The sequence below is a fragment of the Gymnogyps californianus genome, chromosome 9, assembly GCF_018139145.2.
Source record: "Gymnogyps californianus isolate 813 chromosome 9, ASM1813914v2, whole genome shotgun sequence".
NCBI classification, from domain to species: Eukaryota; Metazoa; Chordata; class Aves; order Accipitriformes; family Cathartidae; genus Gymnogyps; species Gymnogyps californianus.
This window is the reverse complement of record NC_059479.1, coordinates 1,507,003-1,575,302: the sequence shown is the minus strand read 5'-3', so window position 1 is coordinate 1,575,302 and position 68,300 is coordinate 1,507,003. Positions and strand designations below refer to the sequence as shown.

Here is a 68,300-nt window from a genome sequence, read left to right as displayed (position 1 = left end):
GGGAACGGCTGCCGGAGGCTGGCGGGGAAGGGGCTCCTCGGAACTGGGCCGGTACCTGCCGTAGATGCAGCTCGTTAAACGGCTGGCTGGAGGCGAGACAGACAGATCGCTTGATAAAGATGTAAAGCGAAATAGAGGGTAAATACAGTAATCTCCAGAACTTCCCACCAGGGTGTTAGCATTGAGGTTGTAAGTACATTGAAATCAAAGACTCATAAAACATGCAAATTGCTCTGTGTGTGTTTGTCTGTCTCCTTCCCATGTCTTTGCCCCTCACCCCCTTCCTCTGAATTTCTATCTTTCTATCTCTCTTCTTTCCATGATCTCTTCTCTGCTCCTGATGAGCCTGTTAGGGCGAGGGAGGGAGTCTTTAAAAGACATTTTTGTGGTTCTGGGCAGCAAGTCAAAAAAAATCTGCTTTTTTTTCCTGCCACCCTGCCCCCCTCCCCGCTCCAGACTCAGGGACACGTCACCCCAAACCTACACAGCCATCAAAATAAACATTAATTAAGATATTCTCAGCGATGTTCGCTGTCACAAATTACCAGCCCCACAAAAGAAACGCTGCTGTGCAGCTACTCATGATGTCAGTTTATCCCTTTTGCGATTGCTGAGATAAAGCATCATTTCTCTGCTTTCCTCTTCTGCCTTTCGCCCCGTCCTGCTCCGCGCCGGGAGCCGACGTCTCAGCGTGGCTGGAAAAGCAACGCTGCCGCCGCGGGCTCCCCGGGCTGCATCGGCAAAACCTGCGGCAGGGCATGGAGTGATGGTCCGAGCAGGCAGCACGACACCGCGTTCTGCCTAAATGGGAGGGTTTTATAGCCTTGGTGCCCTGCGGGAAACTGGGGTCCCCTCCCGATGCCCGGGGTGGGTGGGGATGGGCTGTGGGGTGCAGGAGTGCTGGGGTGCAGGGATGCAGGGGTACAGGGATGTAGGAATGCAGGGGTGCAGGGATGCAGGAATGCAGGGGTGCAGGGATGCAGGGGTACAGGGGTGCAGGGGTGCAGGGATGCAGGAATGCAGGGGTGCAGGGATGCAGGGGTATAGGGATGCAGGGGTGCAGGGATGCAGGGATGCAGGGTGCAGGGATGCAGGGATGGAGGAATGCAGGGGTGCAGGGATGCAGGGATGCAGGGGTATAGGGATGCAGGGGTGCAGGGATGCAGGGATGTAGGAATGCAGGGGTGCAGGGATGCAGGGATGCAGGGGTATAGGGATGCAGAGATGCAGGGGTGCAGGAGTGCAGAGATGCAGGGGTGCGGAGATGCAGGGGTGCAGAGTGCAGGGATGCAGGGGTGCTGGAGCTCGCTGGCCCAGGGCAGCAGAGATGGTGCTGGCAGGGCCGCGCAGCCGCACGGGGAGGCAGCGTGGGCCGCCCGGCGCAGGACGGCTGCCAGCGAGCCGGAGCTGGCAGGGCAGGGTGGGGAAGCAGGCAAGGGAGCCCCGCTCCTCCTCCCCTCGGGGAGAGCTGTGGCTCTCGGCGGGAGGGTTGTGAGTACACACAGACTCTCTGGAGCCTCCCATGTAAATCCTGGCAGGACCCAGCCAGCTCTTAGCTCATTCACGTGAGATCACCGTCTTGTTCGGGGCACTTGCACGGGTAGGTACGTGCTGGGATTTCTGCGGGGACCCTGCCCTTGGGGGCTGCCCACAAGTTGGGAGCTGGGAGAAGAGTTCAGCCCGTCCAGCCCCTCTCCCTCCAGGTCCCTCCTGCAGCAGCATCGTGACTATGTGGCCGTGCAGAGCAGTCCCCCAACCTCTTCCAGCCAGCTCGCAGAAACCCACTCTCATGCCGAGACACAGGCTCTGACCCTGGGGACAGCAGATCTGACCCTGGGGACAGCAGATCTGCCCTTGGGGACAGCAGTGCTTTTATTTGCTGCCCCGGCCAAGGGGCAGAGGCTGCGGCAAGCGGGAGAGCAGCCCTGGGCGCAGCCGAGGTGCGATGCCCCGGGCACCTCCACCGGCAGCCGCGTGCCCCGGCATGACGCCGGCGTGGTGCGAAGCGTGGCCTCCGGGGTCCCGGCAGTTTCCCCTCGGGTAGGATACGGCCTGAGGTCGCCTTCTGTTCTTCTGCCACCCTCAATCATTTTTCCTTTGGTGTTAAAACCTTGCGGGATATTTGCCTGCAGTTGTGACTTCCCCTAGCCGCTACCGGTCCAAAGAAAACAGATCCATGTGTTTTAAAACCTCGGCTTACATACCATTCCTCCAGCTTCTGCTCCTTTTTGGGGCTTTTCCTTCTTTCGGTGGATCAGTGACCTGAAAATGCACTTTATGTTTTCCCTGGGAGAGGTAGATGAGAAGAGCTCCGGCATAGCTGCATATTAAACCTGACCTGCCGCCACTGCCACCCCCAGCAGCCTTCGCTGAGCTGCTGGCTGCCGTTCTCCCCCCTCCGACAAGTTTTTAATCACTCAGCCCAGATAGATCCGATTAGAATTTTTTTTTCCCCTAACAAAATCATTAAGTTTCCTGTGCGTATTTCTAGCCATTTAGGCCCCTTTCATGTTTCCCTGACTGGGGAAGTATGCACGGCCCCGCACATCGGGGTATCCGCGGGAATTTCATCGACAAGCTGCTTATCTTCTCTGCCAGGTCATTAACATGCTGTTTACGTGTTCTGCCAGGTCATTAAGGAAGATGTTAACGAATGACCGCCGCAGTACCCCGTTAGATACTCCCGACTCCACCTCCTGCCTCCTCCAGCAAGCTCTGCACAAGTGGGTAGGTTGCTACCTTATGTATATCTATATGTGTATATATATATATTCCCACCATGTTGCTGTTGGGATATATTACCACGCAGTTTAGGGCTGCTCACGCTCCAGCCAATTTGAGTAATTTTCATTATGTTTTCTACAATATCGTTCAAAGAGCTAAAAATAGCTCCCGACCGCTTCTCACCCATTGCCATGACTCTTTAGAAGAGCAAGGCGGTCTACTTCTGGCGGGGACTGTTAGCGTGCGTAGCTTGGCTTTCAGTAACTTCTGGATGCTCGGGACCTTTCTCCCCCCGGTTGCTCTCCCTTCGTGTTTTAGGGTGATGCCAGCCGCCTGCCAGGGACGCAGTTTTCAGCATCGCTGCCCTCTCCCCCTTGTCCAGGGCACAGCCAAAGAAATGAAATCGCTCCCGACACGGTGAGATGGGGAAATGATTTGTCCTGCCCTCGGGAGGAGCGTGAGGGATGCGCGGGACCGGCAGCTGCCGCCGCCTCTGCCTCCGCTCGTTCCTCACAGAAGGCAGAGCAAAGCGGTGAGTTCAGTCTCTCTCACCCATTTCTGAGGCCTCATTAGTTTAAGCCAATATTCTTTCCTCCCCAGAGGTCCTGATGAAAGAGAGCAACTCCATTGAAGATGCTTAAGCATTAAGCCTGTACTCGAGTTCCATTAAAGCGCCTGATTAAAGCGGTGAATGGCTGGACTCGGGACAATGCTAAGTGCTTCCCTGAATCAGGTGCCCTGACTTCCCAGCGCCGGCGGCTGCACACCGAGCTCCCACTTTCTGTCACTCTTCTTCCCCGCAGCCCCTGGCCGGACCCTTCTTCAGTCGCCTTTTACATTTTCTTTTTCTTGCAGGGATTTTTTTCTTCTCTCTCTCTTTTTTTTTTTTAAAACCCTCAAATCCATGAGTGGCCACTTCTGAAGTGATAAAAATCTTATTCCTTGCCTTCGGTTTTTTTCCAGGCAATTGTAGCTTACAACACCTTAATTATCGCGTCTCTGAAAACTGGTTAAAGTTTTTAATACTTCCTTCCCCAGACCATTATGCAGTAGACTTCTCAGCCCCATAAAATGTGCCTTCTGGAACCCGATGGCCTCGCGCTGCTGCATTTCCCTGCTCGGTCCTTGCCCCGACGGCTCAAGTGCCTCCAGCTCCCCCCTTGCCTCTCCCCCCGCTCCTCCCCGGCACCCCGGGCAGGTGGGAAGCGCCAGAGGCGATGGCAGGGCTGCAGGCAGCCGTAGCAGATTTTCAGTTAGAATATGGGCTTTTTAATTTAAATCATATTACACAGCTAGCGAATACGTTGCATCATTTTAATCAGCCAGCACATCTGCAGAAGGTGCAAGTTTCCAGGAGCCTGAGCGCAAGAATGATGGTATATAAATCACGACGAAGGCAAATCCTTGACATCACCTTCATTTCTGAATTTGATCCTCTGATTTAGCAGCGCAACGCTGGCTTTCTGGCACCCGTTTTGCCTGGCTGTTTGCTATTTAATAGGTACAAGGCTTGTCAGACATCTCCACGCAGCCGATGTCCTGGTGTTTCAAAAAACCCTGTGGGTTTTTTTTAAAGACGGTTGGATTAATCATGGATTTTGGCCCCAATCTACGTGGGGCTGCCTCCCTGGCAAGGCTTTGCTGAGGGAGAGGGGCTGCGCCTCTCTGCAAAGCCGTTCGGGATACACGTGCTGCGTGAGTTCAGCCCGGTGAGATCTCATCCGTTTCATCCCAGAAAATAGTTAGGTGGAAAATCTACCAGGTCCCACGGTGCCTATGCCTTTGGGACGAGTGAAGTTTATTCCCCGCCGATTTTTATTTAGGTGAGTTTTAAATAACTCAAACGCTTCCCTGGGGGAACCATCCCACAGTCGAACAGATTTCAGCACTAAGCAGTTTTTCCTGGTGTTCAGCCTAAATTTTCTTTTGCTCTGTTTTATCCCATTACTCTTTCGCTATAAAATTTCTCAGGTAATTTCAATATGAAGTGGCTGTGGAATACATTTTGGGATGCAGATCATCATTGGATGAGGGTGTGACTGTGCAGGGTAAGAAACTGCAAGCCATGGCTGCTCGGGAGGAGCGGGGAGTGATGGTGAGCTGCTGGAGAACCGAGTAGATTGGGGATGATGCTGGGTCTTACCAAAGGGCGTACAAGAACTTCTTTCTCACCTTCTCCCTTTAGAATGAAGCAGGTGGGGGTGAATCCCCCACATCACCCCCCAAAATTGCATTGTCATTTTAAATTAGGTTTCAAGGGAGGTGGAAGAGGGAGGAGATGGAAGCCAAGAGACCAGAGCGCGCACGTACGGACAGTGTGGGACGGGGACAGTGTGATGCACGGGCAGGGGAAGCACTAATGTGAGTGTGCACGCGGCACAAGGCTACTCCTGGGCCTCGAAAATATGAAGAATGCGGGAATTAAGTGACGCCCTTTCTCGTCCTGCAGGCCCTGTCCCGGTTGTAGGCAAGGACTCTGGGGGAGCGCCAGGTCTGCGGGCTGCTGGAGACCCCTGCACCCCTCCCAGAAAGGGAGCCCGGCGCAGTGTTACCCTCCTGGGCGCCGGGGAGGGAGCCTGCGTGGGAGCTGAGTCCCCTGAAACTCGTGACACTTGCAGTCATTTAATACGTCGGGCAGCTGTCCCTGCTCAGGACATCAAGGGCAGGCAGAGCCGGCCTTTGCTGCCGGAGCGGGGAGCGCGGGCCAAGTCCCGCGTCGCCTCTTCTGCATCCAGAGCTGCATCACGCTGCGCCTGCGCCTCGGTCTGCTCCCCCGGGGCTCTGGGCGGCCGTGCCGCAGGAGAATGCCTCGCGCAGCTGGGCCGGGGCTGCGCTGCATGCGGTGTAGTTATATTCGCCCCCCACGCCTGTGCGCGCATACGTGCCCTTGGCATGAGGTCGTATAAGCGCTGCTTCCCTCGATGTATGGCATGCGAATCCTCCGGACAGGTGGGAGGGCTGGGGCCGGCGCAGCGGGAGCTCTCTGATCTCTCCCCGCCATGGCAGCGTCTGAACTTCAGCCAGCGCTGCTGGCAGGGGCGCCCCAGCCGTGCACGCTCGCTCCGGGCACGCTCTCTGTGCGTGCTCTCTCCGTGCACGCTCGCTCCGTGCACGATCTCTCCGTGCACACCCTCTGTGTGCGCTCTCTCCATGCATGCTTTCTCCGTGCACGCTCGCTCCGTGCACGATCTCTCCGTGCACACCCTCTGTGTGCGCTCTCTCCGTGCATGCTTTCTCCGTGCATGCTTTCTCCATGCACACTCTCCATGCGTACTCTCCGTGCACGCTCGCTCTCTGTGCACGCTCGCTCCGTGCACGCTCTCTATTTGTTGCACTCTCCGTGCACGCTCGCTCCGTGCACGATCTCTCCGTGCACGCCCTCTGTGTGCGCTCTCTCCGTGCATGCTTTCTCCATGCACACTCTCCATGCGTACTCTCCGTGCACACTCACTCTCTGTGCACTCTCTACGCGCGCTCTCCATGCACCTCGCTCTCTGTGCACGCTCCTCTCTGTGCACTCTCCACGCGCTCCCGCCGCTCTCTGTGCATGCTCGCTCTCTGTGCACTCTCACGCGCCTCTCTGTGCATGCTTTCTCCATGCACACTCTCCATGCGACTCTCTGTGCACGCTCCTCTCTGTGCACTCTCCACGCCCTCCGTGCGCTCTCCGTGCATGCTCGCTCTCGTGCACTCTCCACGCGCCTCTCCCCCCCCCCCCCCCCCCCCCCCCCCCCCCCCCCCCCGCCGCTCTCCGTGCACTCTCCACGCGCTCTCTCCGCGCACGCTCCCCTGCCCCTCCGGGAAGGGGCTGGGTGAGGCTGTGCCCGTGGCCGGATGCAGCGTGCGGGGATGTCCGTGCCAACCCTGGGAGCGCGCGGGGGAAGGAGAAGGGCAGAAAAAGGGAAGGGAGGTGTGAATCCCTGTCGCTCGCTGGGCTGACAGGCGGGCATGGGCAGGGCGACTTTCTGGTGACTTCTCTCCCGCGCCCAGCTCCTTGTGAAAGCACGAGGGTCGCCCACAAAGCCCGGGATTTTTAGGAGAAGGATGGGGTGTCGTTGCCCCCCCTGCACCTGCCCCACAACTCCTTAGAGATCCTTGCCTCGGCCCTCCAGGGTAGCAATCCCTTCCTGCTGCTGCCGGCGCTGCTCCGTCCGGAGCTCAGCCCAGTTCCCCGGTGGCACCAGTGCAGCTGAGGCTGGGAACCAGTTTCCAATCAGTTTATTGGTTTTTTTTTACCCAGAACCACCTGAGGAATCGCCCTGGTTCGGCACCACCGACTTCCTTACTGGGGCTGGGTGGGAAAAGCAGGATTTTGTCCCCGAGTGACTTTACTGGGCGGGTGTTCCCTGCCGTAGGAGTGACACTGGGAAGAGTTGGGAAGGGGTTTTCCCGTTCTCCTAGGCTGATGCCCAACTCTCCGAGGTGCCCCACTGCCACGAACGAGACCTCTCCCCACGCCGCGGTGCCTTTCCCACTTTACGAGTGTTTGGTTTGGTGTCTGCCGAGACATTCCTATGTGGGCAGAGGCAATACACCCGGGTGTTTATCCGGCACACAGCCATCCCGGTGTGCCAGCTGCGGCCGTGCCATTTGAACCCACAACGGAGTGACACCGGGTGACCTTTGGATGCTCGCTGGTGACTCTGCCTATCTACGGTGCTCGCCTGGCTCGCACGCCGGTTCCCCTCATCCCTAGGATGCACCAGCACCCATCAGCACCAAACTGGTCTCCACTGGTTCGAGGCGAGGGGGTCCGATCCCAAAGTGATCCCGAAGCGATCCTGCCTCCTTCTCCTCTGCCTGTTGGGGCGGTTTGGGTACAGGGGACAGAGGGGAAGAGCATCCTCCTTCTGAAGGATTCCTGGGCTCCTGGATCCCCACCTGAGCCTGTACCAGGAGAGCCGGCATCGCCATGGCAACCGATCGTGATGTCATCGCAGAGATGATGGGGCAAGGACAGCGTGAAATGGGCAGGCGGCAGGCAGGGCAGGCAGGGCGGGTACCGCTTCCCCATTTCTCAGCCATGGGACGCAGCCGGGCCGGGGCAGGTCGCCCTCTCAATCCTCCCTCCAAAAACGGAAAATAATCTTTTTTTTTTTCTTTTCTTTTCTTTCTCCTTCCTCAAGTGTTTTCATCTCTTTTGAATGGGGGTGTCATCAGAACAGCTCGAGCCCCTGCCGCACGCCTGCGCCCCGGGGAGCCTCCGCGCCGCGCCGGGTCAGCGACACGCTGCACCCCACGGCGTGCTTTTGTTTTAAACCACGGAAACCTGACAGATCTCCACCCAAATTTGACGGCGGGGTTTTGCCGTGCAAGGTGCCGGAGGAGAAATGCGGAACTAGATAAATAAAAAAAGTAACGGAGAGAAACGTGTCTCGGGGTGCTGCAAAACGAGGGCGCTTAGCATTTTCTTAGTTGAAAGTGAACTGACTCCAGAGGGTTGGGGTTTTTTTTCTCAATTTTTGTAATAGAAAGCGAACTGACTTGAGTTTTCTTAAAATTTTTGTAATAAAAAGCAAACTGACTCCAGAGTGATTTTTTTTTTTTTTAAATTTTCGTAATAGAAAGCTAACTGACTCTGGAGGGTTTTTTTTAATTTTCTTAATAGGAATTGAACTGACTCCGAGCGGTTTTTTTAAATTTTTGTAATAGAAAGCGAACTGACTCGAGCTTTAATTTAAATTTTCTTAATAGAGAGAGAACTGACTCTGGAGTTTTTTTGTTTATTTTTGTAATAGAAAGTGAAGTGACTCTGGAGTTGTTTATTTTTAAATTTCCATAATACAAATTAAACTGACTCCAAAGGTTTGGGTTTTTATTTTTGTAATATAAAGCGAACTGAGTCGAGTTTTTTATTTTTAATTTTCTTAATAAAAAGCGAACTGACTCTAGAGGGGTTTTTTTATTTTTATTTTATTAATAGAAATTGATCTAACTCCAGAGGGGGTTTTTTATTATTTTTCTAACAGAAAGCAAACTGACTCCAGAGATTTAAAAAAAATTTTCTTAATAGAAAGTGAACTGATTCTGGATTTTGTTTTTTTTTTCCCCAAGCCCCCCCAAACTCCAAAAAACCTCCAAAAAATTCCCCAAAATCAATAAAACTCAAAAAACCCTCCTTAAAAATCTTCAAAAAACTTCAAAAAAACTCCAAAAAACTTCAAAAAACCTCCAAAAAAACACCCAAAAAACCTCCAAAAGACTTCAAAAAACTTCAAAAAACCTCCAAAAAACCTCAAAAAAACTCCAAAAAACTTAAAGAAAACCTCCAAAATTTAAAAAAACTTCAAAAAAACTCCAAAACACTGCAAAAAACCTCCAAAAAAGTAAAAAAAAACTCCAAAAAAACTTTTAAAAAACCTCCAACCCCCCCAAAAAACCTTAAAGAAACTTTTAAAAAGCCAAAATTTCAAAAAAATTCAAAAAAATTTAAAGAAAATTTCAAAAAAACTGCAAAAAAATTTCAAAAAAACTCCCCAAACCTCCAAAAAACTTCAAAAAACCTGCAAAAAACCTGCAAAAAACTTCAAAAAAGTCAACAAACTCCCCCAAAATTAAAAAAAAACTCCCTAAAAGGTGAATTTATTTAGGATTTAAGGGTAAATCAGCCTAAACCGGAGCCGTCCCGCCCCCGAAGCCGGGCCAACCGACACCGCCGATCGCTCCCGCTTTCCCCGGAGAGCAGGCAGCGCTGCCTGCGGTTTTCAGGCAGGGGCGGGGGCCGTCGGCGCCCGCTGGGGGGCGCTGTTGGATCGCGGCTAAATGACCGGGCGAGGCGACGGGGCGTGGGGGGGGGAGCGACGTGGGACGGGGATGGGGACGGGCCGTCGGGGCGCCGGGGCCCCGGCGCCCCGACGGCCCGTCCCCATCCCCGTCCCCCGCCTTACCCGGTCACCGCTTGGGGGGGGGGGATAACGGGGGTGTGTGTATAAAAAAAAAAAAAAAGATACGCGCGCCCTTTAAGAAGAGAAAGTGGGCGTGTCCCCGCGCCTCAAGGCCCCCCCCGCGCCTCTCAGCGATTGGCCGCCCCGCTGAGGGCTGCCCGTGCTGTTGCCTGCGCGGAGGAGTAGAGCGGTCGTCGCGGCGGGCGGCGCCGCTGTGCGGGAGGGGACGGCGGCGGAGGAGGAGGAGGCGGCGGCGGCGGCGGGACGGGAGACGGAGGAAGGCGGCGGGGAAGCGGTCATGGGCGCCTGACGCCCGTCCCGTCCCGCCGCCGAGGGACGATGGCGCGGCCCCGCGGCGGGCGGTGGTTGCTGGGCGTCCTCCTCGCCCTGTGCCGCTTGGCCGCGCCGCTCGCCAAGAGCCTGGAACCGGTCTCCTGGAGCGCCGGTAACCCCAAGTACGTGCGGTGGAGGGACGCGGGGGAACGGGGAGGGGAGGGGGGGGGGGGAGGGAATCCGCCTCGCACCCTCCCTATGGCAAAGAAAAATACCTAAACCCGGGAAAATTAAAAAAAAAAAAAAATTAACCAAACCCGCAAGATTTTTAAGGAAAGAAAACAAAAAAATAAAATCCCTCCCCGGGAAGCGGAGAGGGCACCGCGAAGAGCGGCTGGAGGCTGCGGTCGACGGACGGAGAGGAGCGACCCCCGGCTGGAGTACGGACCCCTCGGCGAGCCCCGGCCGCTGCTCCCGGGGCACGCTGGGCTGCTGCGGGTTTTCACCTTTTTTTTTTTTTAAATGTACTTTTAAATTTTTTTCCACCATTCTTTTGGTTTTTAAAGATTTTCTTATCTTTAATTTTTTTTAGTTTTTTTTAAAAATGTGGGTTTTTTTTTTTTTTAAATTTTTAAAACATTTTTCCACCTTTAAATTTTTTTTTTTTTTTCTCTGGGATTTGGGGAGGCTCCACGGCCGCCGCCGCCCTTCGCCTGGCCCCGCTCCGGAGGGGGCCGGGGGGCCGCCGCCGGCCCGCATCGCCGCTCCCCTGTACCGCGCCGACGCTAGAGTTGGATTTATATATATATATTTTTATTATTTTTTTGATTTTCTTTTTTCTGGGTTTTGTCTTTTAAAAGCGGGGGGGTCGGCCGGCGGTGGGACCCCCCCCGTCCCCGGTCCGGCGGTGAGAGCCGCGGCGCTCCGGGTCCGAACAAAGCCGGCGGCGGGGCTGCGGCGCTCCTCCACAGCCCTGCTCCGGCTATACGTACAGCTAAATTATATATATATATATGTTGTATGCGTGTGTACGTGTCTCTGCCCCGGCTGAGATGCAGGAACAATGAGCAGGGGCTTTTCCAGCGCGCCGGGATGAAGGGCGAGGAGGAGGAGTGGAAGGTGCTCGGCCGCCGTCACTGCTGACCTGGGGATGGTGGTGTCAGGATGGTTTTGGTAGCCCTCTTGCTGGGCTTTATCTTGTCGATCACAGAGTGTTTGTTTATCTTAGCCCCTTCTGGGTTTAAAAAAAAAAAAATAATCCTGCTTTTAGCCTGATTTTTTTTTTTTCTTTCTTTGCCACCACATTTTTCAAAAAAAAAAAAAAAAAAAGAGTTTTTTGAAGGTTGCAGAGAACCGAAACAATTTGGGCAACCTTCTCTCTTGGACGCTTATATTCCAACCAAACATTTATTTCTTGTTTTGTGGAGGGGGGAAGAGCAACTTTGCGGGCACGCGCGTGTGCACACACGCTCTTGAGCTCCAGTCCAGTGCGTTGGAAACGCTGGGACGAGGGCTCCCGTAAGTTAATTCTTAATTCTCCTGCTTGGTGTGTTTTTTCTTCCCTTCCTTTTGGAGATGCGTCCGTTGGCTGGGAGCAGAAAGAGCGTTTACCCTTAGGAATTGATCCATTGTGTTTGTGAATCTCTGATGATGTCGGCGAGACAAATCGGTTCCAGAAAATACCTTTTTTTTTTTTTTTATTTGAAAAAGGACCGCTGGAGGTAGAAATCGCTTTGGCTGGTGGCGTTGGGGGACGCCATGTTGCCCCCGTCGCCCCAGTCTGCTTCATTAGCGTTGGCTTTTTATTAAATTGCCAAGGCCTGGGAAGTTGGGAGGAGACGGTGGCGATGCGGCGGTGGGTGGCACGCCGGTGGGTTTTCCACCGTCCTCCCCATCTGCCGGGGGGGCTGCCTGCGCCGGTACCGAGCCCCGGGTGCCGTGGGCTCGGAGGCATCCCTCCCCAGTGAGGTATCCGGGGGTAGCTCGAGGTGTTTCTCGATTCTCCCCCAATTTGGAGCTCGGTGGTTGTCCGCCCTCGGTGCAGCTTTCTGGTTGCGTGCCGTCCCACGTGGGGACTGCTCCCGTGGATGCCTGGCATGGGCCAGCAGCCCCGGGGGGGGCTCGAGGGCAGCGCCGGTGCTTCCCCAGTTCTGGGTCCCCACAGGGATGGGAGAAGGTGGGAAGTGCCCGAAATGTCGGCGTTCCCACCCAGAAATGGCTCTGCTGGGGCGGGACGGGTGCTGGGGGGGGGGGATCCCAGCGACGAGGCAGGAGCCATGGTTGGTTTTTGCCGTGGTGGGGGCTGTGGGTGCCCGGCCGTGCTCCCGCTCGTGCGGCCTGACCCTGGACCCTCGTCTTTGGGGTCTGTCTTTGGGGTCCCTCGCTTTATTTTACGTCTTAGTGCTCCTGCCTCCCCATTTTGGAGGTTGCACGGCGTCGGGCAGAGCCTCTTCACGGCCGCTCCTGCCTGCGAACGCAGTTGAGCGAGCCAGCCTGGGGAACAGCCTGCTGTACAAAGTCTGATTCCAGTTTGAGGAAAAGCCGTGCTCTTTGTTAGACTGGGCTTAGTCTCCTGGATAGATGCATTAAAACGCCCCCCCCCCCCCCCGCCCGCTCGTTGCTGTACTTTGGGCTTTCGAGCCCCTTCCTCTGGTGCTGCGCAGGCGATGCCGTGTCTGTGCCAGCCCTCCGCCCTGCTCCGCCGAGCTTTAACTCTTGTTTTTAGAGTAAAGAGGGCTAAAGCCTTTAAAAATAACATGGCTAAGTGGAATTTTCCAACAGATAGAAGGAGAAAGCGTCGCTCGTTGGGGCGTCTGGCCTTGGTGGTGTCACTGTAAATAATGAAAATATTTTTCTGCCCTTTCCTCCCCTGGGCAGCTCGCGGCTGTGCTTACAAAGTGTGGGCTTATAACTTCACCGGGGCATCGCTGGCAGGTTCCTCATCTCGTGGTGGGTATCAGAGGGACGCTGATAACACGTCCGATAGAAGGAACGATTTCCTAATCGAGTTAAGACTAGCTTAAGCTGTAGCACTGTATGCTGCGTTGGGGAAACGTTTCCCTTCGGCTCCTAGGTATGTGTCCAAAAGCCAGCAGTGAAACCGTCACCATTTTCCTATTGTGAATAATTCTGTGTCTTTAAAGGGGAAAAAAAAATAGGCCTAGAAATGCTTTCGCTGGATGAATGGTGATAATCGTCACAAAGCCGCGCTTGGGACAAGCTCGGGCTAAATTAGGTCCCCTCTGAACGAGCTTTCCCCGGGATGTCTGCGGAGCCCCTTGGAAGGGGTCTCAGGGAGCCAATATGGTTTTAATTTTATTCCATCGTGTCCAAAGGGGGTTTCACGGAGGGGCCCAGAGAGTGCTTTTGGGATTTAATCGGCCCTTCTGCCGCTCGGCCGGGGGGTTGGTGGGAGCGTGCTCTTGTCGGACAGCCCGGAATTGCAGGAGAAATTCTGGCTAAATCCTTTCTGAACTCCCTTGGCTGTAGTTTTGGAGAAATACTGACCCTGGTGGGCTCCTGTGCCGACCGTTAAAAGGAAGCATTCCTAATAAAATATGGTTTGGAAAATTCATTTCAGGCTGGAATTCGCCTCTCCAGAAAGTATTTTAATAAGGAGGTGGGGGAAATGGGACACATCATCCGCGCGGCTCTGCTTTTGTGTCTTTCCCTTATATAAAGTTTTACTCTGCTCTATTTGCTTGCTAGCTCTGTGGAGCAACGCAGCAACTTTCTGAAAACAAAATAAATGCATTTATTTAAAAAAAAAAATGGGTGGTGGGGGGGAAAACCCAGACAAAAGTCTGATCCTTTGTGGTATTTTTATTCTGTCTTTAATGACATTATGGTGTCCTATTGAATTCTGTAAGCGCCGAGTTTGAAGCCTGGCGTATCTTTGCCTTTTTTAATGCCTTTTACGAGGGACAAAGTGCTTGCGGGAAGGCTGTTTCCGAGGGGAATGGCTGGCCTGGAGCTCTGCATCGGTGGGCTCACACTTGTCGGAGCAGATGTAATTTAATTACCGTACCAGTGGGCGCATGAGGCGCTTCGCAGTATAAGGAGTTGGGAAATAGCGAAAACACGCTGCTTATTTTTAATTAAAAGGCGCGTTTGGCTCACGGAGCCTTCGGAGACTCCCTCCTCCCAGGGAGCGCTTGGGGGCTCCCCGGGGGTGGGGGGCACGGATCGTCCCGTAAGGGATCCGATGGCCCCCGTGCACACCTCTACTCTCTGGGGCTTTGCTTAATGTCCGAAGGCTGGTTTTGGGGGTTAAGCAAGCCGGGACAGTCTGCATCCCAGTTGGAGTTTCCCTCTGGAACAGAGGAGCCCTTTCCAAGCGTGCCAGGAGGTCATGGCTGGGAGGGTGCTGCGTGCTCCGGTACTGGGGGGACCCTTTGGTGGGTGCCAGGCTGTTGAGTGCCCTCCCAGCATGGAGGGCTCTTGCTCTCGCTCCCCCCAAGGCAGAAACCCCCGTGCCCGGCCCACGTTGCAGCGGCGAGGTTACCCTTCTTGCTGTGCCTGGGCGAAAGCAGCACCCAGGGCTCCTTGCGTGTCGTTTGGGAATGACTTCATTAACTTAAATTAAAAAAAAAAAAAAAAAAGTGAAGGCAGGGCTGCGGCTATTGCAGTAGCTGGGTAAATACCACTGGATTCTATAAAATGGATTTAACTGCTTCCTTTAAAAGAAAAAAAGAGCCGTGATGGGGTGGCTGATTGATTGTAAAAGGAGCCGTAGCTTTCTCCAGAGCAAAACAGCTGCTGCAGCTCCTCGGGGCCGCGTGGCAGCGGGGACGGGACGGGGCTTTTGTGCCATTTCTGACCGTGGAGGGCTGGGCGGGAGCTGGCAGGGGGCTGCTTCCCGCCGCCGCCCGCACCTGAGCAACTTCATCGCTTTTGGTTTTTTTTAAGCTGCTCCTTGGATGCTGGTCCCAAACAGGCTGCGTGTCCCGGCCTGGCCCCGGCCGGGTGGGCAAGGGTCCCCTCTGAGCAGCTTTACTGGGTGGGCAGGGGTCCCCCCTGAGCCTTGCACGTGTTTGTACGGGTCATGGGGATTGCAAAAAGCCGCGACGCGCACGCAGCCCCTTGCACGACACGCCTCGGGAGGTGTTTGGGTTGTCCCCTTGAAACTGGGGGGCTTAGCGGTAGGGATGACCCCTTCTTTCCATGTAGGATTTGTGGGTCCCCGCCTGCCTCACAGCTTCCCCGTGGCTCTCCGGTCCCTGCCCCGCTGGCAGGGCACCCCGTCATCAGCAGAGCGGTGGCAGTGCTGCTGGGAAGCCGGTCTGCCCGAGGAGCACTGGGGTCCGGTGGGAAAACATCTTGTACCGATCAGTAGCACATGCTACTTGGAGTCTGGCAGCTGAAACAGGGTGGGGAGAAACAAAGCTGAAATCCATTCTGTGTCTAATTAATGATTGCTCCTATCGGGAGAGCAGGAGGAGGACTCTGGGCTCGGCGCTATCTCGGCGTCACATCTGGGCAGGAATGCGGCGGCGGTGCTGTGGGGCTTTTGTTGTGCTCGCCTCGAAAGAGCTGGGGTCCTTTCTGCTGCTCTCCGTCGCTTTTCTCCTTCCCGTCCCTCACTCTGGGGCAGGTGGCGTGGCAGAGAGACCTCCTGCGGCGAGCAGGAGGGGTGGTGGTGGTGTTTCGCCTGCTCGCGGAGAGGTTCAGTGCCCCTCGGTGCACACCCGGCATCCTTCGGGGAGGTTTTTCTTGCCCGTTGTGTGTCATCTCTGGTTTGGGCAGGGGTGCTCTGCTCATGGCTGTGCTGGAGCCTCGGGATCCCGATGCTCCTGGCTCCACCAGCCCATCCGGGCTCGGTCCCAGATGAGTTGGACAAGGCAGGGCTAAACATCCTGCTTGGTTAGGCTGGATTTGTGCACAGGGTGGGGTTTGCATGGTCCCTGTGCTTTCGGGGAGCAGGGTTCCTCCTCTGGGGCTGGAGCCAAACCCCGCAGAGGCTGTGGGTGATGCCTGGAGGGGGGGCTCGGGGGCCTGCAGCACCCTCCTTCCTGGGGAGGGTCAGAGGATGGGGGGGGACAAGTTTTGGGGGGGGGGGGGTTACTAGTGGTGTTTCAGCGAGCGGTGGCTTCTCCTCTGTGAGCTCTCCCCGCCGGCGCCCCCGGGCGGGATCCGACCCGGCTCAGGTGCCGGCGTGGCAGTGCCGCCCCGGCCGAGCCGAGCAGCTGCACTTCAAAAATGCCAGCTATTTATAACCCTGGCTCGGCTGCTCCGGAATAACCTTTTCGTACCCGCAGCCGGCCCTTCCCAGGTGGGCTGCTCCCCCTTTCCGAGGCCGTGGGACTGGGCTTTGCCGGTGGGGCTGCACAGAGAGCCAGCACAGGGGGGCTTGTTAGCATCCAACCATGAACTTCCCTCGGTGTTTTCCAAGGGCTCCGTCCCGCCGTGACGCTGCGCCTGCGTGTACGTCCACGTGTGCCGTGTCTGCTGGCCCGGCCATCGGTGGGGTTGGGCCTGGCGAGAGGCTTCGTGTTAACCCGGTTTGACGTGGGTTGGCTCTCGCTGGTGCCGATGCGGAGGTGCTGGGGGCGGGATGCCCAGGGGACGGTGCACGAGTCCTCTGTCCCTGTACATTCAGGCCGGAGTTTCGGAAGTGCCTTCCTCGTGGTGGCCGGGTCCCCCTCCTGTGCAAAGGCCTGGGGTGGGTGCCCTCCCTGGGAGGGGGGTCCTGGCTGGTTTTGGTGACTCATGTCCCTTAACGCTCCATGCGCAGTGATGGGACACGAGTGTCCCATTTCCCGGCAATCCCTTTCCTTGGACCCGCGGCTGGGCTGTCTGCCTTGCAGCTTGAGCCCAGCCTTGGGGACCGTCTGCCCCGCTGGCTTTCGGCATCCAACGGCTTCCGAGTAGGTACTTCAGAAAAAAAAACAGTGCATTTTCACGGCTTATCAGCTATAAATACCCTTACACCATTAATATTGATCACTGAGCATTTGCATGTTTTCCTTCTCATTAAGGCTGGGAAACATCTGCGGTTGCACATGCATTAGTGGCAAGGCTGAGACTCGCCACTGTCTTCTGTTTGCTACGGATTTTAACGTTTTAATGGGTTTCTGAAACGTGTGAGCGTGGTCTGGTGTGTGGGTTCGCACACAGGGACGGCAGCCTCGGGTCTGGCGGCAGCGCGGAGCGATGCTCGGGGATGCGGTGATGCTCGGGGATGTGATGGTGCTGGGCTCCGGCGTTCTTTGTCTGGGCTCGCTGTAGTATCGCAGCCGAACGCGAGGGGGAGGTCCGCAGCCCCCCAGCTCCCACCGGGGTTTCGGGGGGCAAATTGTCGATGTGCGTTGGAAAGGGGGGATGGCTGCAAAGGTGCTTCCCCGCTTAAAGCGGGGGGCGGCCGGTTTTTGCCCGGGTGGGGGATTGGGGTGGGCTCCCCCTGTGCCGGCAGGGATGACGGCGTACCCTGCCTGCAGCCGGGCGGGCAGCATATGGAAAGGATCTGGGTGTAATATCCCGGGCTGCAGCGCGGCTTTGCTGAAGAGGCCACTTCAGCAGGGGACGCGGCGTGGTTAGTCCTCGCGGCTGACACATCCCAGGCCTTCCTCGGACTTGAAAGAGCTCGAGTTCGCCTTTGAATCTGAGGATTTACAGCCCTTTTAGGCCTCTCCAATAAAAGCACGGCTCCCTCCTCAGACAGAGCCCACCGTCTCCCTCCTCCGGGCTCATTATCCTGGGGATTTGTGTTGCTTGCTCTCGCGCGCTCTTGCTCTGTTGTTCGCTACCGCCGCTTTCTTCAGATGTGTGGCCGAGAACTTCAGAGCATAAAAGCAGAGCTGGAGGAGCTGCGGGTCCTGGCCGCGCTGCCAGGATGCGGCCGCTGCCATGATCTTGAGCGAACGCAGCTCCAGACCCAGCAGCGTGCAGGGAGAGGACCCCTCATTTGATGATGCTGGGGCTACGCCAGCATCTCCACTTGCAGTTGGGGAGCATCGGTTCCCCTTGCCCCCTGTGTTCCCGGCGATTCCCCCCCAGCCATCCCTCGAGGGCTGCGAGCAAACTGGGATGAGCTCCCATCCCTCTGGGCAAGTGTGCAGAGAGCGCTGGGTGCGTGGCGTGTGTCCATCCCTCTCTGCCTCGTCTCGGCACATGTGGGCACTTAAGCATCCTCAGCCCTACAGATCATGTCTGCTTTATACAGGCACGACAAGCCTCTAACTGTTTAAAGAGAGGCTTAGGAAAGAGTCCAGAGAAACGACATAATAATTATTGTATTACAAATTGTTTCCTTTAATGGGCCCTGTCGGATCGCTCAGTCTGCTAAACACATTGTGCCCTCCCCCAGCCCCGTGCTGCCGCGGCCCCTTTCCCCTGCTCCAGCCTCCCCTCGCAAACCCAGCCCCGCTGGAAAATTCCTCCTGCCGAGGAGCCCGGGTGGGAGGGGGCGAAGGATGGGGGCTGCGTGGGGACCCACCCGGCCCCCCGGGGGCTCCGCAAGGTGATGGGAGAGGATGGGGTGGCCCCGTCTCCGAGGAGAGGTCCTCTCCCTACGGATGGGTGGTGGTCCCTGCCCCTTCCCTTGCTCCGGAGCATTGCGTTGCCCTGGACTTTGTGCATCCCAAGGGCTTTCGGGCCGATGGCACCCCCAGCCGATGCTCGGGGCTCAAGGGCACCTACTCACCAGTCAAAAACTTTTTGCCCTGCCCGTACCGGTGCTGCAGGCAGGGCAGGATGGGCAGAGCGAGGTTCCTGCCCTTCCCCGGCGTTTCGGTGCTTGCGTGGTGGTGGACGGCTCCCAGGCAGCTTTTTGGCAGCTCCCACCCCTGAGGGCTGCGGGGTGTAAGGAGAGGAGCCACCAGCGGCAGTGCGAATTTTTTCGTTGCCCCCAAAGAATAAACGTGTTGGAATTAAGCAGCAGGTTACGTTTCTTCAAGGCCGAGCAGCAAATATGTTTTAAATTTGGCAGCCGGCAGCGGAGAGCGGGTGGGAGAAATTTTCCAGGTATTGCGTTACACTTTCCCCTAAAAGGGCTCTGCTTTGGGGCTGGGGATTAAAAGGAGGAGAGGAGGGGGCAGCCCTGGGCGCGGGGACAGGGGCTGTGTCCCCTGGGGGGAGCGAACCCCCTCTCTTGCACGTGCTCGCAGCCCTGTGCCCATCCCGCTCCCTCCGGCGCGCTCCCCGGGGCGGGGGGGCCGTGGTGCTCACCCCGGCTGACTCAGGCCCGGCTCCGGGCAGAGGTACGCTGCGGGGGACGGCCGGGATTAAATTTTGGGCTTCCTCCCTCTGGGCGCGATGGGAAATTTCCACCTGGCTGTGGGCACCGCCCCGCTCCCCCGGCCTGCCGGGCTCTGCCTTGCCCTCCTCTCCTCCTCTGATGTATTTAATAAATGCTTCATGCAAGAGCAAACCTGGGATCCACTCCCAGCATGGAACTGGGGCTCGGCCAATTAGTCAATTATTTTAGAAGAAGAAATTAAAAAAAAAAAAAAAAAAAAAAATTTTCTTCTCTCTCTCTGTCTCTCTCTCTTTTTTTTTTTTTTTTTTTTTTCCTTTTTTTCTTTAGGGGAAGGTCTGGCCAATGCATCAGCCAGCAGCCCCTCTCCTGTGGGAAGCGCTGGGGTGGGGGCGAGCTGGGGGGGCTCTGCATGGCCCCCCACCGTAGTGACCTCTGCCTGCAGTCGCTGAACTCCGGCGTATCCCTCCCTGTGTTGGTGGGATGGAGAGCTGCCCCTTGCACCAAGCAAGAGATGGGGTCTTGGCAGCTGCCTGTGCTCTGGCTCGCTGCCTGTGCCCCCTGCACCCACCTGCCCCCTCCGCCCACGTGTCCCTTGTCCCTGGGCAGCCAGGCGGGTGGTCCACGAGCATCCTCTCCTGAGTTGGCACTGGTGCATCCCATTGTTCCCAGCTTCCTTCGCAGCAGGAGGAGGAGGAGATGCCTCCCCAGGAGGTGGGGAAGGGCTGTCCCAGTGCTGTCAAGCAGTGCTGGGCAGAGCCACGGTGCCCCAAGGTCCCCACCGCCTGAGGGGCTGGGGAGTGGGGGACCTGGCAGGGTTGGGGTTTCAGGAAGGCACTCGGAGGTGCAAAGGGCTGGAGGTGGCTGGAATTTCCCCTTCAGCTGTTTTTGGTTTTAAATTTGTATTATTCTTCTTTCGTGTAAATTCTGCAAGGACGCGGCCTGGTTGCGCGCGCCCCTGCCTGTGCATCCGTGCTGGTGTGTGCTCTCTGGTGGTGTGCCTCCCTCCCCTGCACCCCCGTTAGTGGTGCCTCGGCTGTAGCTAATTGCTGAAATAATTAGGGCAGCAACAGCCTGGCAGGGCAGCGGTGCTGGGCTGGGGTCGGTGGAGCGAGAGGAGAGGAGGGTCCCTCGTGCGGCCGTGCCTCCTGGCCCCCCAGCCCTCTCCCACCCTTCCATCCTGCGCCAGCACGACTTCGTGCCCGTTGTGTTGCTGCACTAGGATAACTTTTTCCTATTTTTTTTTCCTTTTTCCTTGCGTGAGCTACAGAAAAACTTGTTGTTGGGGATAGGGGATGGAGGAGAGCCCGCTCGTGGGATGCTGGGGAGTGTCGGCTTGGTGTTCCCTCCCTGTGAGCGATGGGTGCTGGGGCTTGGGGGGAGGCTCTGCAGGGCCACCCTGTCCCTGTAGCTGCGGCGAAGGCAAGGAGAGGGGCACAGCTCCTGCCGCATTTAGGGGCTGAGAGCACTTGGGACGGCCCATAATGGTGCGCAGGCTAGTCCGCCAGCTTCGTGTCTTGGGCTTTTCCCCCCGTGTTCCTTTGCAGAATGAAACTTTCTTCCCAAAAAGGTGGGGAGAGGATGGCACCCTGGGGTAATGGTGGGGAGCAGCCAGTGCCCTCCCAGGGACCGGCTCCAGTGACCATCCCACGTGGCCGGGGTGAGGAGGGTCCCATGTGAGTCCCTTCCCAGGAGCAGTTCCCGATCCCGGGGAGGTTTAACAATTGGTGATGCTTTTGATCTCTGCCTTGACTTGGTTAGCGATGGGTGCTGCTTCCCTAATTACCCCCTTCGTGTGGGGCTGCGCTGGTTGTTTGTGCTTACCCAGTGTCTCTCTCAAGAAAAAAAAAAAAAATACCCTGCAAGGGCGTGTGCGGGGTGGGGAGCGCAGCGTGCTTTCCCATACCACGCAGGAATCCTACAGCACTCTTCATATAGCCCTGGGTGCTCCCACCCACGGCAGGCAGTTTCATGCTCCTTGGCTGGTTTCATAACATCCAGGAGAGGCACGAAAGTCTTCCAGAACCACCTCCCTTTGCTGCGCGTGGAGCCCGTGGGCTTGGGAAGGCGGGTGGGGGTGCCCCCCTTTTCAGGGTGCGAACCAGTCAGCGGGGCTGGGGGTTTGCTGGTCATGCTGGCCAGCCGGGAGGGCACCAGTGCTTGCCTAACATCCCTTCTCGGCTGGGTTTTACTCCTTTTGGGGTGCAGGCTGCCTGTTGCGCCTGGGTGCGTTGTGGGACGGGGGCAGTGGCAGGGAGAGTGCAGGGACTCCTGCTGCTGTCCCCAGCCTGGGGTGGGGGCATCCAGGGGTGGGTGAGGGTCCTCTGGGCTCCTGCTCTCCCAGGCAAGGCCCTTTCCTCCTCCTTTTACCTCTTTGAGGGTGGAGATGCGCGGGTTGAGGGTGGAGATGCGCGGGTTGAGGGTGGAGATGCGCGGGTTGAGGACGGAGGCACGTGGAGCATCTTGCAGTGCTCCCAGGAGTTCCTCCATGCCTGCAAAGGAGTTGGAGGTTTGTGGGACATGAAACTTCCAAGTAAAGCATTAACCTGCTTCGTACCAGTGCACAGATGGGGCAGAGCAATTCGTGTGTTTCTTACCCGAGAGCTCTTTCTCCTTAAGGTAGCTACAGGTGCCTGTCCCTGGTGCGCCCAGTTCACCCAGTGTGCCTGGCAGGAGGGACCTTGCCTGCCCTGTGCCCTTCGTTGGGAAAGCCTCCGCTGCCTGCGTCTTGTCGGGGAGCGAGGCGAGATTCCCTTTCCTAGTTTATTAAAGCGAAAGAGATTTGTTGATAGTACGAATGGTTTCCTTACACAAGGACGGGGAGCGGGTGACAGATACAAGAGCGGTGGGATAATTGCTTCCAGATGCTGCCTCCCCTCCTCGCCGGGGCCGTGTGTGTTCCAGCACCCTGCCAGCTCCAGCGAGCAAAACCAGGGAGTCAGCCCAAAAAAACGGGACTGGCCCAAGCTGTTTCAAACAGCTCAGACTGCAATGACTCTCAATTTCTCCGCATCTTCTGGCGGCTGGAGCGGTCCTGTGTGGACGTGGGAGCAGGCCGGCTCGCGAACTGCGGCTGGGGCTCTCCCAGTTCTGCCAGCCCCGGAACTGGGGCTTTATGGGAAATGCCAAGTGCTACGGGACTGGGGATGCAATCCGGAATTGGCAGCGCTGGCTGCACGGTGCGTGGCAGGCGGCTCTCCCGATCCGTGCCGGAGGAGGCTGCCTCTGCTGTGCCCGGCTTCCCCATGGCTCGCGCCGCCTTGGGATGCTTTTGCTGTAAACACCGCGTTTTTTGGCATCCGGGCTTTCTTGCAGAGAGCATCGTTGCTAGCAATAGTATTAATGATTATTTATTGGTTCTTAAGGCCAAATAATGTAAACGTCTGGCTAACGCAGCGCACATGTTGCTCATGCAGTGAGACATCTCCGAGTGTTTGGCGTTGAGTTTACGCGCTTTATGAATTAGAAGAAGGCAAATGGTGGGTTGTTTTGATAAACTCCCCTGAAGGTAGAGATTCTTGAAGGGCTTCGCTGCTGACCTTCTTGTTAATTACTGCTCTGCAGTGCCGGGAGGACCAGCTGAAAGGGAGTAATGAAGCGTTGTCATCCGGCGCGCTCAGCCCGGCCAGGGCCCCGCGAGGAAAACGCCTCCTCCCTTTTGCACTGGGGATGTATGCGCCTCTCGCTGCATATTTATCAAGCTGGTTCCCCATGCCTGGTAGATCGGAGCCTCGACTCAGAAGACCTATTTTAAGGTTACGGTTCTGACCTTGATTTACACCGGCAATGGGTGTCGATGCAGGATTTTTCCCGAGGTAAATCTAGCTCATGACAAAGGTGCTGGTGAAGAAGAGGGAGCAAAATGGCTTGCCGATGTGTTGCTTGCTGATGGACACGGGTTTTACTTCCCCGCAGTTTCCCCTGCTTTTAGCCCCAGGCAAAACTTGGTGGGAAGGAGAAAGGAAAGTGTGAACGGAGGAAAATTTACTACTCCGGTGATTTCTGTAGTGCTTCTGAAGGTGAGAGTTGAGTCACTTTGCCTGGTACCAGCTCAGCAATTCCACCTCGTCCCTGGAGAATGTCTGAAGTCACGCAGGGAGAAATAATGCTTGGGGTTAAAAATAGACGCTGACAATAGGAAGGACGGACTGGAAAAGCTCCGTGTCAGGGGAGGCGGACAGAGCCCGGCAAAAGGCATCAGGATTGCATTGCACTGCTAGAGCTGGACTTTAATGGGTTAGACCGAAATTAAACCTCATTTGTGCTTGTCATAACCTAGAGCGGATTTCACTGTTGGGCTTAGATGTCAGTCAGTCAACCCGGGGAAGGTGCCTCTGTTTTTAAGGGTCTTGCAGAAGTTTGTTAGCGAGGATGCGGTGCTGTCGGGGCCAGGGCTGGGAGAAGCAAGCAGCTCGTTAAATCCTAACTGCTTGAGGAGGGCAGGTGAGACACGGCTTTGGCAGAGGAGAGCCTGGCACGGGATGGAAATGTTCCAGCTCCCCTGGCATTTTTTAGGACTGATCTGGAGAGGGAGGGACTTAAACTCGATCCGCCAGCTGGGATGCGCAGTCGTGCTGTGCCCAAAGCGCTTTGTTGGGCTGTCCCAGTGCCACCAGTAGCTGCCTTGCTGGGAGCGGAGTGCGCAGGGTGCCGCTTGGCTGGGGACGGCGGCGGTGTCGAGGGGAGGGTGCTGAGCGGTGCAGGACTGCGAATTCTGCAACCCTTGCCCGAGGCTTTTGTTGAAACTCATTAAAACCATCTGTGGTTACCGGAGCCTGACCAGAAAGCCCAGGCGGCAGCGGAGGCTGGGGCAGCCCGAGTCCCCGTCCCCTGTCCCCACGGTGGGGACACGGCCAGCGCTGTCCCCCCCCCCCGGGGCAGCCGCCAAGCAGTGGACGGGAGGAGAGGGGGTCACAGCTCCCGCTGGAGTGGGACCAGGAGCGATTCCGGCTTCTCCCTTAGTTTAAAGCTTTTTTTTTCCCTTTCTCTCCTGTTTCTTTCACTCTGGCAGCCCGTTCGGCCCTCTCCACCGCGCGAGATGGTGCGAGTACAATAGGGCCGCGAGGTAGGGCGGGAGGGTGGAAGGAGATGAAAGGGGAAAAGTAAAATTGAAGCATGTCTGGAAGGGCATTTTGATGTAAATGGGACTTTTTGATAGACTTTGAGAGACACCGGGAGAAAGGGCACCGGCCCCCTTCAGCATGCTGAGCTCCGGCTCTTTCATTTGCTCAGGGAAAGGGCATTTTTTCATCTCCTGTTGGGTGCACCCACAGTTCCTACTGGGCCTGCCCATCCTCCTAACCACCCGTGTCTCGGCGTGGGGCAGCCCCGTGGGCACGTCTTAACGAAATCAAACAACTGCAGAGTCCTGTTCAAAATGTGAAAGTAGTGGCTGAATCTCAGGAAACGGAGGTGGCTTCTTGCAACCGGAGCAGGCAAACCATGGGTGGCCGGGAGGGCACAGCTCCATCCCACCTTCCTCCCCCCGGCAGCTCCCGCAAACCTTTTCCCTCCCCGGGGAGGGCGCGCGTTTGATCCGCTCTCGTCCTTTTGATCCCAGCCCTCGTCCTTGGCACCGTCTCGGCATCTCTCCCGTGTTCGTGGAGATGTGGCCTCACCGTGAGTCATCCTCCTTCCTTTCTGCTGCCTTTTTATTTTTCCCTTTTCCTTCTCCTAAGAGAGCACTTATTAAAAGGAAGCAGCATATTCATCCAGGAAACAAGAGCACAATAAACGCACGGTGTTTATAGTTGAAAAGGCATCTCCATCGTGGTTGTCGCTGCTGCTTTGACAAGCTGGGGCCGAGAGGCGGCTGCTGGCAGCGGGGGGACGGGGATGCTCCCCATGTGCATCAGCCCCGGGTTCCCTCGTCCTGCCCGGCAGTGGGGAGCCCTCAGGGGGGTCACCGGGTCTCCTGTCGCCTTCCCAAGTGTTCGTGTGCTTCTGTTTGGCAGCTACTGACCCTGCCAAGGCGAGAGGAGGGGAAATGAGGACAGAGCTGCTTCCCAGAGAGAAGTCTGACAGGTCGGGGGGCTGGGGGGGGAAGAACCGGGAAGGTCAGTCGGAGCTGGCATCCGCGTCCCCGTGCCGTCGCAGGCGATGGGTAGCCCAAGAGGAGACTTGTCACTTCTCATCTCCGTGTTGTCGGCTGAGCCCCTGGCTGGGCTCGCGTCCTCCCTGTTCCTCCCCGCTGCCGCGTTCGCCTTCCTTGAGTTGTTGTCTTGCACACCGAGCTGTCGGCAGTCTGAAGATTTACTGCTGGCATAAAACCATCAAAATGCTGAACTGTTAGTCGGTAAAAATGGCAAGGCAATTGCAGGGAAACTTGTTTCTTCCTCTGACAAACTTCTGAGTCAGTCCTTTAATCTCTAATCTAGGTTTATAGTCATCTTTATTGAAATGCTGGGCTCTGTGAAGAGTTGACATGTATGACCATCATAAACCAGGAGTTATGGGAGCCCAGAATTGCCTTGATGGTCCAAGTGTCTGCAGGAAGCGTTTTTAAAATCCGTAATCGGGATTTATTGGCCGTTGTGGCTGAAACTGTCAGTAGAAAATAAAATAATCAGCCCGAGACTTTTTTTTTTTCCTCTTTGGCATTTGACTCGTCCACGTATTCTTAAATCATTTTGTGTCTTGCCTACATGCTTAATGCCTTTCTAACTGGGGGGCTGCGGGTGAGAGGAGCGGGGTTCCAGCCCTGGTTGTTGCCAGGCACCCCAGTTTCCATCCCTGGCGGGGAGTAGGCTCCCCATGCCCTCCCGTCCCCGCACGCTCTCCTGCCTCCCCGTCCTCCCCATCCTGGGCAGGCTGAACATCTTCTAGTTGGTGTACCACAGCGTGTGGTGTTCATGGGCATGTCCGTGGCAGCACCGCTGCCGTGGAGGATAGGGACACGGAGCAACATGCATGCCTGGAGGAGACATCTCGGCTGGTTTCTTGCCTGGGGTGGCCGGGTCCTATAAATGTTATGTGCTTTTTGGGTTTATTTTGTTGTTGTTGTTAAAGATGTATGTAACGGGAAACGTAAGTTGTGGAAAGGCATCCTCCTTGAGTCTGTCGGGAAAGGGAGCAAAGCGGCTCCTTGTGTCCGCCCTGGTCTCCATCGCTGGCCCGGCGCTGGGCGTGGAGGCTGTCTTATGTGGAGGCTGTCCCGCTCCTCCTTACTCCTTCTGGGAAATGGAAGCTGCCAGGACCTTTATCACTCAAACTATCAATTTCCATTGAGTTACAACAGTACTGAGACCAGTGCACGAGGCCAACAACGCATTTTTCTGCAAGACAGCTAATCTATGCCAGAGCCACAGAGGAGCCTGCACTGCTCCCTGGCCAACATGGGCGATGCTGAGCTGTCCTCCCTCTGCTACGGCTGCGTTAGCAGCCCCAGCGCGCCCGCAGCCCTGCTCGGTGTTAAAGCAAACCTCAGTGCCCCGTAGCTTCTCTTTGCGAAGGACCTTGGTGTTAAATCTCTTCGTGTTTTTTTTTTTCTTTTTGGATAAGCTAAATGGACCCAATTTTTCCACTTTTTTTTTTCCAGTCTTTGAATCACTTCTGTGCTTTGCAGTTGTTCCCTGTCTGTGTCCGACGGGGGCTGTGCAGGCTATGGATGAGCGGTAATGCTGTCGCCGGTGCCTGGCGTTTCCCTGCTCGTGGGCGCAGGATGCGTCCCGTGCTCCCAGTATCCAGAGGCAAAACTCTGCTCCGGCCCTGAGCATCTTAGTGGCCCATCCCTCTTATCTCCAATGGCCCTTTTGCTCTCTGCTAACCTGCGACCACAGGCAGCACCCGGCAGTGCCAGGTCCCAAGCTAGCCTGAAATAGTCTGCTCGGGTCGATAAATATCTCTGTTTCCGTTTTGTTTAACAAATATCTTCTTTAATGGCAAAGCTTTTTGTTAAGCTTTCTCATATTATCATCGCGCTTAATCATGCAGGGTGACTTCTAAAAGTACATTTTTTTAAATGCCAGTTTTTATCCAGGTTTTAAAATTGAAATTCATTTTTTATCCAGAGGCAGGATATAAATGACTCTACTAAAATTAGATTAATCCTAATAAGAATGTCAGTTATCATTTCTGAATACATTAAAATTTTTTTTGAAATTTTACATGCCTCTTTAGCTATAATTGCTAGTGTAATTTCTTACATAGACATGGTGTGTCCTCACGGTTGACAGAAATACTTAATGCAGTGTCGACACCGCAGTAAGTTCCAAATTAGTGCGTCGCAGTCACTGCAAATGTTTTGAACTTTCTCCTTAATAAGTTAAAAAAAAAAAAGAAAAAACACCTTAAATGCAAAGCAAGACTAAAATGCATTTAGCTCGCCGGAGTAAAGCAGGATGGTTAGAGGCTGGAGCCCTTCAGAAGGGCCTTTCATGAGCTGGGAGAGGGAGGCAGAAAGGGAGGGGGGAGCTGAGGGTCTCGGGGGGCCAGCGAGGCGATTTGGGGTCTGGCAAGCGAGGGCAGGTTGTGGGGTTTGTGTGGAGGGGGGGTGAGTCCTGCCCAGGTCCCGGGGGCTGCAGGGCAGGACTGGGGCGGTTCTGCAGCAGCACCCGTGCTTGCTTGGGATTTTTTTAAGGCATGGTAAATAAACGCCCCTTCCTGGTGGATGCCCTGAAACCATCACCGCCTGCACGTGCAAGGTGGGCGTTGGATCTCTGTTTGCTTTCGCAGCTCCGGTCTCTTCGAGTGCTTGTGCTCTGTGTCGGGGAGCGGGTTTGAAGCGAGCGTGCCACCCAGGCTGCAGCCCTCCGCAAACATCTGCCGGCAGCGTGCATCCTCTCAGCAACCTGAAACAGCCCCGGCTCTGCGTGGTGTGCGGCTGGGGGGCTGCCGGGGGGGACGGTGGGGTGTCAGTGCCATGCCCAGAGCGGGGCAGACACCCCGCTGCTGGCAGCGTCGCCGTGCATGCAGCGGGTGCTTTGCAATAAACTTGCCGTTGCAATAAAAGGGTTGGCAGCGTCAGCCCTCTCTGGCTCCCGGCATGGTGGCATTGCGGGGATGTGTCCCCAGCCCGGTGGCACAGCGTGTGGTGGGGCGAGGACCGCAGCCAGGAATGCCTGAGCTAGCGGGATTTTGGGGCAAGGCTCTGAGGAATCGCATCTGGCAGCAAAGCCGGGGGGGGAGGAAGTGGTTGGGGGAGACTTTGGTCTCTCCTGCGGCATCTCGTCAGCTTTCTTCCATGCGCGTGGGTGGCAAGTCGGAGGTTTTCGTCTCGGGGGGGGGGGGAGGATTGCGAACGCTCCCCGTCCGCGGGCAGTTGGAAACTGCTGCGTGTTGGGCTGGCACTGGAGCAGTGGCGAGGACGGCCGGGGAGCGGGGCGGCAGGCTGGGTGCTCTGCCCTCCTCCTCCTCCTCCTCCCCAGGCCCGAGGGCTGGTTTATTTTTAGGTTTAAAACCCGAGCTTTTCTTAGCGCCTTCTTAAAGCTCCCGCTGGGAGCAGGGGCAGTGTGTCCCGGCAGGATCTGGGGACGTTCCTGGGGAAGGGGCTGGAGAGGAGCACCAGTCCTGAGATCTCCGGGCCTGGCAGCATCCATGACACCCGAGACAGCGGTGGGCTTTCTGGTTCTTCTTCTCCTGTTCCCAGCAGGAGGTTGTACATTTTATTAAAGTTCAGCCGTACGTGTATCTGGCCTAAAAATAAAAGCAAGTACGAGCCAGATCTCTTTCGGCAGGAGGAGAGGTTTAAACCTGACACTCTTGTGTTGTGCTGGCCTCTCTCCCGGCACCTCTCTCAGCTGCCGCTGTGCCGACCAGCCCTGAACTGGGTAAACTGGGAGCAGTGGAGGGGCAGGCAGGGGGGAGCACAGGGGGTCCCAGCCCCTTCCAGTGGTGAAATCTTTAGGAGGGTCTTTCTCTTTGCTGCAGGCTGTAGATGGGTAGAAAACTGAGGCTTTTGTGCCTGAATGGGACCTCTCAGTAAAGAGGGAATGTGGGTGGCACTAGGAGGAGGTTTTGGGGAGAAAGGGGCAGTTTTCTTCCCTGCTGAGTGACATCCAGGAGCACAGCCTGAGGTGGAGGCTGGATTCACGCTTTCTTGCGGAACTTGCTCGCCAGGCTTTGGTGATCGCTCACGGTTTGTGTGCAGGAGGAAAGGGGGGGGGGGGGGGGGGGGGGGGGGGGGGGGGGGGGGGGGGGGGGGGGGGGGATAATGTTTTGAGGCCCTATGACTCATCTTTTAGCTTATTCTCCTAGACCTAAACCAGACCCATCCACCCCCGTGGTGTGGGGCTGAAGGTCCTCTACAGCCAAGTGCAGCGTGAGCATGATAGGGCTGACTCAGAGGTGAGGAATACTGTGTGACCTGGTTACTGGGGCAGTTATTGCATGGCTGTAGTGGACAGCTGTTGGGGTGGTTGTACGCATGCGCTTCGTTATAATGGGGTGGTTAAGAAGGTCTTAATGAGTTGTAAGGCGGGCTGCAGTCGAGCGAGTTCCCGGTAATGACACGAGGGCTGAGGGATGGTGATTTGCAGCTGCCTGGGAAGATGGCACTTCCAGACTGAGCCAGAATGACAGAACTCGTTTGGCCACATCTGGGAGCCGGGAGATCAAAGGGCCCGGCGGTGAGTCACGGCGGCGCGGTGAGGGGTGACGCTGCTCCCCAGGGACCGAGGGGCTGGCAGCCGCCACCGGCGGGGCTGGCGAAACCCGGGAGACCTGTTGGTGCAGGGCAGGGCATCCCGCAGCCGGGCTGTGGGTAACCATCCGCAGGGTTTTCTCTTCTCCCTGCCCAGTTCCTAATGTTGGGATTAATCCTTCAAACCACAGCATTGCTTCCCCAGGGCGAGCCTGAGCCCCAGCCTTCCCGGGGAGGTGCTTGCAAGCGGGGTCGGTGCGTGGGGGCCATCACCCAGCCCTCGGTGGGATCTCCGGGGATGGAGACGCAAGGCCTGGCACACCATGGGGGGCTCCCGGCTGCCAGGGGAAGGGGCTTCCCAGGGACCTGGCTGAGGCCAGGAGGTCCCTGCTGCTGCTGCTGCTCCGCAGCGCGGGCATGGGTTTTATTTTTATGGAAGTCCTCAGAAAAATGGGTGAGGCTGGTTGCCCCTCTCCTTTGCTTTGGAGGTGGCTGCAGGGCTGTGTGTGGCTGGCGTAGTGTGAAGCGGGGAGCCGAGGGGTTTGGGGACCCCTCCTGTGCCCCTCGGGATGCAGCAACTTGCAGCACTTGGTGTTGGCCGGGTCGAGGCATGGGAGCACGCCCAGCCGCGGTCCCACGGGGACCCAGGCGTGGGGAGGCGGCTGGTTTGGGTCTCCCAGCTGCAAACTGGGTTTGTGGGGTGCAGGGTTAGCCGGGGTGTCAGGTACTGGGGTGCAGGGGTGGGACGCAGGGAGGAAGGGGCTTCCTCTCACCCAAGGACTAACCACAGGCTGTAACTTCATCTCTTGGCTGTTTGCTTTCAGTTCTTCATTTTTCCAACTGAGTTGGAAAAGTGAGAGGTGGGAAGGGGGGGTGTCTTTGGAAAACACCGGGGTTGGTGTCAGGTCTGGTGGGCTGAGGCCCCCCCCGCCTGCCTTCCCCTGCGCCCCCCAACCCCGCATTGTGGAGGGCTGCAGTTTGCCTCCTTTCTGTCCCGGCTGGGGATTAATCTGCATGACAATTAGCGGGGCTTGGCGGGGAGGTCTTGCTCTTGGGTTCCTTGGGCATATTCCTGCTGCTCCCGCTTTCCCTTCCAAGTGGGCACCCAGCCGCCGCCGTGTCCCCTGCCAAAGTAATTCTTTGCTTTGGAACGGGGAGACGAAATCTCCTCCGTCTTATTTCGGAGGGGTCACGGAAGGAGTGGGAACCCCGCTGATCCAACCTTGTTCCCTTTTAACCTGCCTCTTCCTCTCTCCCCCTCCCGGCCCCCCGTCCTTCGGATGAGCGGGGCTGCAGCCAGGGCACGAGCATCCAAACCGAAGCAAAGCCGAAAAACACACGAGGCCGAGCGGGGAACCTGATCCGCTTCCGTTGGATCATTTAATATCTGCAGCATCCCTCGCTCGGGGTTTGGGTTCGTGCCGCTTCTGGTGCCGTCACGCCTGCTGAGGTGCCGGGCTCTGCTCGTTACTGCTTTCCTGTTTCCTTGGGGTTTTGGGGGTTGGGTTTTTTTTGGGGGGGGGCCATGGTGGTCACGGCTGCAGCATCCAGCTGCCAACCTCTGGACGGGCAGCCGGGGTGGGGGAACCGCGGTGCGGGCAGGCAGAAGGTGAGCGCTCGCTGCCCGCGCCTCGGCCGCCGCTGCCCGCGCCTCATTGTCTCACTTCTCTCTCCATTCCTACGCCAATTAAAGAGCCGTGTTGCCATTCATGGCCCTTATGGTTTTGTTCAGTTGTCTGTCAGCTCTTGTCAAGCCCTGTCCCCTTCCCCTCCCCCGTTTTCAAAAACAAAACCCCTGACAAACCCCCCTTTGAATCCCCTCTTACCTCACTCCCAGCGTGGGGCCCCATTGACGGGAGATGCCGGCAGCGGCGGCGGGGAGACCGCTCCCCACGCCGCCTTTGTGGGCTGCCGGCAGCCCCCCCGGCCCCTGGCCTCCCCGCTTCTTGCCAGCATTAATTAGATAACTCGGCTCGTCTTTATTTCTCCGAGGGGAGGTGCGGGACGATATTACTTGAGGGAGAAAATATGGCTTTTTTTCCTCTTTATTTTTTGGCCAAGCCCTTGGTTCCATCGCTGGCAGAGTTGCTTATTGTGCTGAAAAATAATGAGTTTGCAGGGGTGCGTGTGGGGCAAGCGGTGAGCCCGGGGGACCCCCAATGCTCCTTATTCTGCCTAAATGGTGTCTGCACCCCGGGCCGGCGCTGGCGGGAGCCTGGGGTCCCCGGAGCCGCACGCCACCGGCTGCGGAGAGCGCTGCAGGTGGCAGCAGCAGCCTGCGCCACTGCTCTGGCCCCAATTAAATCTCCTCCAAACTCCCTCAATTACCAGCTCTTTTTTTTTTACCCCCCCCCCTCGCAAGGTTTGGATTAATGTCACTTGTTTGCATGGTTTGGGTGCAACATCTGAACGCACGGGGTGCTGCACAGAGGTGGGAAGATGGAACAGCACATGGCTGCCCACGTCAGCGCCTGGCTCCTGCAAGGGCTGCGAACCTTCCTCCTCTTCCTCCTCCTCCTCGGGGCATTGAGGTGGTCAGCAGCCATCCCCTTAAGTGGTGGACGAGCATTGGGAGGCATCCTGGCCGAGCCCATGAAGGGACAAAGGAAAACGTTCGCCTTTTGGTGGGTGCTGCCACTCGCCTTTGGCAGCACTTGGCCCCGGCGCCGCAGCGGGCTGGGGGTCCCCCCTTGTCCCCCACCACCCGCGCACGTCTTCTCTAGCCTCAAGGGAGGCAGTGAGCACCTGGGTAGGGTGCTGGGGAGGTAATTAAAGCCCTGAGATCCCCATCCTGAGTGAGGGGGTGTATCGACGGTGAGCGGGGGGCACCCAGCAGGTCGAGGGCTGGCATGGGAACCCCCCCTCTGGTGAGCCCTGGCATGGCGGGGCCCTGTGCCGGTGGTTTCTGCGGTGTCTCTATCACTGGTACGTGCTCTGGCCTCTGTGGGATGAAGTCTGAAGCCACCCAACCTCTGCTGGGTGTTTGTGGGTGGCCAACGGGCCACGGTTGGGACAGGGCGGGAGGAGAGGCGGCTGGAAACACAGACCTGCCGGTCCCTTCCCTGGGAGGGGACAGCAGAGCTTTCTCCCCAGGCTCCCTGCCCGGCTGGGTGCTTTGGTGTCCACCCATGGTCAGCCAGCGCCGTGGGTCTCCATCGCCCATCCTCCTTGGGGCTGGTGGGGATTCTGGGGCTCGGATGCTCTCCGGCGGCATGTACCTTCACCACGCTCTAATTACCTGGACAGCTCGAGGAGAAAGCCCTTCCCGCAGCCCTGCCGCAGCACAGGAGGGCTCTGAGTCACCGGGGCCGGCCCTGGCTGCCGGCGGCCATGGGGCTGGGGATGTCGCCGGCTGCGGTGGCAGCCGCCGGCCATGGACGCCGAGGTATGGCTGGCAGCCCGTGGCGCCCGTGCCTGCTTTCCTGAAGCCTGGCTGCTGACCCGTTTTCTGCAGCACCCTTGATGGCTGGGAGCCCTCTTCTGCTCGGTTTCTTCTTGATTGGCGATAACCTCGGTGTAACCGCTGCTGGAACCACCTGGTCCAAAAGCCCTTGGGAGCAGAGCAGACTCCTGAGCTCGGCGGCAGGAAAGCCGGCGCAGAGGGCAGAGCAGACCTGTGGGGATCGTCCTTTTTCCCTGGTGACCTCTGCTAGTTGTCCCTCATCTGGGCTTCCCCTGCCGTGGCATCTGGTGCAGGGACGGTAAAAGCAACATCTGTAGGGAGGGACTGCATTGCTGCTTGGTGGGTGGCTTTTTTGGCTGAAGAGCACCTCCGCTCGTGGAAACATGCTGGGTGGTGGCAGCGGGTGAAGTTTTGAGTCAGCCCTTGCCCGGTGTTGCTCTGGATTTCTTCTCCCCTAGGAGCGGGGTCTGCCCTGGAGGAGGGGAGCCCAGGCCCTTCTCCAAGCTGCAGGTTTGCAGCAGGAACCTGGGTCCTCCTCCTGCCTTCCCGTTGCAGAAAGACACTGCAGTTGTGTGTGTTTTCATGGTAAAATAGCTTCTCTCTGGTCTTTCTGCATTTGCTGATCAGATACAGCTGGGCCGTCCCCCTTGCTGTTTTGTAAGGGCTTGGTCTTCAGAGTTACAGCAGCGACTGGGCAACTTCTGAACAAAGCTGGAAGAGACGCGATGGGATCTCTCCTGCTTCCCAGCCGGGGCAGGCAGCTCTGCGCTGGGTAAGCAAGATACTCGCTGGGCCTTCAGTGATTGAAGCTGGTTAGGGAGAGGTATGGTACGAAGCGTTGAATGTGAGGCTTATGGTTACTAAACCTCCGTGTGAAGCGTTGGAGTGGCCTTTTGGCATCACCAAAGCCACCAGCTTCCCTGTGGGGAGATGCTGGGAGCCGAGTCAGGGCTGGGGCTGGCGCTTGAGCATGGACTCACCTGTGCTGTCTTGAGCATCGCACCTCTTTCTGGGCAGAGAGGGGTATTTTGGTTTCATGTTCTGCCTGTGTCTGCTGTTTCCTTGCCTTCCACTTAATTTGAACCCCGGCTTGACCGTGACCTGGCGTTGGTCGTGGTGCAGAGCTTATTGGGGTGCCTGCACCCGGAGGGCACTGGCTTGGGCATCTTTTAACTTCATCTCAAAAAATGGCATCCCTGGCACCCAGCGGGGTGGTCACTTTTGGGTGGGTGGGTGTTTTTACCAGCCTGTGACGAGCCTTACAGCTAGCGTTAAAGTAACAAAGGGGTTTTGGGGAGCAGCGGAGTTAGAAAATGGCATCCCCGTGCTGGGGGGGGTCGGGGTGCGGGTTGCCATGGCGACCCGTTTATGCCTCACTGATGCGTCGTGTAAATCCGTTTGGAAACGAGAAGGGCCTTTTGTCTTTGGGAGGGTTGAATGGGCCTCATTAAACCCGAGATGTGGAAAAAGGGGCCTTAGAGTGCGTCTGGGAGGGGGGCCGGACAGGGCGGCCCCGTGGGGCGGCCACGGGGGGCTCAGCAGAGGCGGTTCCCCCTGCCCGGGGATGGGGGGCCGGCGAGGAGCTGGGGGGGCTGGAAGGTGCCGTTGTGAATAGCTGAAAAATATCTCTTTGAGCAGCGGAGGCCAAAGGAGTGAAGGAGATAAGAGGCTGTTTTCAGAAAGAGTTACCTGAAATTGCTGGGTTCTGTGCTGACCACCTCCGCTCTGAAAGGATGCAGCAGAAATAGAAGAGGTCTGCAGAAGGGCAATGAAAATAATTATACATAGATTAGCAGGGGGGAAAAAAAGATCGAAGGCTCTTTTTAAAGGAGACTTAATAATAGAAGAGCACATAAAAGAAGTGGGATCTGAAAGTGTGGGGATTTGCGTGCTCCTATTTACCCTCTCTTGCGGTGACGAATAACTCGACTGAACAAGCGAGAATGCGACAGATACAGATGGGAGGCAGAGGAGAGCGGGGAACCTTTTTATTCAAGTTGTAATTAACTTCCTTCCACGGGATATCTTTGTTCCCAAGAATTTAATGGGAGTCAAAAAGGAGAAAGGGTCCTGTGCCTCCGGGTGCTGGCACCGCTCTGGGAACGGGCCATGGATGCTGCTGGTGTTACTGGGATGAGGTGGGCCATTGGGTTAAGTATGTAATTCCTCTGTTTTAATTGACATCAGCTCTTGAGAGGTGAAGTGAGTTGGGTGGTGGGTTGCGGTGTCCTGTGGGGCTGGCCGGGGACCCCCAGTGATGTGCCACTGTCTGCGGGCAGCCCAGCCCTGCCTGGGGTATCGCTGGGAAAACCTGCCTCCGTCCCCGTGAAACGGGATATCTGATGCTCTCGGTTCAAGCTCGGAGGGGACTGTGCCGTTGTCGCTGTCTGATGATGCTGTTTGACTTCAGCCACGGTGCTGTAAAGGTACCGCCCAAGTGAGGACGCCGTATTTGCTACCAACCCCTCGATGTCTCTTGCTTGGTGAAAATACGGGTTTTGGCAAACGCAGAGGTGGCTGGGCATCACCGGAGGAGCTCTGGAGCGATGGTCGGAGCGTGAGCGCCGGAGGGACCCTCCGACGGCTGGAACACGACCTGGCTCTGTGAAATTGGAGGTCTGGAGGGGTCTGGGTCTGGAGGACTCTGCTGGGGACAGCACTGATTTCTGCTAGCCGGTGGCCGAGTGTCCTGGGCAGAGAGAGTCCCCTGAACCTGGGCAGCTGCTGCGAAACAGTGGTGCTGCGTCCCAGAAGAGCGAGTGAGAACAAGGCAGAGGCAGGCAGGCGTTTAATTTTGCGTGCAGTTGGGCATCGGCAAAGCTCTCGCAGGTTCCAGAGTGTTTTCCAGGAGCACGCACCCAGGTTGTACATAGAGTTTTGGCTTTTTTACTGGATCTCTTTAGCTTGCAGAGCCGTTTCCCATTCCTTTTCTGAGGTGGTTCCCGGCTGGCGTGAGCTGCGGTGGCGTGTGGGAGCCGTGGCCCTGCTGGGAGGACCCACGGGCTCTGTTGGTATGGAGAGCTGTGCCAACGTGGCCTTCAGCTGCCCAGGCACCAGGAAAACACACAGCTCCTGCAAACTGGAAAATGCTGTATGCACCTCTGCTATTTCTGCCCTCCTCTCGCAGCGCCTCGCTCTGCCAGGCATCGGCAGCCTTCCTGCAGCCTTCACTGCCAGAAGTAGATGTACTCCTTGTAAGATACAGTTATTTTTGGATTTCTTTGAAGGAAACAGCATTTAGCATATGTCATCTTGTATGTATGTCAGCATTAATGCTTTAGAGCATCTTCTCCGAGGAGGAGATTGTTGTTAAATGTTGTTCTGTTTTCTGCAAAGCCTGAAATAAGGTGAGGTGCATCGTGTTTCTTGGACATGGGGAAAGGTGAGGCCGCCCCAAAGATTTTGTAGTTCATGTGGTGCAAGGAGTGCCTGGGCTCAGGGGGAGACAGGTTGTTGGAAAGTGTGTCGACCCATTCTTTTAAGAAATTATATTTTCAAGCAATTTACCAGTCACGTTCTCCCTAAGGAAGAGCTGAAGGACTACTAGCATGTTTGTAAAGGTGCCAGATACCTTATCTGCCGGACACTTGTGTTTGCAGCTATTGCTGTGAATGTGTTAGCTTGTCCACGTTTAACCATGACCCAGTCTGCTAGCCCGTGCATGCCCGTGTGGAGAAGAGGAGCCTGTGTGGTATGTGTGTGTGTGGAGGAGGGACGTATCATGCCCAACACGAGTCCTGAGCTTGCTCCGACCAAACTTTCATGGTTTTCCTTCTTACCTTGTGTTCCTGGGCTTGTTGAGCCTCTAGCAGCGGTGGGATGGAGCAGGTCATCCCTGCGCGATGCCTGTTGGGGTCTGCCGTTTGCAGGAACCCTGGTGCTGCTGGAGCTCCTCGGCGTGGCTGGTGTCCCGCGGGCCAGCCCAGGAAGCCATGGGCTTTGTGATCCCGGCAGTTTGCCGGAGCCTCACCACCCTCCTGTGTGGCTGCTCCTCCTTGAAGCCGAGGTGTGAGCTGCTTGGCTGCTGGTGGAAGGAGAGCATCTCTCTGCCTGTGGTTGCACCAGGGATCTCTGTCGTCCTCGGTGTGCGGAGCTGTTGGGTGGGTCTGTGTCCGGCCGTGTCGCGGTTGAACCGAAGGAGCAGTGCTGGTCTGTGCTCACCTGGGCAATGTGCTGGTGCCATGGTGTGGCTTGACCTCCTGCCTAGGCACAGCCTGGGGATGCAAGGGCTGCGATCCTTCCCTGTATCCCGGGCAGCCCTCCTGCATATTTCAAGGGATTATCATCTCTTATTGCCCCGTTCCTCTTCCTTTCCCAGCAAACTGCCTCCATGATGCCAGGGCGGCCGCCTCTGACACCGGGCAGTGGCCGAGTCCATGGCCCTTCCAGCAGGTCCCACTTGTAGCCCCTGGCTCACTCCATCAGGTCCCACTGGAGTTTTTTGGACCCCTGAGGGGAGACTAGCCCTCCGTGGTGGTGAGAAGGGGAGGCTGCCCGGTCTGCAGGGGGTTGGGGATCCCCGCCAGCGGCCCCCCAACTCAGGGCAGGGGAGAGGAGGCTGCTCTTTAATCCCATCTCTCTGCTCCGGCATCCCGCTGCCAACAGAGCTCCCCTTGTTTACCCAACTCGGAGGAATCGGTTTACAAGGCTCACAAATACCCTTTTCACCTTTCCCATCAGAAAACACCTCCCGAAACAATGAGGAAATTGGACGCCGCCACCTGATCGCTCCCGAGGAACCTGCGGGGGCCGGGAGCTGGGGGCCGGGGGGAGCCGGGAGCTGGGGGCCGGGGTGGGGATGCCTGGCCGGGATGCTCCTCGAGGGCCGACACAGCTCTGCGGGTGGGCAGCCGCAGGTGCCACCCAAAAATCACCTTGAGGGGCTTTAAGTGATGAAGCTGCCGATAACCGGAGTGGCGGCCAGCGCTCCCTGCCTGGCACGCTCTGCTCAGCTGGGTGCAGTTTGCAGCACCAGCAAAAAATAGGTTTTTTTTTTAAACTTTCATGGCTGTAGTTAATCTTTCCCACCACCTTTGACACCAGGAGAAAGGACGCTGAGATGTTATCTGTGAGCTGCTAACTGGTGATAGTACCAATGCTAAATAAACTAAGCTGGAGCCGCCATCCTCCTCCCAAGTGGTGGGAGAGGTAGAGGAGGGTGGTTCGGGGGGGAAGGTGTGTGCATAGGGGGACCCCACCGGGTGCTGCGGGTGGTTGGGGTGCTGGGTGCCTGCTCATGGCCTTCCACAGCAGGGCTCCAGCGCACGCTGTGCAGGATTAGCCCCAAAAGTGCTGGGTGCTTGCTGGGGGGGCATTGATGGTGGATCTGTCTCCCTCCCGTTGCAAGGGGCATGTTGAACCGGGGCTTGCCGGGGCAGACCGTGGGCAGGGGTCCGCTCGTGTTCCAGGAGCAGGGTCGGAAACTGGAGTTTCGGGAGGTTATGGCTTTGGGCAGCAGTTGTCCTTGGTGCCCTGCTGCTCTGTTGGAACCGAATTCGAGTTGTCTCATAGAGTGTGTGTCTGGGGCTGCGTCCCAGAGCGTGTTACTGTGCAGGCGTCAGTCTTAGTTTCAGCCTTAAGGTTGAGTTGAATTATGATTTTTCTTTTTCCCCTCCTCACCTTAAACCAGGGAAATCAAACTGTAATGTATGGAGGATGCAGCAGATCCCCCCCGCCTTGAAATTACAGCGCGTGCTCTGAGGGCACGATGAATTTCCCTATTAATTTAAAAGGAGATCTGTTCATTCTTCCCAGTTAAGATAAATTTGAAGATGTGTCCTTGTAAAGACAAGTCAAGAGTGTAATTCTTTTTTGCCTTCAACAGTCCTTCTGAAGTAAAATTTCTCATACCCAGAACTTGCCGTAATACTGCATGCAGGCAACTTGTGACAATTTTTGGAAGCTTTTTTCTCTGCTGTTCTTGTGATAAATGTTGCTTTTCACCTTCTGTATTTTAAAGGAGAATTTCCTGGAGAACTGGCCTCTCGCATGATGGGAACTGTTGTCAGTCTTCCCCAGGATGGCCGTCATAAGCCATTGCTTGCGACAAAGCAAAATTTTTTGGGGGAAAAAGGTCTCGGATGTGTGGTTAAGAGCTCAAAGAGCAGTGAGAGGGGTTTTGAAGGCATGCACTTAAGGGGTTTATCATCTCCACCGCTCTCCCATTCCCTGTCAGCTGGGAAACAGCCCTGCTTTTAGAGAAGAGAGGGAGGACACTAAGGGGGAAATGGAGGAGAAAAAATCAGGGAAATTGGAGGACAAAGGGTAAAACGTGTGTGTGCAGGCAGGAATGCGGCTGGCAGGGAGCGGAGGTCGGAGGGAGCACCCCCAAAAGCCCTGCGCGGTGCTGCCGCTGCATGCGATGAAGGGCTGCCTGCTTTGGCTGGTAGCTCTGTCTTGCTCGATGTTCATGTAGGAGATCTGGAAAATGTTCCTGGGCTAATTCCCAGGCAGAAGCTGTGTGCTTCTGAAGCTGAGACTGAGCGTTCATAGAAGAAATTCGGCTTGTCATTTTATCCTCGAAACAAATAAAACAAACATAGGCCCCTCTTTCTGAATTTTCTGAGATGAGGAAGTGCCAGCAGGATGTGGTGCTGGGATGTTCTCCGCTCCCTTGATTGCTTTATGGCCTCTCCCCTGGTTAAAAATCAGCTTGACCTGATCCCAGACGGCCGTGCCGTCAGCGCAGGCTGGTGTCCCGTGGACCAGTCGGTTTGCAGGTGTTGGCCAAGGCTTTGGCCAAGGAGGTGTGATAGGTCCTCTTGGTATGGAGATGGGGGATGGATAGGAGCCTTCTCCTCCTGCTCCGGCGTTGCAAGACATCTGCTTGACTTGTTTGTGGCTTCCTGTTTGGCATCTCCTGGGCAGGAGGGAGCTGGCAGGGGCTGGAGGAGGGAATTTGAGTCACTTGGCAGTCCTGTGTCAGAAAGCCTCTGACTCAGCCCAACCGTGGAGAAATGAGTGTGGGATCCAGCTGCCTCTCGGGGTGGGAACCCGTGAGCGAGCGTGCAAGTGTTCACTTGCGCTGCATGTCTGCGGCCTGGCGCGGGGTGGGGAGGGTGAGCAAGGGGAGGGAGGGGCAGGGGCTCCTTTGCATCTCCTGCTGCACGGCTCCTGGGATTGCGTCAGGGCTCCGGCCGTGGGTGAGGGAAGCCTTTATCGCTCCCAAGGCTTTGGAAGTGGCGTGCTGGCCGGGGGCCAGCTGACCTACTTGGTAGCGTTCAGGCGAAGCGCGGCTCACCTGCCGGCAGCACCGGGGATGGAGCCAGGCTCTGCCATGCCAGCAGCACGGTGCAGCATCCCACCCGCGCAGGCCCTTTAGGGGTTAAGTTTCCTACTCTTTCATGAGGCTGCTGCATTTGCCCTCTTCCAAAATTCATGACTTTTACAAAACTTCATTGCTCCCCACAAGCTTGCGTGGCAAAGGCACAGCCACTGTACTTGGTGGTGTCGGGGTTGGGATAATCCTGACTGTCCCCCCATGCCTGATGCCCCGTGGCCATGGTGCTGCTTCGGGTACCGCTGGAGCCGACATGGTCGAGGCTGCGCCGCAGCCCGGCGGGGAGGATGGGGCAGATAACCGGTCTGAATGCAGCTCCCGTGTTTGGAGCAGCGTGGGCGGAGGGGACTGTACTTGCTGTCCCTGTGCCTTGCCTCCTCTCCTTGGGCTGGGCGAGGGCGGGCGCCGGGTCTGCCCCCTCCGACCCGGCGAGCTGGCGGAGAGGTGCAGCTGATGTCTGTCTGTCCTGGCCATCCTTCCCGCTGTTACAGCTGGCACCGAGCTCCGGAGCCCTTGCCAAGGGCATCGGGGTGTGCGTGGGCTCCGGCTCCGCCTGCCTCCTCCCAGCCCGGTCGGTCGGCGTGCAGATCTGCTGGGGCTCCCGCAGCCAGAGGCCTGGAGCCTGGGCTGCTCAGGCGCTGGTTTCAGCTCCGTGGCTTCTTGCTAAGACTTGTACCAGAGCCACGGAGCAGGTTGGTCTTGTGTGTTTGATCTTCCTTCCGTGGTGCCTGCAGTCCCAGCCGGTGCAGCTGGCTGGGGGGAGAAGGTGTCCCGTCCCCCCATCCGACTGCCGGGGTGGGATGGGGCAGGGACGGGCCGTGTCCGAGAGCAGGAAGGGAAAGCCCTGGACGTGCAGCCTGCCGAAGCACACGCTTCGGTTTTCGCTGTGCCCAAATTACGCGAGGGAGTTGCAGCAGAGATAACTTTGCAGGAACATCCATTTCCCCCTTATCTTCCATCAAGAATGCGTTACGTTGCCTACATCAAAGTAGACGATCTGCTGCTTCCCTCCTTGTTGCCCTAATGCTCTACTTCACGCTGAAAAAAAATAATCAGAGTATTGCTCCACAATAATGAAATCTGAATGCTAATTATCAGCATATTGCCTTCCTTCCCTTCGCAATGCCCTGCCTTCCAGCCCCAAATAGCTTTCCTCCCTCCCTGCTCCTCTCCATCCGGTCCTCCCACGCTCCTGGGCACGCCGTTGAGCCTGGCTTGGTAGAAGTTGTCCTGCAGGATGTTTCCCTCCCTTCCATTTAAGGACAGGAATTCCTCGGGGAGCGGGGCGTGGAAGGGATCCCTCCCCGCGCCCCACTGTCAGGACTTCTCCCCGTGCCTAATTACCGCCTGTCCCTGCAGGAAGCTCCTTGCCTGGCCGTCGGGCAGAGCCACGGCGTCTCCAGCCTGCCCGCTCCGCAGCCCTTTTGTGGGAAGACTCCATTCCCTTTTGGGTGCCAGGCTTGATTCTGGGAAGGGTGCTCACCCTCGTCGCGGCAGGAGGGCTGGGGAGTGGGACTGAACCAAGCAAGCTCGGTTTTGTTGGTGGGAGCCTACACTGGCTCCTTGCACGTGCAGTGATGGTGAAGGAAGAGGAGAGCTTTATTTTGGTGTCAAAAAACATCTGGCAGAGGGAAAGCAGCAGAGTTTAAGCACAAAATAAGTGGTGTGAAAGCGGGGCTCTGTGGGGGGGTGGGATGGGCTGGCGTGGCCCCCACTGCCTGCGCTCGAGCGTGTGGCTGACCTCTCGCCCTCCTCTCTTCCAGGTTCATGACTGGGAAGGGGCTGGTCATCTACCCGGAGATTGGGGATAAACTGGACATTATCTGCCCCAAGGCGGAGCCGTCCAAGCCTTACGAGTACTACAAGCTGTACCTGGTGAAAAAGGACCAGGCAGATGCCTGCAGCACCGTCATGGACCCCAACGTGCTGGTGACGTGCAACCGGCCCGAGCAGGAGATCCGCTTCACCATCAAGTTTCAGGAGTTCAGCCCCAACTACATGGGCCTGGAGTTCAAGCGGCAGCAGGATTACTTCATCACATGTGAGTTGCCCTCCTCTTCCTCGCCGCCGTCCCTGGCTTGGGAGGGCCGCGGGGGCCTGGAGAGTGTCGCCAGGCGCTTGTTCACGACTTGGCTGGTGCAAAGAGCTGACATGTACGGAAAATATTTCCCGCTGGATGGGAGAAGGGGGAGGAATGCGTCACTGGCCGAGCGGGTCACCGGCCTGTATCTTGCTGCTGTGCTGTGTCCCTGCCCTGCCCGCAGCTGGGAGCAGGAGCACGTCCCCCAGCCGGGGTCAGCCCTGGCAAGGAGCAGCAGCGTGCATCTGGAGCACCGTCATGGCTGGAGCTTATTTTTTGCTGCCATCTTTGCTGGAGGTGTTGCAGGGCATTTCTTGTAGGGCTTTGCCGTGGGGCAGTCAGGATCGGGAGGAACGGTGACCGAGGAGATGCTCGTCCTCCTCCCTGGGTGCTGCGTCCACAGAGCAGCCCCGGCAGCGGGAAGCCGCTGGTGGTGCCCAGTGCTTGCTGTGATCTAAATGGCTGTAAAATTCTGCGTACTGGCCTGTTCCTCTTGTTTCTTGGTATAACATGGCTTTATGGAGGGGAGAGGGAAGGAGGGCTGAATTTTCTTGGAGCCCATGGTCCGTGCGTGCAGGGTACCATTGCACAGGGATGTATCTGCCGGTGCTGGCTCCGGCATGGATGGAGGAAGGACTCCAGGGAGCTCGATCGTTCCTCGGCAGCCGCTCTGGCGGCGCTGGGCTTGGCAGTGCCTACCGGCTCGCTCTTCCCCTGCTCATCTTCTCCTCAACCTCGCTGTTCCTGCCTGACTCGGCGCATCACGTGTGAACCTGCGGCGGAGCAGCCGGCAAAGGGCACGGTGGCCGCATGGCTCGTCTCTCCCCTCGCCGTCACATGCCGCGGGCTCGCCAGCGAGCAGCCCGGTGCAGAGGTCAGCTGCCCGTGTGGGAGGCAAGCACCGAGCCGTGGGAACTGGTGCTTTCCAGTCGGTAAACAATGTATTTTTAGCCTGAAATCTTTGCCCTCGGAGGGGGTGCTGGGGTTGTTGCAGGCAGCTGGGGGCAGGAGGTGCTCTGCCGTAGCGCGGTGCCACGGTGATGCTGCCAGCCTGGATTTCCCCAGCAAGCCCTCTCTGGAGCTGGGGCTGCCTGTAGTTTTGCTGCAGAATAAATTGAGTAAATGCGGTGCACAGAAAGCAGCCGGGATGGGCTCCGGCAGGTCAGCCCTGAGCCCACCTTTGCTTCCTTCGTGGTAAATTTTGCTTAGTGCTTCCTAGCGCGTGGCTGAGGACAGGGTGGTGACGAAGGGGCTCACAGGGGTTTCTGGTCACCTGCGCCCCGCACCGCGTGGCCGTAGGAGGGGTGACGATGGGGAAGGACCTGGTGCAACAACCCGCTCAGCCTGCTCGGCATGGCGGCGGTGCCGGCAGAGACCGCGGGCTGCGCAGGGCTGAGTCACCGTTTGGCAGGGCTGGTCTCTCCCGAGAGCTGCCATCGCTTGGTCACCCTCGCTGTCCGGATCTGGGGCCATCTGCCCGGTGTCACTTGGGGGGTGCAGGTGGGGTCACCAGCTTTACAGCCGTCGGGGGTGCAAGTGACCCTGGCTGCAAGCCCAGGCACCCCGGGGATGGGCTGGAGATGCCAAAAGCCCTGGCACAGCTCCCGTGCAGGCTTCCACCTCCCTTACCACGAGTAACCATGGCTGGCACCAGCCTGGTGGCTCTGGGACCCCGAAAGGTCAGCCCTTCTGCTGTCCCTCAGCTGATGCAAGGCTTAATTCAACAGCAAGTTTTCCCTGCAGTGAGCGAAGAGGGGGGAGAGGGGCTAAATGCACAGCCGTGAGTCTGCCTTTTGTATGTCGGGCAAACATCTTGAAGCACTCGGTCAGCGGCTCCTCCGTGCTCGGGGGTCAAGTTCAAGCAGCGGCACCGTCGTCAAGCTAATGAGGGCTGAAAGCGGGGTCCTGCCTTGCGCCCCGCTGTTACGTCCCCTGGGACCCTCGGGCTGCAAATAGCCCCCAAAGACAAGTAAGTTCCCCAGAATGAGCTCAAGAGCTTAATGAAGCGCCAAGGGGGAGAAACACGGGGTCCCTCGCATTGCAATGCAGTCCGGCAGGAAGGTGCAGGCAGGGCGGGCAGAAGGGAGATTTACCAGGCTCTGAATTGCACAAGTTTTAAGGAGCTGCTTTGCATTTCACACGAAAGCTCTTGCTTAAGTTAAATCAACCGCCCGTAGCTTTCGGTGGCGTTTTCACAAGCGGCCGACGGCGCGCTGCCGAGTACAAACGTGGCTCCCCAAGGGCCCCCATGGCTTTGAGCCGGTGCCAGCTCCCCTCCAACGCTGCCAGCACACCTGGGTCACCATTGCTCCGGCTCGCTGCGGCTCCGACGGGATGCACAGCCGGGATTTTGCAAGCTGCGCTGTAAAATGTGCCGGCTGGCACAGCGCAGCTTGCAAAATCCCGGCTGTGCATCCCGTCGGAGGTTTGGCTGAGGCTTTTAAACTCATTGCATTTTTGCCCAATCTTTGGTTTTTTTTCATATGATCCTACTACCAGCAATGGGAATCTTCTCCCATATCTAGAAATGTTTTCTATATTTGTAATGCAATCCTGCTTTCATCCCAAAGCGAGGGGATCTCCCTGGAGACTGCCATAAAATCCTATTTATCCTCTATTTCCCAGTCTCCTGTTGCAGCATCTCAGAGCCTGTATAGGGCTGGAATAGGGATGCGGTGAGCGGGGTGCTCAGAACATCCCTGTGGGGTCCCCCCCTCTCTCCTCAGGGGGCCGGCAGTGCCCTCTGCCCCTTCCTTGGACCGTTTCTGACTTTAATTTCTCTTGACTCCTCTGCGCTTTGATGCGAGCCCCCTCGGCGCTGGGAGCGAGCGGCTGCTGCCAGCTGAACTTTGGCCCCTGGGTGGGCCGAGGATGCTCCTGTGATCTGGCCGTACCCTCTGCCGAGCAGCCCCAGGAGCTCTTTCTGCCAAGAAATAAAATAGCCAAAAAAACAAAGTCAAAAGTCTCCCGAGCAGACCACCCACATGTTGTCTTTTTTCTTTTTTTCCTTTTTTTTTTTTCCCCTTCCCTTCCCCTCTCCCCAAGCTTTGCCTTGACGCACAAAAGGGGTTTTTTTTGGTTTGGTTTTTTTTTTTTTCCCTTCCTTTTCATTTGCCGGCAGCCCTAAGCTGGGGGAAGCGATGCTGAAGCAGAGGGGAGCGGGGCGGCAGTGGGACGTGTGCCGCTTGGCCCCCGCCTTCCGCAGGCAGCTGGAAAACCTCCCTGCCGGAGCCAGGGGGCTTCCCGGGGTCCCTCCCCATTCAGGACTGCTTCTTCCCCCCGCCTTGCCCTCACGTTGGATATGCCAAGCCTCATTTAGGGCCACTTTTATCACGGAGGGACACGGCCCCAGCTCTCGGCTTAGCAATGAAAAAGGCTTTTGAAAGCGAACATAACCTCTCCCCATCCTCTCCGGAGCCTTGCACCGAGCCCCTCTGCACCAGCTCTAGGCTTTCGTTAAAAGCATCTTTTCTCCCGGGACTGGGCAGGGGAAGGCGATGCTTCTTCCTAAGCCTTTTCATAAAGAACAAGATGCAGCAGCTCCTGCCTGCAGGTCCACGCTGGAGACAGAGGCTTGGTGGAGGACGAGGGGCTGCAGCAGGACATGGGGCACCATCCCCGGGGATGGGGTCCTGAGAGGGTGGAGAAGTTGGGAATTTGGGAATTGGGTGTTTTGCTCCATGGCAGACTTTGGATTCAGGGCAGCCCGTGGTTTCTTCTGTCTTTGGTCTCCTGCGACTGCCTCCCTGCCTGCCTTTGGTGTCTGGGTGGGAGTCTCCTGTCCCCGATGTCCTGTCCCCTCCCTGCAAAACCATCGTACGCCGCGGGCAGACAGAGGGAAGCGCACGGTGGCGGCTCTCCCGGGCGGTTCCTCCTCCTGTGCTGCGTGGGAGGTAGGAAGGTGAGGCCCAACAGGAATGAATTCCTGCCTTTTGCCCCAAAAGAAAGTCCTTTTGGGGGTTCATCGGCCAAGCACAGAGCTGTGGGCAGGCTGCTGGAAAGGTTGAGGGGGACTGCAGGTTAGCTTGTACTTGCAGACCTCTGTGCGGATGCGAGCGCTGCTGCCATTCCCTGGGCCAGCAGCGAGGTTTGGATCATTCACACCGTCCTCATCAAGGCAGAAAGTGCTTCTGGCTCATTAGCAGGCGTGCGGTTACTCCTCCCTTCGTCCCTGCCGAGCTGGTAGAGAAGCTGGTTGCTTGTGAATGGCTGAAATGGGAGGGAAGAATGTGTTCAAGTGCTTAAAAATAATCCATCCGATTGCTTTTTGGGCTAGCAGAAGCAAGAGGCTATAGGAAGACGAAAACTGAAGACTGTTTTGTGAAGGTGTTGTCCTAGAGGTGGGGTGGGGGTCCTGCTTTGTGCCTGGGAGTCAGCTGCCCCAGGTCTGAGAGCCTGATCATACCAACATTTCTCCTCAGCTTTGTTTTTTACCAATTTCTGATGATCTTCTCCGCTTCCTTGGCTGTCTGTGTCCCACTCAAGTAGCCTTACCCCCCTCCCTGGTGTCTGCGCTCCCGGGGTGCTCGTGGGCAGCTCCGTCCCCCCACGGCTTAGCCAGCCGTGCAGGTTCGGCTCTCTCCACCTCCCCTCCTAATTCACTCCAGCTCTTAATTGCGTTTGCTGCTACGCTTTGAACTTGCTCCAGTTTTACTATCTCTGGTAATGAGGTGCCTAGATAGAGATGCATTAATCCCGATGTCCTGGCAGCGGGGCGGCGTGAGGAGGAGCTCCCGGCGTGGCTCCCCGCCATGCAGGAGCTCTGGATGCGGCCCAGCGGTGCCCTGCCTGCTGCTGGTGCCACTGGCAGGGAGCTGCCTCGGGTGACGTGTTCTTCAGCCTCACGCTCCCTTCATCCTTGGACCCGGTGGTGGTCCCTGCAGCCCTTTCTGTGTTTGATGGGGCGCGGGAGAGCGAAGACCCCCAAGCAAAGCCTCGCTCGGCCTTTCGATGCTCTCCGGGCAGCTGTTTGCAGATGTGATGGGCAGCGCCTTGGCCAACGAGTGCTGTGGTGTTTTTCCAGGTGGGATCTCTTGCCCATCCCTCTGCCAAGTCCCAGGGCACGGCCGCAGTGTCCCACCTCTCCTGTGAGCCTGTTTAAGGCAAGGAGACCTTGTTTGATGAAAATGCTAAAGTAAAAGCAAGGCCCCGGTAGATGTTTGCCCCATAAATCTAATACATTTGCTGTTTATTGTTAGTCTTTAAGCCCTTCAATCCTTTTTTGATGTAATAACGTTCGTAATCCAATCTAACGCTTTTTGGCAGCAGGATTCAGCGAGACCAGATATATTACCCTGAGTGTTTCTTTAAACCCCTTGTCTTGCATTTCTGGTTTTAGATGCAATTAGACTTAACCTGGCAGGAATTATTTGTTGTAAACCATTGCTGCCTCTGCGACGTGGGCTTCGTCCCTGGGCCTTTCTACGTCAGCATTTTTCTATAGCTTGCGCTTCAGCATGGAGAAGGGGGTCACCTACATACTGCCAACTGCCAGAATCATCCTTCCTTCTTTTTTTTTGGGACACGTTGCCATACTTGCTTTTCTGGCTGTACTCCCCAGCTTCCGAAATAGCTGCCATTGGTTTGGGAAGCCTTCAGCCCATGCCAGCATGTGTGAGAGTGTCTGCGGAGCCGCTCGAGCTCCTTTCTGCAGCCCTTGGTATTTAATAATTTCCTCCCTAGTTCCTTCTGCCCCGGCAAGTGCCGCACTGGCTGCCTGTCTGTGATGGGTGCTGTGCCGGGGGTGGGGGGGGCCGGGCGCAGCCCCCCGGGGCGCTTTGTCAGCCCGCCAGCTCTTTGCTGGCTTTCTTTGCTGATTGCATTTGAATGTGGCCACTTTCATGTGCTCCTCATCTTCCGTCCCACAACTTGTTTGGTGAAGATGAGTTGAAAGCAAAAGTGCTATTTGATGCTGTGATGAGAGCTATGAACTTCTGCTGATAAAAACCCAATTAACCGGCTTCCTCATTCTTCACCCAAATGGGCCGACGCTGTCCTCGTCCCACCAGCTTGCGACATACCTGCGGCAACGCGGAAAGCCTGGGCGAAGCAAAGCCGTCCTGGTGGCATAACCGTCGGGTTTTGGGGACTGGCTTTCCTCCTCCATCCCCATTCCCGCTGGGAGCTGGTGGCAGAGGGTGGATGAGACCCTCTCCCCGTGGGAGATGCTGCGTGGGAGCCGGCAGGCTTGCGCCAGAGACAAACGGGTCTCTAACGGTGTCCCACTCCCAACTTCAAAGCCCGGGCGCTGGACATGTCAAACCCAAATAATGGCCCTTAGACAACACGCGGTTCCTTGTCTTGGAGGCTTGTCTGAAGACCGTGACCACAGTAAATGCGATTTTGTTGAGCCCTGTCCCTTAAGCCTCTGCCTCTTTTCTCTTCTCCTCCTCCCTCCTGACCTTTTCGGCTCAGCGCTGTCCCCGGACAGCCCCTGGCAGCTGATCTCATAGCTCAGCCTTTCACGGCCCTAATAGGGATGAAAAGCCCTATCAGAAAGGGCCAGTGTCCCGCACCCAGCCAGGAGGTAAATACCCAGCGCTTTGATCTGCTCCTGGGTTGGGGAGAGGGGGGCCCTGCCTGCAACAGGGGTGCCGGTGCCGCTTAACTCTCTGGCTGCTGGGCAGCCTGGCCCCTGCCTGCACCCGGCAGGCAGCTGCCCGCAGCTCTTGCATGGCAAAGGGCTCTCCCCATCGCGGGGAGCCAGGCACCAGGTTGCGTCTGCCCAGGGAGTCGGGCTGCCTGCATCCAAGGATGCTCTTGCCCAGGAGAAACGATTTCCAAGAGCATCTCTGTACCACTAACACGACCCATTAGTAGAAGATAAAACGTGTTTAACTCCTCAGTGCTCCTGGAAACAGAGGTGATGTGCAGCCTGGCCGATGGCAGCAAGGAGGTGACATCGAGCTGGCACCCATGCATCGCCTGCCTGACCCTGCTCTGCACCCCCCACACTGCTGGAGCAGTGCGACTCTGCCTGCGCCCCCCAAAAGGTGCTCCCTTTGCAGCTGCGGTGGAGGGCCAACCCTAAAGGTGTTTTGTGGTGCACGCCGTGGCCATGCGTCTGCCTCCATCCTCTTCCTTCCCTTCCAGCCCCTGCTCCCCCCAGCATGTCTGCAGCAGCGGGGCATGGGGACCCCAGGAAATCCTCTGGAGCTGCAGGTGCGTGGACCCTGATGGACCCTGCTCTTCAGTGATGGTCACCTCCGAGGGCTTCCTCCATAACACTGGAAGAGATTAAAACTTGGCTCCTTTTGGACTAAACTTCCCGTAAGAGACTTGAAAGGCAGAAGAAGCCTTCAGCGTGATGAAGACTTGAAAAAAATCCCAGCATACAGGAGCGGCTGGGAAGGGTGTGCAGTAGATAAGTGCAGGCAACTACTTCCTTGGCATATTTTTTTAAATAACCGCTTCTTCATCCAGACCCTCTCCCTGGGCTTTTGCCCTGGGATCCCCTACTGCTCCTGTACCTATGGTGCTTTCTTGCTGCCAGGGCGCTGGGAAGAGGCTTGCAGGCACCACCGCAGCTCCGACCTGGTGTGAAAGGCTGTATGTTGTAGCTTCAGCTGCAAGCTGGGACACTGGGCGATCGCCCGGGGCGTGCCTGTGCAGCCGTGGGTGCTGGGGTGTGCGGCCGTGGGTGCTGGGGTGTGCAGCCGTGGGCGCTGGCTGTTGGATCAAGAGCACGCTGGGGTCTCCAAGAAGTGATGCCATGCTTGGACTGTGAGACATGCAGAGTGCAAGCAGGTTTGGCATTAACGAATTGTGACACACGGCCCTTTTCCGTCTCTAATTTCTAATGATCTGTGTTTTGAACGCCTCTCGACCAGGCGGGCTGTGCTGGGGAGGGCTGCCCAGGTTGTGTGCGGCACCTTTAAAAGCTTGCCTTTCTGGGGAGAATTGGTTTTACTTGCCATTTGAAGTTTCTTTGCCCTAGGAATGATGATTTTTCTGCTGCTGCTGTGTAATACTGTGCTCTTTGATCCAGCCTGGCAGCGCGGAGCGGCTGTTAACACAGCTAACTGAGAGCCGGCCGCGGCGGGCTGGCGGGGAGCAGCGGGGTCGGGGGGGTGGCTGCTGGCCCCTTTGCAACGGGGGTCAGCCCTAACCTGGGGGGCAGAGAGGGCCCTTCCTCCATCCTTCGCTCAGCGAGGAGGCAAGTCCTCATCTGGATACTCAGGGGCTTATTTAGCATATATTGGAAATGTCCAAATCCTATAACTCAGGGTGTTGCTGGGGACCATTAAGTCCGTGTGCTGGCATCCTCCCGGAGTGCTGTGACCACCTCCCTGGGGTCCTGCTGGGACCCTAGGGTGATGTGTCGGCTCTGCAGCCGGTGGCCTCTCGCTGGGGCAGGGTGGGTGCTGCCGCGCTTGCTCCCCGGGGAGCCACGGGCACTGTTGTGCAGAGGTGTCGGCGAGCTCCTGCTCCAGCTGACGTGGGATGAAGCGTTGTGAGCCGAGGGTGATTCTGCTCCGGGCCGGGCTCCAGTCCCTGCACGGGTGCAACACCGGTGGGTGCACGGCAGCGGCGGCTGCTCCCCTTGCGGAAGCGGTGCCCGAGCTGACTCCTGTCCCAGCTGTGGGGTTATTTGCAGCTCTGGGCCAGGAGTTGCACCAATGTAAACTTCCCCGCTGCCAGCAGATTCCTGATGCTTATGCAAAGTTTACCTGTAATTGCAGCGGGGTTTCCTCCCGGCTGTCCCACAGTGCACCCTGAGCTCCTGTCCCTTCCCGCTGCCCTGCACCTCCTTGGCTCCCCACGCTCTCCCAGGCAGAAGATTTGCGCATGAATCAGCCTCTCCAGTCCCTGATAACTTTGATTTTTCTCCGAGCCACCTCCAGCCTGGCACCCAGGCAGTGATGGTGTAGTCCAAGCTCAGCCGGCCGCTGCAGCTGCAGTCTCGGTGGGCAGCGCTGGCTCCGCATCCCCGCATCCCTCCGTGCAGCATCTCCTGCGTGAGGAGGAGCTGGTGTTGGCATCGGCCTCGCCGGCGGGGGTTGGCACTGTCCCCCTGCGCATCCCTCTCCATCCCCTTCACAACAGATTTCTCAGTCAGTCGCAGATGTTTTGCTACCTAACTGAAGAGATTTACACCCTGTTAAAATGCAATAAGTGCTTTCCTCCTCTCCTGCTCCCAGCGGGGCCCACAAATGACTCTGGCAGAGCATCAGGTGGAGAATTACATGGCACTTTTTTCCTGACCTATAACCAGCTGCTTGGGGCTACCACAGAGACTGTGCAAATAACCTTTCTGTTCCACCGACGCTCTCTTTTTTTGGAACGGGGTGGATAGACTTGAAGACAAAGGCTTTATTTAGTGCCCTGGTCTCTCTGACCTGCCCAAGAAGCGAGGCTGCGCATGCTCCCCAGCGCGGGACCGGGATGCAGGGAGCTTGCAAGGCTTTTCTACGTAGACATCTCGGCAGCATTGGTGCAAAAGGGCTTGCGAGCGAGTAAGCAAGCAGTGGTCTTGCAACCAAGAAGTGCTTTCTGGCCTTGATGAGGTTACCTGCAATGTAGCTGTGACTCTTAATTATGATTGTAATTAGGATTGGTTATAATTTTTCCATCAGAAAGCTGGTTTAATGGGAAATTAGGTTTTCACTTAAGCATTACTTGTGTTAAAGTGTCTTTTTTTATGCCATACTTCAGTGTTTGCCTGTTGTTCTCCCTTTGCCCCAGGAAAGCACCCTAGACAGTCCCAAACCAGCCCTTAGATCTGGGAGCAGTGCTGTGGCACACGAGGATGAGTGTGGGTGCGTGATGTCCCCCCTTTGTACCCCCTTCACCCGGCTGGCGCTGCTGGACCTGCGCTTTGCGAATGTAGCTGCCGCTCTTTATAAGGGATGGGGCTAATTTAACATTTTTATTTATCTTTGTGGGGGGCTGACCCTGGCCAGGAGGAGGTGAACTCCATCCCAGTCAGACCCAGTGCTATGGTTTTCATTCCTATTTCCAGAAGCGTATTTGAAGCTGGTCATTTTCACGTTGCGGTGTGTTTGCTGGAGCAAGAAGCACTGGGATGTCTGGGTTCCCCAGGGCATGCGGTGAGCGGTCTGTCCTCTGCAGTCACCCTGGCTGTCCCCTGCTTGCCATGTGCGTCGGGAGGATGGAGGTGAAGCCCCAGGTTCCTCTGCTGTGCCTTGGCCCCGGCTGGCGGGAGTGGACCAGAGCAGGACACCAGGCTCTCCCTTCGGCAGCAAAAATTTGTAGGGTTTTTGCAACAACACAAAATAATTACTATAGCCAGTTCAGCCCAAATCAGCTCCGTTAGGTCGTTTCCTCATGCCTTTCTTGAAGACCCATCAGGCTTGGCCATACCTGCTTGCTCCCCCTTGATGGAAGGACTCGGTCGGAGGTTGCGGCAGGGAGGCTGGCATTTCCCTCCCCAGTGCAGGGAGAGTTGCGTGTTTTTATATATAAAATCTGTTTATTTAGCCAGGCAATTCCAGGGCTGGGCACATGGTGCTGGCAGGCGTTAGCATCCCTCTCCCCTCCAGCCGCACTCAGGTGCTCTAGGGCTTCCCAGGAAGACGTAGCGCTTCGGAGAACCGAAATCCCCGGCAAACACCACGGCTATAAATGAGACCTTTGTGTCAGCCGGCGACTGGGTTTGCCGTGTGCCCCTTCAGCTCTGCTCCCGGCTCGACGTGGACGCACGCCAGCAGATGGGCCGGTGCGGCTGCGCCCGCGGGAGTTGGGTTGGGAGCGTGCTGCTCTGCTGCAGCTCCCGCCGTGCTGGCTGAGCCCTAAGAGCCGCCTCTGCTCGTGGCTCCCGGCTGCTCCTGGGGGGTTGATGCCGTCAGCAAAACCGGAGCCACGGGCTGGAGGGAGCTGCGGTGGCAAACTGTGCGCCCACACCCGACTCCGCTCATGAAGCCGTGGCGGTGGGAGGCTTCATGGCTATGCTGGAGGAGCAGCGTGGCCATGAACCTCGGCGTGCCGTCGCCCAGTGCACGCTGGTGTGGGTTCCACCGCTGCTTCTTCAGCAGCCTGCGGTGGTCAGCCCTCGGTTTGGTGGGTGTAACCTGCCGGGACCCCTGTTCATCCCCTGCAGAGGCAGAGGGGAGGACGTGAGCTCCGAGTCCCTTCGGCGGTGTTTCCCTGACCCCAAGAGTTGCTGTGCTGCAGGCAGAGGGAATCTGAAACAGATTGCTGGGATAAGAGGAGGGTTTGCCATTTAGCGCTTCCAAACCCCAGCTCCGGTAGTCCTGGGACGGGCTGTTTTCTACAAAACACCTGTGTTTTTCTGAGCTGTTTGTGTTTGTGGGACCTTGAGACAGTAAACTCCAAGGAGGATGTAAACAAAGAGGAGGATGCTGATAACGAACAGGGAGGGCATTGCTTGTGAAACTCAGGTTTGGATCTTGGGGCGCTTTGGAAGCTGGCAGGGCAGAGCAGGAAGGTTGTGGCGGTTGCCCCCAGCTCCGAGGATCTCCGTGTGTTTCTCACCCCATGGCAACAGCCATCGCTGTGCATGGAGCAGCCTGGAGCAGAGCTTTTTCCTGCCAGAAGGGTTTTTTTGGGTAATGGGGAGTGGGTGACGGTGGCAGCTGCCAGGCGGGCAGGCTGAGGATCCCTGCCCATGGTGGTCATCTCCTGGTGCCCACCAGGGACGGTGGGGAGAAGGGACCCCGGGCTGCATGGGCTGTCTGCAGGCTGACCTGCAGTAACGGGCTCTCTTGCACGCCCAGTATAGGTTTGGGGAACAGAGAAATCCCAGTTGGCACTGTGGCATCGATCCTGGCCGGCTGCGTGGACCCAGCAGTGCCCTCCGACGCTGGGGCAGTGAGCTGGGGAGGGGGCAGCCCCCTGCACCCCAGGGCACCCTCGGGGTTAGTGGTGCGAGGGGAGCAGGCTTGCTCGGCTCTTCTCTTTCCATAGCAGACCGGGAGGCTGGAGCAGCTCTTGAGCTGCCAGGAGGGTGTGTGAAACCCTAGCCTTGCACCTCCTGCAGCCGTTTAGGGACAGGACAGGGCTGGGCTGGCTTGCACACGTTTTTCTGGGGCTTTAGGGCCCCTTCCCGGTGCAGCTGCCTCTGGGCTGGAAGGCTGCTGCCGGCCTCGCTGGCAGCGTGACAGCGTGGGGCTCGGCTCCCCCGCGCAGCCCCTGCCCTTGCTCTGGCAGCCGACCCAGCGAATGTGCTGGAGCTGATGGAAAGGGCTTGGGGGTGATGTGTGCGGGGGGGGGGGGGGCGGCAGGCTCGCCTCCCTTCAGCGGGGCCCAGCAAGGAAATAATAATAATATTAACAATAATGGTGATACCGTGAGTGTAGGCTGCGTGCGGCGGGGCTGCGTGCCCTTGCCGCTTCTCAGCTCAGCCGGAGAGGAGGAGAAAGGGCTGCAACCAAGCCATGGTCTCTGGGCAGCCCCAGGGTGTTTGTGTGCAGTGGAGCAGGCGGGTGCCTCTGCTCGGTGACCTGGAAGTGGCTCTGTGGGTCCCCTGGGGTGCCAGCCCTGGCTGGGATGGGGGGAGGAAGGAGCCCGGTGCCCGTGATGGGGCTGGGCACCGGTGCAGCACCTCTGCTGATGCAACACCCGCGCCTTGGTACTGAGGGTGCATAAAACAACTTGGAAGACTTGGAGGAGAGGGAAGGTGGCATGAGCTAGATTTTTATTTTAAACAGAGTTTGCTTGTGGAGTTGTGCAAGGGTCTGCCGGCACAGTGTGTGAGCACACCAGAGATGTGTGAGGCACATCTTCAGGGCCACCCGTAGGGTCTTTACCTGTGCCAGGAGGGGCTTTCAGCCTGGTGTGGGTGTCCTGGCTGAGCTGTGGCTGATCTGAGGCTGCTCTGCACCAGCTGCCCCTCAGCAGGGTCAGTCAGTGCCTTCCCACCGCCCCGTCTGCTCCGGTGGGATGGGGGTCAGGCTGCGGGGGCACCCCAAAGCCCCGGCAGCGAGCGGCGGTGGGTGCCGGTGGGATGCTGCTGCCTCTGCCTAAAGCTGTGCGATGGAAACGTGAATCTTGGACAGGTCTGGGGGCGAGGGGGGGGATCGCGGGGCGGGCGTCCGGGCTGCGTCCACGCAGCGCTTGGCTGGGTCTGGAGCAGGGCTGTGGTGCACAGATGGAAGAGTAATTAAGAATAATAAAAGGAGAGAGACTTGGATTCGCTACAGTCTCAGCACATTAATTGTGCTTTGGGGCCCAAATCATAACGGAGTCCTGCTAGAGGGAATCCAGAAGAGAAACCAAGCGTCTCGCTCTGTCCAAAGCTGACCATTTAAGAGACCCTTGCCTTCATCCGCTGCCAGGTATTACTTCCAGAGTCTCCCATCTGCCAAAACCCAAGTTCTCATTTGAAATATTTTTAGGGGAGGAAGAAAAGCTACAATGACACTGCGAGTGCTCACAGTGGGGAGGCAGAGCGTGATGCACCGGGGACAGCACGCGGCGCTGCTTGCTGCTGGAGGTGGAAACGCGGGGGTTGTTGGGGCTCTCAGAAGCATCTGTCCCAGTTGGCTGGCGCGTGTCACCAGCCTGGGACTCGGTGTTTCGCTGGTCTTGTGCCCGAGGACCAGGGTGAGTCATGCCAGCAAGCGGAGGTCCTGCCTGTGCCTCCGTGCAGGCTGAGCATCTCTTCTAAATTGACAAGCAATTACATGGTTAATGGTATCAATGTTAAATCCTCATCACTCAGCAGCCTGAGGCTTAATGCTTCATTAAGGCAAAGGCATCTAATAGCTCTTGGGGCTGCGAGCTGCCTTTTCTTCAAGCCGGAGTAGAAGTCATCTGTCCAGAGGCTGCTTTTGCTCTCCTGGTCCTACAGCTAAACTTCAAGTCCCTCCAAAATGGAAGAGGGGCAGGAAAACGCTCCCGTACACTCCGTGTTGCTGGGACTGGCTGGATCAAGCCTTGCTGATGCGACAGAGCTGCACGTTGCAACTGCGGCGCGTGGAGATCATGGCCGTTGTTTGAGACCTGCCATTTTCTATTCCCCTGGGTATCCCCAGCTCCCTGCCTGTCTTCGTTCATCGTTTTATAGCTCTGCCTCATGCTACCGTGCTGCGGCCACGTCTCTCCAGGCTCAGGGCTGCCTCTCGCCTCTCCCTGCAGCCCGCTGTTGTGCCTGTGGATTTAACCTTTTTCTCCCCTGCGTTACCGTGCATTTGTTGACGCTGAATTTCACCCGCCGTTGAGGATCGGTGGTGCCTCCGCCGCTCTCCCATGAGCGTGGCAGCGAGTATCACAGACGCTTCGGGCTTCCGTCTCGCTGCTCGCCGGGTGCCTCCCCGATCGCGCGTCTCTGCTGGAGCAGTGCCGGCCTGATCCTGTGGCCTTCTGCTGGTAAATCTTCCACTCTGAAAGCAAGAAACAGGGCGGGAGGATCAGCTCTCCCATCTCTGAGCTTTGCAGTGAAGCACGACGGAGGAGCCTGCAGTGCCGCCGCCGCAGCCCCCCACCCGTGGGTCAGTGGGGACCCCCTGGCCGCAGCCCCCACCCGCCTCCGGACCTGCTGCTCAGCAACACGTCAGTCTGTCCTACGTGTTTGTATATAAAACCTGCCAGAAGTTGTACTCTCTCTTTCGGCCGTTTGGATGGGATTTTGACTTTTGGAAGCCCGACCGGCTGTGTGGAGCATCTTGCTTTGCTTTGGTTTGGCCCGTTTTGGATCTATACAGAGCGTGGCAGCGTGTGTCCTCGTTTCAAGAGGCTGTACTGGCATCCATTGCCATGGTTTTTGCAAGCATTTGAACCCTTTTAGCTGCCCCTTTTTATGTTCCCTGAAGTAGCTGCTTCATTTTTTTTCACGCAGTTCCCTTTCAAAGCTGCTTTCTCCCCTCATCATTACTACGATCAGAACAAGAAGAGGCTTCTTGAACAAAGTCCTGTGTGCGGCGCAGGAGGAAGGATGCTCAGCTGCGTCCGCTCGTCCGTCCCTGTGACTCCAGCTGCCATTCCTCTATCCTGTTTGGACCTTTAATATTTTTATTGTATCTGAATGCAATGTCTGCATAGTTATTTTGGAGGAACTGCTGTCTCCTGTTACTGCTGCGTGCTCTACCTTTGCAGGATCTCCTAGTTCTCCACACTCAAGCCATACTTACTGTGTAGATTGTTTTGATATAATTAGGTTATTACCTTATAAATAAGACCTTATGAGGTCTCGCAGAGGCTGGTTTTTGCAGACTGCTCTGTTTTCCCCTGCCCCGCTGTGTTGCAGTGTGAACGGGTGAAGTCTGTTCGAGATGGAGCAACCCACGGCATGGTGCTGGGAAGCTGGGAAGCTGTTCGTGGAACTGCTTCAGGGCCGTGAGCTGGGACATATCGGCTTATTTCATCCCAAAACCGGTGCCTTTGGCCTGGGAGAACCGGGCTGTTGTGCCTTCTGCCAGAGTGAGCTCCCTGAGATGTTTTTATGGGGAGTTTTTGTTCAGGCCCCTGAGTCCGGTTCGTGTTGGGAAGAGCTTGTGCAGGCTGTAGGGGGGCGTTTCTCCTGCTTCCCAGGCGTTTGCATCGGGATTTGTGCTGACAGTGCTCCTGTCAAAACGCCCGCTAGCGAATCCCAGATGCGTGGATGTTCGGCTGCCAGGCGAAACCCTGCCGTGGGAGAGGTGATAACTCAGCAAACGGCCCAACGACTTTCTGATTAGTAAAACATTTGCTGGTGTTTCACACGAGAGCCTTGATTGCACAGAGGCATTTGGACAGAGGTGATGGGCTTTGAGCCTGCATCCCGGCGTGATCCAGGCTCGCTTTCCAGCGTAGCCCAGCATCAAGTCCTCATTGAGGCACCCGAGGGTCCTGCTGCGGGAAAGGGAGTGCAGAAGAAAAAGAAGACCTTGCTCCATAACCCAGCCTCTTCCCATCACCTCCTCACTGACACTCAGCGGGGTCTGATGGATTCGTCCCCACCGACCATCAGTCACCCGCCCTCCCCAAACCCGAGTTTTTGCGGGGTGGAGGCAGGAATTGGGCTGCACAGGCAACCTGAAACCCCGGGGCTGAGTTTTAGCATTGAGGCTCGGGGTAGGTGTTGGCTGCGCTGTGCTGGCCAAATCCTGCTTTGCTTCACTGCCTTGTCTCTGTAAAATTATTCCTGTAGCTTCGTGATTCTCCATTGCATCGCCTTTCCTAAGCCCCGCTCGTGCCGTATGCTGTCGCCGTGCTTTTCCCAGGTTTTGTTGCTTCACTGGGTGAATAAATCCCCGTGCCTGGATTTGGTGGAGCACCAGGATGATTTGCGTTTGCCATGATGGATGGAGGTGCTGGCTTGGTAACCGTCCCCGCTTGCCGGGGAGAGCCGGCTGCATGCCAGAGCCACCCAGCCCATCACCCACCTCGGCACAGCATCCACCGGGTGCTCGCTGCTGCTGGCGATGGGGGCCCTTTTGGGGTCAGAAGCCAGTTTTTCGAGTATGTTTAGCAGAATCTGCCATTTGGGTGCTTAATCCTGTAATCCTCTGGTTTGGAGTTTTTTTTCTCTCGTGTCCCCCCCCGCCCCGAGCCGTCCCCACTGCGGCAGAAGGCTGGCGGGTGCGTGGGTGGGGGTCCTTTCCTGCGTGGTGGTGATGGGAGATGTGCAGCTCCCTGTGCTCCCGCAGGATCGAAAGGCTTAAAAATCTGTGCCGGCTAAAGCAGAAAGTTAATGTGAATTTAACTGACTTCTGCCCTGCAATTAAAGCCACTCAACCCCATTGGGGCTCTGAGTTTACATTCTTTACTGAGGCACAGTGTGTAATTATATATGTATAATTTAAACTGTGCATATGCATGTGTTCCTATTATACACCAAGGAGCAAAGGAAATTATCCAGGAATTCAAAGGGGGAGGAGGGTGCAGGCACGGAGAATGGCTCGCTTGTGTGGATGTGGCAGCGAGGGGAAGCTGGAGGGCTCACATCCTCACCACTGCAAACATCTTTGGAAGGTGCAGAAAACGAGAACTCGCTGTATTAAACACTCGCGGTGGGCTCCGGACTGGGGCGTGAAGAAGTGGCTGCGGTGGGGGGGGTGTCAGGAGCGAGCCCCCATGTCGGGAGGTGCCGAGCTCCTGCCAGGTCCCTCGTGGTGCCTGGGAACAGCGGGGACCTGCCCGGAGGTGGCCTTCCAGCTCCCAAGAACCCTGCCTAACGCTCCTTCTCTTTTCTTGCAGCCACTTCCAACGGGACGCTGGATGGCCTGGAGAACCGGGAAGGAGGGGTCTGCCAGACACGCTCCATGAAGATTGTCATGAAAGTGGGGCAGGGTGAGTCCTTCTGCGCCCTGGGGTCTCCCGTCGCCGAAACGCCTTTGCCCAGCAAAACGTTGGCCCCTGAACCAGGGCCCCTGTCCTGCCGTGGTGGGGGTTTCTGCATTCTGGGGAAACTGAGGCTGGGCCAGTTGGTCCCTGGAGCCCGGGAGGCCTCCTCGGTTGGTTCAGCAGAATTTCATTTTTAGGATCTTTTTTTCTCCCTTTTTTCTTTTGCCAACACTTGCACATGTTTGGTGCGTTGGGATTAAAATGGAGTAATTGTTCTGAGCTAACCTCGTGGTTGGTGTCCCGGTGGGAAGCGAGCTCAGCGCGGGACCCATGAACTGTGCAAGTGCATCGGCGGGGGGGTTGGCACAGACAGTGCCCCCGTGACTTGCCGGGCACCCGAGGAGGGGTTCGAGCTGGGCAGGCGTTAGTGCTTGGGCTCAGCGTGGTCCGGCAGCTCTCAGCGGTGGTGGCCACCACGCTGTGGGGACAACACAGGCCGACGGTGGCAGTGGGACACGAAGGGTATCGCCGATGGTGATGCTGTGGCAGAGTGTGCTCTTCTCCTGGAGGGAGCTCCCCAACACCTCCCGTCCCGAGCTGCTGGGTGCCTCCCAGCCCCGGCGATGCCCCGGGCTCGTTTCGGCCCCCGACTCGGATGCACAGCTCCTGGTGGCTGCTTTTCATTATTGGGTTTTCACTTTGGGGCCAATATTTATAACAAACAGAAGAAGCGGTGCTGCAGCCTTGGCAGGCTCCCTTCCCTTCCCGTTCCTCCCACTGCCCGTGCGAGAAACTTGCCCCAACCCACGCATGGGAGCTCAGAAAACATAAAAGCGGGGGGGATTAGGGTGGGGAAGCTGCTTCCCACAAGCCCTGGAGCAGCTCAGCCTTGCTCTGTTGCTCTTGGCATCTCCCATTGCTCCTGCCTCTCCCTTGTGTCCTGTGGGGGTGGCCGGCTGGGATTTTGGGGGCAGCTGTTCTTCAGACAGGGGAGCGAGCTGCTGTCGTCCAGGTTGAATCGAGGTTTCTCATCCATCCCTTCCCTCTCCTCCCCAGATCCGAACGCGGTGATCCCAGAGCAGCTGACGACGAGTCGGCCGAGCAAGGAGTCCGACAACACCGTGAAAATCGTCACGCAGAGCCCACGCAGCAAGGTCCCCGCGGTGGAGGAGCCCGGCAAGCCGGGTGAGTTTTGCCAGGGACACCCCAGGAGAGGGATGGGGGCTCTGCCTGCCGGCGGGGCCGGAGGTTGGCAGGCAGCTGCTGCCGGCAGAGCAGCTCCGAGCCGGGCTTGTTGCATGGATCCTGGGGAAACCGGGCGCTCCGGAGCAAGGATCCAGATGGGTTTCGCATAAGCTTTGTGCCCATCTCTGCCGTCCCCGCTGCTCACAGCATCTCCTCGCCCCAGCCCTGCGTCTTCTGGCTGGGGACCGCTCGGGGCACGGCACAGACAGCCAGGCTGTGGTGCGGAGCAGCTCAGGTTTGTTTTCCCAGCTCCAGTATGTCCTGGCAGAAGCTTTGCAGGGAAGTGCTGTTTCAGCACTCTCCCCATCCTCCTCCTTCTCCTCCTCCTCGCTGCCCATCTGTTCCTCACAGTACATCTGAGAGGGCTTGGAGGAGGTGAGGTCCTCTGGTTTTTGAGCTGAGCCAGTGTGAAAGCCCTTTGAAGGTGGTTTCCTGAGTTCCTGACCCTGCTGAGGGAAAAGTGAAATCAGATGAAGTAGGGGAGAGCTGCTCTTTTCTTCTCCCCCGGTACGGCCAGCCAAGCACTCTGCCCTCGGGGGGCTGGGGCTGCCCCGGCCCGGGGGTCAGGAGGAGGCGAGGGGTCAGTAATCGGATATCACGGGGCTCCAGGTATCAGAGCCCACTTTGACCAGAGCATCCAAGTCTGTTGCGGAGAGCAAAGGCTCCCGGGGTCCGGACTGGTCGTCACCCGGACACGAGCAGCACTCTGCTCCATTGACTGGGAGACGGAAAGGGGGAGCAGCGGTTCGGGGTGGAGGAGAGGGCGTGTGGTCCCTCCTCTACGGATGCCCAGGGATGCTGCCTGCCCTGCCCAGTGCCTGCAGGCTGGGCTGAAGGGATGGGGTGGGAAGGCGGCGAGATGCTGCCGTCCCCTTGGAGGCGAGGGCGCAGGGGGGAAGCTGTTGTGCCAAGTTTGGCGGGCGGAGAGGGGCTCCGATGGACGGCTCGCCCACCCACCCCGCAGATGCGATCCGCGCAGAAGTGGGGCGCAGGCTGCTGCACGCCGGGCTCTGACACCCCTTCTCCCCTTGCCTTGCAGGCTCTGTCAACCAGGACGGCCAGGAGACCCAAGGACCCAGCGACGGCTTCTTGAGCTCCAAGGTGGCCGTCTTCGCGGCGATCGGCGCCGGCTGCGTCATCTTCATCCTCATCATCATCTTCCTCGTCGTCCTCCTGATCAAGATCCGCAAGCGGCACCGGAAGCACACGCAGCAGCGAGCCGCAGCCTTGTCCCTCAGCACCTTGGCCAGCCCGAAATGCAGCGGGAACGCGGGCTCCGAGCCCAGCGACATCATCATCCCCTTACGGACTACAGAGAATAACTACTGCCCGCACTACGAGAAGGTGAGCGGGGACTACGGGCACCCCGTCTACATTGTCCAGGAGATGCCCCCCCAGAGCCCAGCCAACATTTACTACAAGGTGTGAGGAGCAGCCTGGGCAAGCCGCCGATGCAGGAGCACGGGAGCGCCGAGCGCGGGGGGCAGCGCCCCCCGGGTCTCCCCACGGGCGGTCTGGCGCCGGGAGGGAGGAAGCGAAACGAACCCCACGGCACGGCGCAGGGAGCGCCAGGGTCCGGCGCCGGAGAGCGGATGGCTCGCTCGCACGCTCGCGCGCTGATTCTCCCCTTTGTATTTAGTTTTGTAGTTCTCAGCTTTTGTAATCCCGAGACTCGAGGGTGAGCCTTCAGCATCCTCCTCTTCTTCTCCAGACTGCGGCCGGCCAGGGGGCAGGCGCCATGCCTTTCCGTGCTCGCTCGGACACCGCCGGCAATCCCGGAGACTCCACCTCCCCTTTTCGTTTGGGAATTTCCCTGCGTCACCCCTACGTCCTTGCGTGAAGTGCCCGTGCGCCTGGCGCCGCATCGGCCGCCGCTTGGGTCCCGGAGCCCGGACCGATGCCGGGGCCGCGGCGAGGAGCCTCGGTCCGAGGAGGAGCGAGCAGCCGCGGGGGGAGGAGGAGGATGCTTTGCCTAGGTGCCAAGATGCAGACAACTGTGCAGGGAGGAAGCTGGCAAACCCGATTTACTACTACTACTATTATTATTATTATAATTATTTTAATTTTTTGTAACATTTTTATTTTTGTGAATTCCGGGCGGGACTCCGGCCCGCCGCCTTCGGGCACACGCCATCACCTCCTTCCAGCACGCCGTCCTGCCGGCCGCGGGGCAGACCCCGCTGCTCCCGCCGCTGCCCTTTTAAACTTTTGTGTTTGTAGCTGTTGACTCTTGTTTTAGTCTCTTTATAAAAAGAAAGAAAGAAAAAAAAAAATTATATCTATACCATGTCTCAAGCATTCAGTGCGCGAGAGTCCGGGTGCTCCTCCTGCCCCGCGCGGAGCAGCAGCCTTGGCCCGGCAGCTCTTCCCGATCCCCCGAGGGCATCCCGCTGCGGAGAAAAGCCTTTCCTGAGGTTTTCCATCGGGCTGGGGCTGAGCCTGCTGGAAGCGAAGCAGGGCGCAGTGGGGGGGCAGCAGGAGGGCAGGGGGTAGCTGCAGCCCCCGGTCCCATCCCCTAGCCGGCGATGCTGCGGGTGGCTGTCCTTGGAAAGGAAAACTGGAAGACAAATGTTCCCGACCCGCAGCCCATGCCTGGGGGGGAGCTGGGGGTGCCAGGAGGAGGCCAGTGCTCGGGGCTGGAAGCCCCCCAGGGAGGCATCCCTCGGGCTGGTTGTAGCACCGGGCTTGGCTTGGTTGGGAGCGGAGCTGAAGGCTTCTCCACCCGCCTAGTTTACCAGGACAACCCGGTGCCCCTCTGCCTTTGGGGACCGGCACCCTGCCCGGCCATGCTCCTGGCACAGGAGCATCACCCAGCCGTGCCACCTCCCGGGGGTCCCGCAGCCTGGGCTCGCTCTGCCCTTGCCTTGCCTGTCGTCCTGCCCGAAACTGGAAGGGCTTGAGCCTTGGGCTCTTCTGGCAGGATCATTCCCAGCTTCCTCTTCCCGGGAGGACTGGCCAGCACCGTAGCGGATGCCGGCGAGCACGGTGAGGCTGGCGGTGCCCGTGGTGGTACTCTGCTGCCCGCCTGTCCTCGGGCTGTCCCAGCCTGGGGGCCGGCGGCCGCCCCCTCCTTCCTCGCTTTCTTTTCCTTTCAGAAGTAGCTGCTTTTGCTCAGGGAGCAAGCGTGGGGCGGGCGGTGCTGCTCCCCCGGGGGCGGCTCGCCACGCTGCCGGGCGGTGGGTTTGCCGTGGCACGGGGCTGCCTGGCCTGGTTTGTCCTCGCCTGTCCCCAAGGCCCCGAAACCCGCGTTAGGAAGTGCCCAAAGAGCGAGAGAGCTGCTCTGCAAAAGTGCCTTGATGAGGAGCGGGCAGGAGGGGCAGAGCAGGGGACGGTGAAACCCGGCGGCTCGGATGCTGCGCTGGGGGTTTGGCTGCGGTCCTGAGCGGGACGGGAGCATCCCTTGGTGTCGTGTTGTTGGTGTTTGGTTTTTTTTTTTTTAAAGGTAGGAGTTTGAGCTGGAGCGGAGCAGGCTGCCCCAGCTCTCCTCCTGCCCTTGGCATCCTGAGGTGAGGATGGCTTCCAGGGCCCTAAACAGGCTACTGCCCTCGGGAGAGAAGAGCCGCAGCGGGTGCTCTCCCCTCCCCGGCCCTTCTCCCCGCTCCCCTGGCCCACCGTGTAGCACCTTTCAGCCCCCTTTCCTCCACGGCATCTGTGCCGGCGCTGCCCACCCTGGGCTGCTGAAGGGCCGGGAGCTGCCCCAGCCGGAACCCCCCCATTCCCCGCAGTGGGACGGGGTCTGCTCTCAGAAATCACAGAGAATTGTGTCTTAAAGAAAATCCCCCTTTCCCTCACCAGTGCCCTCTTCCCTCTGCAAAATCACGACCTGCAGTTCCCGAAGTGAGCAGAGCCGCGGTTGGGCGGTGGTGAAGGTGGTGAAGGATGCTTTATCGACGGAGAGTTTTTCCCCGCAGCCCGGGGAGCAGCGGCTGGCGTGGAGGTTGGGGGATGATTTAGTTTTGGTTCGGTTTTGGAGAGGAAAGGAAGGAGCGTGACCACGGGTCGTACCAAAAGCAAACTGACGGCACCGCGTGGCTTCCCACGGTGGCTCTTCCCCGGCGCGGTGGCTGTCCCCAGCTGGGCTGCGGCTCAGCGGCCCCCATCAGCTCCACTCCTGTTGCTGGGGGCAGCTGAGAAACCTTGTAAATATGTGAAGAAAGGGTGAAATCTGAACTCTTGGTTTTTGCTGAGCACCTCGGTCTGCTGGGTCCTGAAACAGAGTGTGTCCCTTCGGTTCTTTTCATTGAAAGCATTGAAGTTTGGTTGGTTTTTTTCTTTTTTTTTTTTTTTCCTTCCCCCCTTTTATTTGTGTAAATACTAGTCTTTTTTGGAAGAAATAATGTAAAGATGTTTTGTATAAACTCTGAATTATTTTCTGGTTGCTTTTTCTTAGAAAAACAAATGAGAACTAAAAAAAAAAAAAAAGAAGAGAGAAAAAAAAAAAAAAAGAAATTTTAACCACAAGAACGGGTGTAAAACATTGTCATACTGCGCTCAGCCCCGGAGCTGCCCGGCGGGGCTGTGCTGGTGTGCGGGTGCTGCCGGGCAGAATGGCTGGGCTGGGGGTCAGGATGGGGTGGGGGGGGGCCGTGCCCTCGATATAATGCAGGATCTGCTGGGCCCCAAGCAGAGAGCGAGGCCGGGAGCGCCGGCTCTGTCCCCTGCGCGGCACAGCGGGGCTGGTCGTGCCCCTTGCCGCCGGCACAGCCCCGGCGCTCGCGGCAGGGTGGGACCTGGCTCGTTCCCAGCGAGTTTCTGGCTGTCCTGGGTCCAGGCAGAGCTTTCAGCCCCGGCCTGAGCACGGGCAAGAGGCTCGGTAACGCAAGGTGAACAAAAGGAGCATCAAATTTATCTCCTTTTTTATCTTTAACCAAAAAAACCCAAACCTCGGGATGTCTAACTCAGTGCAGCATCCTGAGGTCCTGATCCGCTTTTCCAGACCTGTGGAGCTGCTGCTGTTGCAGATCCCTTTCCTCAACTATCTGTATTTTCCAGTTGCCACCCGCAAGCACACCATAGCCCGATGATCTCTGCTTGGTGCCCGGGCTGGGGGGTTGCTCGCTCCTTTTCAGCAGCACCCATGTTTTGTACAGGGCAGTGCCAGGGGTCCCTGCCCTCGGGGCCGTTGTCATGCTCACCGAAGCCATCTCTGGTGTCCCCGGCATGCCTGGCACTTCCCTGTGGACAGCCGGGAGGCAGCTGGGAGCTCCTTGTAGTCCCAGTTGCTCACAGGAGCCCGGCAGTTGCCTGTGAATCTGCATTATATCAGCAGAGGGTGAGGGGGGGCTGCCGCAGCCTCCGCTGCCCCGGGGGGGTTTGGAGGCCTGGAGCAGGGCTGGTCCTCCTTCCCTCCCTCCCTCCCTCCCTCCCTCCTTCCCGGCTGCGCCGTGCACCAGCACACCCGCACCGCGCGCTCCCACATTTCAGAGCTGTGACCACGTCTACATCCCACGGCGTCGCATCCTCACCCTCGCCACGGTCCCGCATCCCAAGGAGGGGAAAGTCCCCGCGTTCCCGGGCAGCCCCATGTCGTGCGATCAACCAGCCGCGGGGCTGCTGCCCCAACCCTGTGCCCGGCTGCCTTTGCCATGGTGCCGGCACCGCTGGAGCATCCGGGCTGCCAGATTTTTCCTGTCCATCCACCACTGCCGTTAGCCGAGAGGTGGATTTGGACTTGGAGCCCGGATGCGGCCGGTCCTGCTGCCGGTGCAGGGCTTGTGGGATGGGGGCTTCGGCTGAGGGCCGGGAATTGCCAGTGGCGAGCAGCAGGAGCGGTTTGGGCACCGCACAGCTTGGTGCGGGGGGATGCTGGGGCTTCGGCCGTGGCACGGAGGGAACGAGGCCCCTCTGTGCCAGCACCTCCTCGGGAGGCGGCTGGTCCCCGGGCTGCTGCAAGGGGCACGTCCCGGAGCAGGGCTTGGCAATCCCGTGCTGGTTGATCGTCCTCGGCTCCCGGTGGGGCTCCGGCGGTGCCGGGCGCCGGGGTCCCGTCAGCCGCGCTCCCCGGTGCCGCAGACTTTTGTTTCTTCGTGTCATGTTCCTCTTTTTGATTCCTTTCGCCTTCTCCCCAGCTCTCCCGCCCAGTAGCATATCATCGGCATTGGTAACCAGCTCTGTGGCATCTGAACTCCATGGAGCCGTGATGGAACCTGATATATTGTTAAATAAAAGGGTTTTTTTCCTATGGAAACCCGGCTGTCTCCTGTGTGCTTTTTTGCTGCCCCAGGTTGTCTTTCGAAATCGCAGCCTGGTCTGAAGAGATCTGGGACAAGTTAGCTCGCGCAGTTCATCACCGGCTTTTCCTGCTGGTGTCGGAGGGAGCTGTTGGGTTTGTTTTGGTCAGCATTAAAAATTGGGAGATTTTTGTCTAATACATGGCCCCAGTGACTCGATGGACTTAGGGTTGGATACAGATGGATACGGTTGGATGCTTGATGGATACGGTTGGACCCGATGATCTTAAAGGTCTTTTCCAACCTAAATGATTCTATGATTCTCTGATTCTATGACTCTGTCCCTACAGATGGAGGCTCCTCGGAGGCCACCAGCTCCCCCCGGGCGAACACCCGCCTGCCTTGCTCCCGAGAGCAGAGCTGCCCGCCCAGCCGCCGTGCCGGCACGGCTCCTGGGCTCCCGGTGTGCCCGGTGGCCCCGTCCCCCGGGAGCTCGAGGGGCTGCTCCTGCACCCGGGAGCAGGCAGAGCCTCGCGGGAGCCGTTTGTGGATGGTGCAGGACAGTGACGTTCATCCCATCTAGTGACTGATACTTATTTAGTCATTCCTCAATGTACCTTCATTTGATAAGTTATTAAAAAGTCATTTTAGGAAATGGGATGGTAATAAATCCTTAACAGATGGTGCTTTCGCTGGCTGCAAAATGGGCTCCAGCACAGTCATTGCTCTTGCTCTTTATAACCAGCTTTCACACGGCAGTTTGTATTGCTATAAAGTACCACGCGACACAATACATTATGAACGAGAAGTGGGGTGTGGATGGGAAACGTTCGGTGAGTTTGTTCGGCCGCGTTGCTCAGCCCGGAGCCCATATTTCTGATTTTGGTGGACTTTGGACACCACTGCAGGGACGGGACGGCTCCCCTGCCCTCTCTGCCTGCTCCTCTGGCGAGTGCAGCCCCTTGGCTATGGGTGATGCCTCGTCTGAGGATTGCCTCTCCCAGGGGCTGCAGTCCGGCAGCACGGGATAGCGGGATAGTGCAGAGGCAGCTTGGGAAGTCTGGGATGGCTGAAGAAGAAAGGTGCCGGGGAAGGGCAGTGCTGGAGCGGTTACATGTTGTCCTCATTGCTGGTGTGGATCTGGGATGTAGAATGTGGGATGCGGGATGCTGGATGGGGGATGCAGGATGCAGGGACATGGGAGGTGGGATGTGGGCTGGGGATGGAGCAGGATGATGGGGAAGGGGTCGCTTCCCGGCCAGGCTGGGCTCAAGGCAATGCGGGAG

At 57.5% G+C, this 68,300-nt stretch overlaps 1 protein-coding gene across 3 annotated transcripts; it reads left to right on the top strand.

Moving 5' to 3' along the window:
• The first annotated feature begins 9,851 nt into the window (after positions 1 to 9,851).
• Positions 9,852 to 65,214, top strand: EFNB1 (ephrin B1). Of its 3 annotated transcripts, XM_050901949.1 has the most exons (6): positions 9,852 to 10,063; positions 42,099 to 42,376; positions 59,513 to 59,605; positions 60,656 to 60,784; positions 61,884 to 62,188; positions 62,556 to 65,214. In XM_050901949.1, the coding sequence occupies exons 1-6, from the start codon at positions 9,948 to 9,950 to the stop codon at positions 62,682 to 62,684; spliced, it is 1,050 nt and encodes a 349-aa protein (XP_050757906.1). In that variant the 5' UTR covers positions 9,852 to 9,947; the 3' UTR covers positions 62,685 to 65,214. The 3 variants fall into 3 exon arrangements, with proteins under 3 accessions (XP_050757906.1, XP_050757905.1, XP_050757904.1); XM_050901948.1 differs by having other exon boundaries at positions 9,916 to 10,063; positions 61,884 to 62,624; XM_050901947.1 differs by having other exon boundaries at positions 9,916 to 10,063; positions 60,656 to 60,847; positions 61,917 to 62,624.
• The last annotated feature ends 3,086 nt before the right edge of the window (positions 65,215 to 68,300 follow it).

Excerpts from the sequence above, each read along its gene's own strand:
- EFNB1 (XM_050901949.1), top strand. The coding sequence starts at position 9,948 with ATGGCGCGGCCCCGCGGCGGGCGGTGGTTGCTGGGCGTCCTCCTCGCC. Across the intron at positions 10,064-42,098 it reads TGGAGCGCCGGTAACCCCAA|GTTCATGACTGGGAAGGGGC; the intron begins GTACGTGCGGTG and ends CCTCTCTTCCAG. Across the intron at positions 60,785-61,883 it reads GGAGGAGCCCGGCAAGCCGG|GCTCTGTCAACCAGGACGGC; the intron begins GTGAGTTTTGCC and ends CTTGCCTTGCAG.